At 38.0% G+C, this 72,089-nt stretch overlaps 4 protein-coding genes and 1 non-coding gene across 7 annotated transcripts; 4 read left to right on the top strand and 1 right to left on the bottom strand.

Annotated features, from left to right (window-relative positions):
- The first annotated feature begins 26,484 nt into the window (after positions 1 to 26,484).
- On the top strand, positions 26,485 to 35,651 carry LOC118826652 (regulator of G-protein signaling 20). Its single transcript, XM_036597680.1, has 5 exons — positions 26,485 to 26,599; positions 30,383 to 30,570; positions 32,237 to 32,317; positions 34,647 to 34,881; positions 35,434 to 35,651. The coding sequence occupies exons 2-5, from the start codon at positions 30,386 to 30,388 to the stop codon at positions 35,626 to 35,628; spliced, it is 696 nt and encodes a 231-aa protein (XP_036453573.1). The 5' UTR covers positions 26,485 to 26,599; positions 30,383 to 30,385; the 3' UTR covers positions 35,629 to 35,651.
- A 5,764-nt stretch (positions 35,652 to 41,415) lies between these two features.
- lypla1 (lysophospholipase 1) lies at positions 41,416 to 48,312 on the bottom strand. 3 transcript variants are annotated; one of them, XM_036597682.1, is made up of 9 exons: positions 48,234 to 48,312; positions 46,049 to 46,080; positions 45,892 to 45,957; positions 44,953 to 45,000; positions 44,769 to 44,839; positions 44,610 to 44,683; positions 44,140 to 44,241; positions 42,095 to 42,268; positions 41,416 to 41,907 (listed from the first exon to the last, which is right to left on the bottom strand). In XM_036597682.1, exons 3-9 carry the CDS (start codon positions 45,936 to 45,938, stop codon positions 41,854 to 41,856), a joined length of 570 nt encoding a protein of 189 aa, XP_036453575.1. In that variant the 5' UTR covers positions 45,939 to 45,957; positions 46,049 to 46,080; positions 48,234 to 48,312; the 3' UTR covers positions 41,416 to 41,853. The 3 variants fall into 3 exon arrangements, with proteins under 3 accessions (XP_036453575.1, XP_036453574.1, XP_036453576.1); XM_036597681.1 differs by having other exon boundaries at positions 47,937 to 48,281; XM_036597683.1 differs by having other exon boundaries at positions 48,188 to 48,250.
- Positions 48,313 to 49,218: 906 nt separating this feature from the next.
- On the top strand, positions 49,219 to 49,290 carry trnaa-ugc. The gene has a single exon. It is a non-coding gene; the product is annotated as a tRNA-Ala (tRNA).
- Positions 49,291 to 49,638: 348 nt separating this feature from the next.
- On the top strand, positions 49,639 to 53,890 carry mrpl15 (mitochondrial ribosomal protein L15). Its single transcript, XM_036597678.1, has 5 exons — positions 49,639 to 49,798; positions 51,321 to 51,478; positions 51,592 to 51,757; positions 52,632 to 52,755; positions 53,437 to 53,890. The coding sequence occupies exons 1-5, from the start codon at positions 49,694 to 49,696 to the stop codon at positions 53,772 to 53,774; spliced, it is 891 nt and encodes a 296-aa protein (XP_036453571.1). The 5' UTR covers positions 49,639 to 49,693; the 3' UTR covers positions 53,775 to 53,890.
- A 12,905-nt stretch (positions 53,891 to 66,795) lies between these two features.
- On the top strand, positions 66,796 to 68,144 carry sox32 (SRY-box transcription factor 32). Its single transcript, XM_036597679.1, has 2 exons — positions 66,796 to 67,036; positions 67,431 to 68,144. The coding sequence occupies exons 1-2, from the start codon at positions 66,796 to 66,798 to the stop codon at positions 68,039 to 68,041; spliced, it is 852 nt and encodes a 283-aa protein (XP_036453572.1). The 3' UTR covers positions 68,042 to 68,144.
- The last annotated feature ends 3,945 nt before the right edge of the window (positions 68,145 to 72,089 follow it).

The raw sequence follows: 72,089 nt of genomic DNA, 5'->3' as shown, positions 1-72,089 counted from the left end.
CTCTTTGGAGATGACTTCCAGGCCAGGGTTGGGTTGAATTTGAGACCCACAATGAAATTCAAAAGCCAATTATTTTGGTCAAACTGATGTAGGCTAGTCTTTAACTATGTCACATTATTGATTTACCAATTTGTTTCTGATATGTTGCAAGGTGAATTGTAGTGTTGTAGTACCTCAGTCAAGACAGTCTCAAGACCATAAACTAGTGGTCTGGGTCTCATCCCAATCTTAACATCATTTAGACTCAGTCTTATCTTAGTCTGAAGGCAAGGAAATTGTTGTCAAGACCAGCCAAGTGCACTGCCTTCATCTAAGGTAACTGGAAACTATATTATTATTGAGTATCAAAGAAACCAGAATAAATAGAATAAAACAATCAGTTCTCCATATTAGGGGTTCCCAAACTTTTGGAACTTGTGGCCCACACAAACAATCACAAAAGCTTCCACAGCCCACAAGATTTAACACATTAAATTTTTATCTGACTCACCTAGCTAATGTTTGTGTGCTGGACGTCAGACTGATGAAAGGAAAGCTGCAAACTGAGTTCTGGCTCAATTTGAAATGGTGTAAGTCATTGGGTTTTAAAACAGAGCTGTAGTTACTCATCTCCAGTTCTCACACACATGAAACCCAGCGCTAAATATTCACTGCCATTTTTACCTTCCTTTTATTTTTGCAAATAATCAACAATTTGTATCATATTTAAAATTTTGTTGTTACGTATAATTGGTTAAATGTCTACATTGTAACAAACGTATTGCGTATTACAAATGTATTACACTGCTGTACACGTTTAAATAAAATCTATTTGCTGCTGGTTGAGGATCTAATTGATCCTTTCCATGATGGCTGAACTGGGTATTATTTTGTTGTTCATTGGTTCCAAAATGCAAACATCCCCTTAGAACAGATCAGAATGTTACCATTATTGTTTTCATTGAATATTAAAAATGGATGTTGTTTAGTTTAAGTTCATTTGACTTTATGTGGTGATTCTGAATAACTGAATAAAAGAAGATGGACAGAGAATAACCTTACCATTGCTTCCAGTTACAATGCAAAGTTGCAATAAGACTGAAATATGATAAGAATAATCTTTTAGGCTATGTTATTTAACCCCTTAAATGGCCAAGGCTCAACCAGTTTGCACTGATGCCCTTGTACTTACTGCTGAATAATAAGCCTTTTTTAATTAAATTTTAAGGGGTTAATGTTTATTTGCCTATATATATATATATATATGTACATACATGTATATATATATATATATATATATATATATATATATATATATATATAACTCTAGTGTAGTGCTATCACAGTGTGTAGTGTTGTCATTATAATAGTACTGGGTATACGTCACTCCTGTTGTGAGAGCTGTGATTGAATCTGATTCCACTCAGAAATTCTGAAGAGAGATTGTTTTGTTTCCAGGCATCAAAGAAATCATTATTCACAACATGGAGGGTATCATTTGTTCTTTTAATAGGAGACCCCCTCCCACCTCACCCCACATATAGAAGGTAATTTGAAGGACTTGAATAAATATAGATGGAAATAAGCAGTGTTTGCTTTGTAAATGGCTTTGTGGTTTTCCTGATCAAATTTTGACTCTTGGTCTTGGTCACTGGAGAGAATAAAGTTCCAGAACCACAGAGGTGGAAAATAAGTAATAAGCGAATATCATTTTGTTTTTAATTTCCAACCGTTTCCCACCTGAAAGTTTGATCTTTCTCGCTCCCGCTTGTCAGGAAAATAATAATAATAACACAATTTGTTTCATAACTCCCATGTGGTAAAAGAGTGGAACAGAAAGTTACAGCAAGAGAGAGAGAGTGTGTGTGTGTGTGTGTGTGTGTGTGTGTGTGTGTGAGGAAGTGTGTGTGCAAAATATGGAAATATCTTATTAATAGCCACAATCAAATTAATTCACACCTAATTTATTACCATTAAAGTAATGTTTCAAATCGAACCAAATTAGCACAATTACCTAGTCACTCCAGGAGTAGTCAATCAGCCAAGACATGTTTGGTGTCTAAATTTTAGCCCTGGAGCTATGCGGCTTGCATTGCTAACAAACACTAGACATCAATAGTCACCCAAATGTTTTCCATTAAAACATCTCCAAAACTTCTCTCAACCTGCCCAAATCACATCCAGGTCTTCATTAAGCTTATGCAGACTTGTTGATTTACCATATAGCATGGCTGTTGTTTTGAAATCCAACCCCTCTTCGTTTGCGCACTTGTCATGGGTAACAGAGCACACTTGTATGCGCTCTGTTGTCATGGGTAAATGAAAAGTTGTGTAAATTAGATTTTTCCCCAAACCATTCCTTTAAGTAATTTTAACATCTAAAAATGTTTACTTAAGAGAGAAAAAGTTAATTATGAATTTAAGTGGTAGTTAAGTCGGAATTGGTGATAATTGCATGAAAGCCTGTGGTTTTTATGCTTGAAGCACTGTGTATATGTGCATGTGTGTGTACACGTGTGTTTGTGCGTATGAGTTTGTGTGTGTGTGTGTGTGTGTGTGTGTGTGTGTGCGTGTGTGTGTGTGTGAGAGAGAGAGAGAGAGAGAGAGAGAGAGAGAGAACGTGATTGAAAGAGGTCATTTAAAAATTTCCTGTACCACTAATACATTTTAATTACTAAATAGCTTCCTGTGCTTTCTGCACAGAAGAATGAGCCATGACGTCCACACATAGAACAACACACCCACACACACACATGATAGACACATGCACACGTCTGTCTATAATGATGAAAGACTTTACACATACAGACTTTTCTATACAGAGAGGGCTAAAGTGTTTTTTGTGCATATATGTGTGTGCATGTGGCCCATTCTGCCAAATACCCACACACGCACATGGCACGTGGGTAGAAATGTCTAAGTGATGAGCTTTAGTGTGCTGTGATGTAATCATGAGGTCAAAATATTTATAACACATTAAAGTGGAAAAACTTGCCCTGAGCATATTTTCACAAATAGCTTTAAATTGCTTAATTCTGACATTTATTCTGACAAAATGGACTAAAAAGCAGAATTTTGAACATATAAAGAGATTACAACACAAATTAGTATGCACAGTTTTAGGCTGCTCATATGTTTGGTGGGTAAACTGCATGACACAGTTGAGTTAAAACCCTCCACATACTGTACTGTGTAAGTACATAATTGTATCATTATATCGTCACTGTTTATTCATCATTTCATGACTTAATAGCATATTATTATCATTTATTGTGGGATGGCATTGTTCTCAAAATCAAAAAAGTTTAAAAAAGGTAAAAGACATAAACCTCACAGGAAATTAAATAATCATCACAGGAAATGACATAGAAGACATACAACCTCATAGAAAATGATGTAAACCTCACAAGAAATTGATTTTTTAATTTCATTTTTTCTTTTTTCTTTTTTTTAGTAAATACCATAAACCTCACACGATTTTTTCCTCTTTTTGTTAAGGAAATGGTATCATAAAACCTCACAGGATCTTCTTTTTTGACATAAATCTCACAGGAAATGACAAAAACCTCACAGGAAATGACAAAAACCTTACAGGAAATGACATAAACCTCACAGGATTTTCTTTTTAGACATAAACCTCACAGGAAAACACAAAATCCTTGCAAGAAAAGACAAAAACCTCACAGGAAATGACAAAAACCTTACAGGAAATGACATAAACCTCACAGGAAATGACATAAACCTCACAGGAAGACATAAAATCCTCACAGGAAAAGACATAAATCTTAATCTAGGACAAGGAAAAGATCCAGTGTGACATCTACAGTAGCGGTGGTTACTTTAAATAGGAAAATATATAATAAAATTATTCAGTAACTGTGTGAGTGTTTATGAGAATTGAAGTGTGTTGTCATATATGGGCCCTTGGACTATGATGGGTTAAAAAGCTGCCTAATAAGACCTCTATTTGTCTGATTATGCCTTTTTACTTGATTATATGTGAAGAAAATGTCTTTGAGTCTACAAAAAAATAAACTGATGTAGATGCTACAGTGTCATTAAAAAGCATGTAAAAGAGGAGCACTCATTCTTGACACCCGACTGACCCATCATAGTCTTATTTAATTAGCACACTGCAGTAACCTAAAGGCTGAATTTAGCAATACGAAGTCTGATTCATCCACGCTGATCAGAGATCATTTGAGGTCAGAGAAGACTGGCGGCTAATCAAAGTCTGACAAAGTTTCCATTTCACACACACTTGGAGTCTGACCAGACAACACACAGGGTCGCTCACAGTGACCCAGTCAGGCCCTGTGAGCTGTTGCTGAGCACAGTGAGGATTTGAGGGGGGATTTCGTGTTTCATTTCGACTCATTCATTTGTCCATGTCAGGATTAACATCAATCCCGCATAAATCCTCCACAGCAACATCATCACCGCTGTAACGCCTGTGCAACATTCTCCTCACAAAGGGCACTGATAGACAGTTCCTTCTTTCTTCTTATCTTTTAACAGTCCAGTTTCATTAAAGTAATGCTTTGTGAGGACAATCTTTCCCTTACTCTAAAACAAAATCAATTAGCTGAGACGGTTTAGTGACGTTTAGTGCTAGAGCTACGTGGCTAATGTAGCTACCAAATAATGGAGGCTTATGTACTCCAATTAGCATTGTATGAACTGCTTTCCTAAATCATCACACACTTACCTCAGAATAAGTTGAGTTATTAAGCAATCTCAAATAGGCTTGATTATGTATAAATTAATTGGGTTGGTATAATTAACCTTAACGTATACTGTGCATCTGTATTATCCACAAAAGGGAATTAATATCAGCTGATATACTTAATATTAAATTAGTTGGATCAAATCGTGGGGGCAAAAAAATGAACTAGGACATCCGTAATCTCAAATAGCCCCCCTAATGTGTGTTTCTGACACTGTATGACACTGTTGGCTATTATAATTCAGAAAATCCAGGCCTCAAGATGGCTGCTGCTATTGTTTTTTCCTCTGCAATATTTTGTCCATTACAACAGTATGTCAATCAGTGCCAGAACCCACATAAGTAAGTCTGCATGAGATTACTTACAGGGCCTATAGCATAAAGAACTGAATTTTCCTCAGTTTTTAAATTAAAGTGTTCAACAGTTCAACAGTCCAGACAGTCCATATAAAAAAATCACGCTGCAAAAATTTTTGAGTTTGTTGTTATTATGACGTCTTGAAAGCCAGCCTATAGCAGTTTAGCTCCGCCCATTCATGTTATTCACAAAGTTGTAAGAAAAGTTTCAGCCTAAACTGTTTTTGGATATTCGGCATCCAGTCAGAACATAAATCAGTCATAAAGGTGACAAAAACGGCGTGTTTAGTACTAAGAGATGGTTTGGAAAATGATCATGTAATAATGAACTGAATATGACTGTTTTGGCACATAAAGGTGGGGAAAAAGAAAAGACAAATGTAGGATGTAGGGTCTTTAACAACTTGTCACAGTTTGAGGCTAATATTTGATGATTTAGGCAAAACTAATCTGGTGGTAATAAGCTTCCCTTACATATTAGCAACATTAGCCTCACAGTTCCAGTGTAAATTAAAAAACTAAACTTCAGACACTAGATGTGCCTTGGCTGAGTGACTACATTTATAGTAAAGGAAAAATTGTGTAAATTTGATTTTGAATTGTGTTAAACTGTTGTCACTGCTCATTAATGAGTATAAATTTACAGACAGTGTTTATATGTGTGTGAATGCCACATGACATAAAGAAACAATGAGTTTTGGAAATACCCAAAAGTTCTTTTAATTTGCTAATTAATGTCTGACAAGAAAGCCGGAGGGAAGTTAATATTTATTACAATTCACATGCAGCAATAAAGGTGAATGCAAGCTCAAGTTTTGGACCATAATGAACTCTCGCCAGATTTTCAGGCTGTTATAAAAAAGCCAAAACAAGAAAGGAATTTAAAACAAACATGGTGAAAACAGCTTGTAAATGTGTTTAACTTGAGTAGGATCCACTGGAAAATCACAATTACTAAGCATTACTAATACGAATGAATGTATGTAAGAGCTAAATTAAACCAAACTAAAAGTTGTGATCAAGGGAAGTTGAGCCTTGCAGCAAGATTTGTCCAATTAGTGTTTTTTAGATTTCAAAGAGAGGAAAAAAAAAAACATAATGGGGGAAGATATTTTTTGTGCATCAGTGGATAATGCAATGCAAACAGCTCTGGCAGCAATCAGGGAGAGAGAGAGAGAGAGGTTTTGGATAGTGGTTAGCAGAGTTTCATGCTGATTTATTCTGCTCAGTTCCCTCAACATACAGTATCTCTCTCTCACTCTCTCTCTCTTTTTTTATCAGGCCATATTCCTTGCAATTTGCAATTTGCAGTAGGCTATAGCCTGCAGCAGAATGGGCCTGTGAATAACTGCTATGTCTCCGGTGTAAATAGGAGCCGATAATTCGATGCTAAATCCTGATCCTGTCATTTTAAGTGGCTCGCTTCATTTTCACTAAAGGTTTCATGACACATGCGCAATCAGGTCTCAATCATGGGTCTGAAATATACATCACTGTGTGAGCTTTTTATTTAACTGGGAGTTTTTGCTGTCTAATGTGTTAAAACTCAATCAGGAATTACTTCTGGTAAAATCTGGCCATAGGTGTGTATTCTAAGCCAGTTACCCATAGATAACAATAATACTACTTCTGTGATACACTGATTCAAGTACAAAACTGTCAGGTCAAGTATAACAGCATGAGCTCAAAAACTAAAAGTACTGAGTAACTTATAGAACTGCAGGGGAACTTCTTAGACCATTCAGCATGTATCAGCAAAGACGCTAACGCTTATAAGAGTGTATTCTTCTCTTTTTTGGGATTGTTTTGGTCTAAAATGAAATTACAACCCTATAAAGTGAGAGGTGAAGGCAATCCAATATGCAGATGCTGTCACCAACTTGACATCATGAGGTTAAACAGAATGAGTGACTAAGTGTTAATAAAGTGTTTTATATGGCCATTATTTAAGATCCATTTCTGCGTGGCTCAGATGAGGGATGCTAGTGCATCAGATGTTTTCTATGTTGCTTCCTCGCACTTATGTGCTCTGTACAGTGCAGTACCAGCCACCTGTGGAGATTTCACCTCACTAACCCTGACTTGTCATGAATGCATGCATCACCACAGTACTGGAAATCCCACAAATGAAACAATTCCATCGATTGCATGACGAGGTTATTTTTAACAACAACCAAACAAATGGCAGTAAGGGGCACTAATAACTCACTAAACCATGTTCTTGTTTTTGTACAAGAAGGGGACTTACGCCAGGCTCTGTGGAGCTCTTAAATAGTTACAACTCCAAGGCTCTTAGAAGTTAGGTGTATGTGACTGTCTTGTGCACTGGAGACAAGGGTTCAAATCCCTGCTCAGACAGTAATCCTAGTATTGTTGGCTTCTGTGGGAGGACCTCTTGACACTACATTTGATTTCCTCAGGAAACATGATTGTCCTGTCTTCACTGATAAGCAGAGGCAGTTTTGCATTGGGCAAAAGTTGTCAGCTGTCTAGGGCCCCCATGAAAGCAGACATTAGAATTATTTATGTGTTGTAGTATCCAAGCTCCATGTGTTATCTGACGTTGCATGTTTGGAATGTTTAAGTGAGGGGGGCCCTGGTCCAAAGGTCCAAGGGTCAAGGTCTCTTTCCTCTTTAGTTCCAGATGAATGAAACCATTCTAAGAAGGACTATATGTTCTGTCTCCTTTTTCCACAACAACCACCCTATATAAGCAGTACGTCATACTGTTCAGGGAGGGGACACTTTAAAATTGGCACGGATCCCCTCCCAGGTACTTTATAGTGCTTGATATGATACTGTTTTACTTTGTAATAAACATCTTATACAAGCAAGACGGTGTCAGCGGAGACTTCACATCATCGCTAATTAATAAACAACAAGAATTTGGCGTCACGAACTCTGGACCTGTTGTGGCTTGCTGCGTCGCCGACAGCATTAGCGCGCTTACTCCCGCACCAAGCCGGCAATAAAGGTGAGCTTTTTTCACATGATTGTGCGCTGGTTCGTTCGTTGGGGCTGTTGGGTGTTTGTTGTCTAGTCGCACCGTAAAGAATCATGTGTGTGTGCATGCCATGCTGTGTTAATGTTTGGAGTACTGCTGCTTTCTAAATTTGGGTTTTATTGCGTTGTAAACGCGGCAATAAGGGGGGAGTATAATAGGGAAAAGGAAAGCTGATGTAAAAGTGTAGAATAGCCTAATTAGTAATAATAAGGTGAGCTAAATAACACCATGCAAGATTAATGAAGGTTGGGCCTTTATCTTCTTAATGGTAAGATGTGTATATTAGCCACTGCGTGAAAGTTTGTTTGAAGAAATAGTCAGATTAGGTTAAAAAGGAAAAAAAGTGAAAAGTAACAGCCCAAGGGCCCTGGGAAATTAGATTAATGGGAAAAAAGAACAAAGAAAATAGAGAAGATAAGAATTAAAGAGAAATAAGAGAAGAAGAAAGAAAATAGAGAAGATAAGAGTTAAAGGGAAATAAGAGAAGAAGAAAGAAAATAGAGAAGATAAGAGTTAAAGGGAAATAAGAGAAGAAGAAAGAAAATAGAGAAGATAAGAGTTAAAGGGAAATAAGAGAAGTTAAAGAAAATAGAGAAGAGAAGAGTTAAAGAGAAAGAAGCCGCAGATTTGGACCAAAGCCCTCTGGGAGGTGGTTTTAGACGGGCCTAAAATCCTGGAAAATCACTAGGTGAATTTCAGGTCATTTCTTAGGAACTGGAGGTGTGGAATGGAAAATTCAGTTGTAAAGTTCCCACTCGAAACACTAGTTGACGAACAGTGTCTGAAGCAGCTTTTTATTGAATATTCTCTTTATTGATGATAACTTGGTGTTTAAAGGAGGAAAACATTTGTTGTAGATAAAAAAGACCTAAGTGTTGGCAAATAACGTGTGCAAATCACATTGAATTGCTTATTGTGTTGTTAAAAATACCTAGTGGGTTCATTTGATATTTAATTCTGATCTGTTTCTTCCTTTATCCACCTATGGTGTGTGAGAATTGGAGGGGAGAAAGAGCAAGAGAAGTGGGAGCAGGCAGGTCAGTGCTGACACGGATTGAGGTCTGATGATTCAGGAGGCACATGGGTTAGCTCATGTTGCAAGGGGGGAAGTTAGGAGAAAGATTACAAAGGAGTATCGTTTTTGGGCACCCTGCTTGCTTGAACAGATTGATTATGTTATAGGCAGGTGCACTATCTACTTGAAAAATAATGTTCAAAGGGGTGTGATGGTTCCTCCTGGTCACATTCCAAGTCCGAGGGGTCCTATGCGTGAGTTAGTTGTGGACTTTGTTGACATGATAAAACCAGTTGAAGGTAAGAGATATATGCTAGTCGTTGTGGATAGATTTTCGCGATGGCATGAGGCTTGTCCGACCAAGCAGAAGGTCGCTCAATCGGTTGCCAAGTTTCTGTGTAGAGAGGTCATAAGTAGGTGGGGACTTCCAGATCGGATATCCTCAGATAATGGGAAGGAGTTTGTGGATAAGACGATGAAATTGATTTTGCGAAAATTGGGAATTAAACAGCGTCTTGGTGCAGTCTATCATCCGCAAAGCCAAGGGATTTGTGAAAAAATTAATGGTGTTTTGAAAAATCGCATTGTTAAAATCTGCCAGCACACAGGTTTAAATTGGATAGCGGCACTTACGCTGGTGCTAATGGTGTGTTGCTCAAGTGAGCTGCATGCTTTGCATATGACACCTCATGAGTTGGATATGGGAAGACGAATGCCAACCCCTTGTCTGCGTACAAGTGGAAAGGGTCCAAGCTTAGCCCTTTTGGAAGATGAAATGCGAGCGTACGTTACATATATGGCTAATTTGCATAAAAGAATATTTACGTACGTTTCTGACAGACAAAGAAAAGAGGAAGTGCAGGCGAGGCTCGATGAGCAAAAGAGGAGCACAGTGCAACCTGGAAACAAGGTGTTCGTGAAGGTGTTTAGAAGGAAGTGGTATAACGAGCACCGTAAAGGACCATTTGAAGTTGTTCGCAGTACTGGAACTGTGGTCCAGGTTAAAGGGTCTCCAACGTGGTATCATTTATGGCATTGTGTCAAAGCGCCAAGGGAAGAGGCGCCATGCTTACAGAGTCAAGATGTTGAAGGCTCAAGAGAGTCAGAAGAAAATGTGGAAGAACATGCAGAAGAAGAAGAGATGCATACAGATTTTCAGAGCCAAAATCCAGAAGAGGAGGTTGTCCATGTTGTGGACAACTTTGATGATTCTGTGCACCTTTCTGATGATGCCAGAAATGACTCTGCAGTTAATGGACAGGAAAGAAAATTTGGTGACATTGATTATCAACATGTCCCAGAAACAGCAGAGCCTATTTCAGTGGAGTGCGAAGCGCCAGAGGTTTCAAAGGGCTGTGATTCCGCTGCAGGAGAATTCAGAGATTCAGTTAGATGAAGACAAGTCCAAGACCAGTTCGGAAAAGGGTCAGACCAAAACGTTACGAGGACTAGGGTTGAAGTGACCTTAGGGAATTCTATTCTTTTAGCAGTGAAGGTTACTGGAGGTATAAATGTGTCACATTTAACTACATGGCACCTCAGATGATTTCGACGACGTTAACTCCTTTGAAGACAGTCATCAGAGCTAAGTTAGGAAGAGCGGTTCATTTCCCCTGTCGATATGGAAGATTTAATGTTGGTGGTAATAATCCTCCTAAGTGGAAAAATAGTCATGGTGAAGATGTGTTGTTAACAGGACCTGGAGTTGATACTGTGCCTCGTGATCAGAGGAAGTATCTTTTGTTTAATGACAAGAGGTGGTTGAAAGTTAGGGATGATTGTTCACTTGTTGTACATAATGTTACATGGGAAGACCAAGTGGAGTACACATGCACTTATTTAGAGCCAGAGTTTAAATTTGTTCCATTTCAAAATGTGTGGAGAGAGGGTTATATAACTCATAAGGTAGTAGTTATGATAGAAGATTTGAGTTCTACTGGAGTTTTCATGGTTAATAAAAGGGTTCAGGAACGATTCACCACAGCAACCACTCCAGGGATGAATATTGCATTGATGAAGCTTATCACTTTAGCTCCGGAAACAACTACAGCTCAGAGGACTATTTTAGACGTGGAAGATGAGTTTTTTGACTTCGACTGGACACCAGAAAACATGACTGACCGTTATCATGTATTACAGAAGAGAGAAACTAAGTGGACAGCATATGGATTTGATTCCTCGGTGTTACAAATCGCAGACCCATGGGCAGCTAGGAACTTATGGTTCCAGCAGTTAACTCATTCTGTAAGATTGGTTAGGAAACTGAATTGTCCATGTGTGGTGAAAGTTCCAACACCAGGCACATGGCCTTCAATTTAGAGACGGTACCAGAACCATTAAGTGCTAAATGTCAATCTTATGCATTATCGTGGCTGTTATATCAGCAGCAATCAGCAGAAGATAAGGTAATGGCTCTGTCAGTGCATCTATTTAGTCCTAAACATAATTGTTTTTGGTTGAGGGAGTTATCATATGTGAATTTACTTGATCAGCATGAAAATATGATGACAGCGATCCCTGATCTGTTGGAAGTGAAATCTGTGGGGGCTAAAGATTTTGTTCAGATGATACTCATAATGGGCCTGGAAAGTTTATGGGAATATTAGACTGTAACAACTATATTATGGACTTGGGCGAGCGTAAACATAAGGCTATGGATGACTTGTATAAAGTGACTTTTCAGGTACCACATCGCAAACTGAGTGAAACTTTGATGGTGCGAAACCAAAAGTTGCCTGGAAATGTGACTATAGGGAATTTTAGGGATATTTGGTGGGTTTGTGGTGATAAGGCATATACATTTCTACCATATGGGTGGATAGGATGCTGTTATATGGCAACGTTGCAGCTTCCATATAAGGTTTTTACTGTCCAGAAGGGAAAAGTATCTGATGAGGTTCAATCTGATGCTATTTCTGGAAGTAGGAAGAAAAGGGAATTGGCACAATTTCATAATCTGGAGTCCTATCATTGGAGGATAAGTCTAGGAGAGAAGTGGGATATAGGATTGTTTCCATAGTATGGTGTGACATTTTTGGCAGATCACCTTGACAATATTACCTACACCCTACAGGCTTTTGCAAATGAGACTATAAGAGGTTTTGAATACTTGTCAAATACTCAAAAGAGTCATAGACTGATGTTGCTGAAACATGACATGGCTCTTGATTATCTTTTGGCCAAACAAGGTGGCCTACGTGTGGCTTTGAACTTAACTGGGGATGCCTGTTATACTTTGATTCCTGATAGTTCTGACAATATGACTAGTGTCATAGATGCATTGAAGCATATAAGGGATGCGTTTGGCCCATTGGAAGGAGCTGGATGGTCTGCGAATGCTTGGTTGCAGGAGAAATTAGGACCGTTGGGAGCAGTGTTGGTTCAGATTATGGTAGCAGTTCTTATATTATTGAGTGTGATGTTCTGTTTCTGTACGTTGTTGTTAACCTTTGCAAAGGCTATGATATTGAGATGTTTTCTGTTATTGGGTAAGTACATTGTTTTTTTCTTTTTTCGGTGCTTAAGGATATTGGTGCTAGGCAGGGTCCATTTGAAGTTCTTATGGGTCGACCAGCCTAAAGGTGGACATTGTTTTGATTTTATTTTCCATATGGTTTAGGTTTCCATATGTATTTGCTTAAGTTATATCCTTACACGACTTGTCAAAATTCCTCCTTTTTAAATTGGGCTGGAGTACTCTATGTGGTCGCCTAAGGCAGAGGGACCGTGAGAGAATTTTTCCTGTCTAGATTGTTTGATGGACATTTCAGGAAAGATAGCTGCCTGACAGGTTTTTCGCTCTCACACTCCTCTCTGCGTAGTCTCGAAGGGAGGAAATATGTAGTATCCAAGCTCCATGTGTTATCTGACGTTGCAGGTTTGGAATGTTTAAGTGAGGGGGGCCCTGGTCCAAAGGTCCAAGGGTCAAGGTCCCTTTCCTCTTTAGTTCCAGATGAATGAAAGTATTCTAAGAAGGACTATATGTTCTGTCTCCTTTTTCCACAACAACCACCGTATATAAGCAGTAGGTTATATTGATCTAGAGGGGACTCTTTAGAATTGGCATGGATCCCCTCCCAGGCACTTTATAGTGCTTGATATGATACTATTTTACTTTGTAATAAACATCTTATACAAGCAAGACAGTGTCAGTGGAGACTTCTTCATCATCTTCACATCATCGCTATTTAATAAAAAACAGTGTTCACGTTAAATATGCTATTCTGAAATGTATATACAATTTAAAAATAGGTTGTTTAGAAATTTCAATGCAGCCTCACCTTTCAGTCATGGTAATAATGGGCTGTGATGTGGTGACACAGCTGCATAAAGACAGACTGGTATGACCAAAGCTCTTAAGCAATAATCTACATAATTGAGAGGAGGTTCTTCAGGTTCTTCAAATTAAGTCATTCAAGTAGAGTAGAGAAATTCAAAAACAGGAAGAAAAGCGAGAGGTTTGTTGCTACACTACCAAAGCTAGCTTATTTTTTTCAGGCGGAACAGGGTGCTTCACAGGCTCAGCAGAGATTGCGAATTGCTAGTGTTAATGTTAGTATAGATAGTGACAGTGCTGGGGTAGTTAATCAAACATAGAAATTCTTACAAGTTCCTAATTACTTCTCTCCAAATGTAATAACTACAGTACAGTACTATATTTTGCCTAGATCCCCAGAATCATTAAACCCACCCCTACTGTTGAGAGTGGTAACAACATACAGTGAATTTTATCATGACTAATTCATGTTCATGTTGCCCCTTTTTCCCTTGAGCCACTGCCTGTTAAAACATCTGTGCATGGGCCTGGCAACGACAGGCTTTCAAACAATACCAAAGCATCAAGACAGTTTCTATGCAGCACTGTTTTTGCAGCTTCTGATAGAGATTTCCGAGCTTGAAGATTAGCACCAAGTTTAGGCCTAGTCTCAGTTCCAGTCCTTTTCTAGTCTAAAGCCTACTAGATAATACCACAGGAAACACCTCAATGTGTGTGTGTGTGTGTGTGTGTGTGTTTTGGTGAGATGTCTGTGTGTGTGTGTGTGTGTGTGTGTCTGTTTTGTAGTAGAGTTTTCCTTCTTTGCCCCTCTGGTCAATTAAAGTAATGTATCTAGACGCATCTCTTCATGCGCACATTAATTGTAATTTAATCTCAAGCCCAAATGAGCTCACAGACCACTACTGAATTGACCGAGTGTGCTAGAATGAGAGTAGGCAAGAACTAGACACACATCCTGAGAGAACTCAGACTGAAAACACTCAAAAGATTTTAGTTTGAATTAATTGAATAAATAAATATGTAAACAAAAGGATTAAAGTCAGCCTTCAGGGTCTGTATGTGGATCTGCACTTCAATTCCTCACTCCCATAACTACACAGCTTACCTAATAGTTTAATTGTAGTTACCAAATAATTATTATCTAATAACTACTATTAGTGATGATAATAATAGTATTTACTGGATAATAAATCTTAAGATTAAAGGACTCATCCTCCAATTGTCTTGAATTTATCTTTTTTTTGCCTGATGGTTCAAGTACCAAAAACATTTTTCATCACTTATTTCTAAATGCCAATTTTACAACTCCTTTTAAATTACCATCCCCTTTTTTAATTGGCTTTTTTTGGTTGAAATGATCTAATAATGTCTGCATGGGTGGGCAGGGCTAAACTATTGCTGGCTTAATAGGTTGATGGGTTTTCATGACATCACAAAATATGTGTCAACTGTATGGATTTTGCAGTGAATGGCATATTTTGAATCTTTGACAGTGTTCGCTTAATATATCAGTTACTTTGTTTATTTGAGTGAGGAAAATTTGGATGTCCATGACATGATCTGTTTAATAACTGAAAAAGCCTATAGTTTAATGAGATATGGTTGCACACACTTCTAGATGTTACAGTAACATATAGTATAGTAATTTCTTTCTGTCTATTTCTTCCTACTTTGGTCAAAATATGAGACATCTCATACAGACTGACCCTCTTGACACTAATCTATACAGAGACACACCTCCTTACAGTCACTGAGTCACTGATTCACTGTTTCAGAACATGTTGTTCTTGTTCTTCGTGTTGACTTTCTGCGATAAGCCTTGTTCTTTACGTTACGGGTCCATGCACGACTTGAATACCTCATCACACCATTCGCACGCTTTGTACATCTCAAGATGGAACACATTAAATTTGATATTTCTGTCTCTCTCTCTATCTCTATCTCTGTGTGTGTGTGTGTGTGTGTGTGTTGCTCTCTCCCACTCACCTCATGCTGTTAATGACAGAGGTCAAAGAAGAGAGCAGTGGGCAATCTTCTGAATGATTGAATGATTAGTCGACACAGGACCCATCATACAGCAGTTTGCAGACGTGTTCAAAGGCAACAAAAGCAGCAGTGGAGCAGTGATTCAGTGAGTATCGGAGGGAAGAACTTTATGATTGACATTTAGCTGCAAGAAACAGCAGTAACAAAAAAATCTATTTTATGGTGGTAAATGAGGTAAGTAATAAAAATAACACGGGCAATGAATTAGGCAATTAGCAAAACTAGCAAAAGTAGCTTGAGTGAAATGATAAATGAAAACAAAATTTACAAAATTTTTCCCCAAATCTTTTGATAATAAACCAATTTATTTTTCATTAAATTTCAATTTAGACATTTTTATAGACCGCTTTTTTTAAAATCACATATATTTTCATGTATCTTTTCAAGTCTCATGCCACCCCACATATACAGTATCTTTACATTTGTTTTTTTGTCTTTGTATGGATTTGTGTAAATTGCTTTGAGAAGATGTTATACACGCTTCAAAAAGGTTCCTGGCTTGGATGCAATGCATAACATGTAACAATTCTTTTTATGTAGTTATGTAGTTATTTTTATGTAGTTATGTTTTTATGTAGTTTTTTATGTAGTTAAACAAGTATACAGTATCAGTATCTAAACATATACAGTATCTTTACATTTGTTTTTTTGACTTTGTCTGGATTTGTGTAAATTGCTTTGAGAAGATGTTATACACGCTTCAAAAAGGTTCCTGGCTTGGATGCAAGGCATAACGTAACAATTTTTTTATGTAGTTAAACAAGTAAAATGTGCTTTTTACATCTTCTTGTATCCCCTATAGCAACATAATCTGTGAATTCTGATAACAATTGAAATACTTGCCCCTCAGTCTGCTACCATTAACCCAGTGAGATAAGTTGTATTATTTGCACTTAGTCCATTATCGTAGACTTGTTTGTAGATGGCACGTTCTGGAAACAAAGTATAGTTTTTTTAGCATACGTGTAAAATTTTTTTATAATTTTTTTTTTTATAAAACAGATGCTCAATTATACACATTTTTTAGCAAAAAACAGAAAACGTGTTAGATCGTGCTCTGCTCTCACTTATAATTCTAGGAAACATTTTTGTTGTAGAACCTTTACGTTCCATGGAGCCTCCATGTTGCTCCAAAATGTGTTGCCTCCACAGTTTAGTTAGTGTTAACATATATCATATAGCACTATTACACCCCCCCCATGACAGACCCTGGCTTTTGAACTTTACACTGGTATCAATCTAGATGGTCCTTTTCTTCTTTGGCCCAGAGAACACAACCTACATTATTTTCATGAACAATCTGAAAGGTTTATTTATCAAACCACAACACGTTTCCACTGTGCATAATATTATTATTACTATTGGAGAAAGCAAGAGAGAGAGAAAGACAGGCAGAGAGAGACTGAGGTGTGACAGGTCATTAGCACAGTTCCTCTGTTTCTCACTATGCTTGTGGTCATTCTGTGCGTGTTCCTGTCGAGAGTGCACAGCGGGGCACAGTGGCCTCTGCTTAAGAGCTGCTGACGTAAAGGAGCTATTAACAAGCTTTCACCCAGCCTTTGAGGAACTGCCACAGTACAATTACCGCCTGAAGACCCATTAGAGGCAGATACGCGCAAAGCTGAGGGTATTTGCTACCTTGAATGTAACGTCCATCAGTCACATGTGTTTTTCCTGGAAAAAAAATAGAAACGGTTCACAAATTACCATCTGTTCCGTCATCCTGCATTGTTTGATTCCACATTGCAGGTTCATAGCTCCATCTAAATGCTAATGACTCAAGGTTCCTTCTTTCTGTGTTTGAAGTGGACACAGAAAGGCATGAAAAGCCTCACTAACCTTTTAAACACCAGTCTTCAGCCCCGGATAAATGTAAGCCGGTCACTCACCCCATCATTTTAAACTAGGTACTAGAGAGAGAGAGAGAGAGAGAGAGAGAGATGAGCCATATTATTCCAGTCTGTGCTCTCACCCATGGGAAACACATTGTACCATGAAATTGAGAGCTGAGGAATGAGGGAATTCAGTTTGATTGATACTGCATGGGTGTCTGCGTGTGTGTGTTTGTGTTTGTGTGTGTGTGTGTGTGTGTGTGTGTGTGTATGTTTGTGTGTGTGTGTGTTTGTGTGCAATTTATCAGGGCAGTATTTTCTTAGGCCACCATACAACCATGGACAAGTCAAAGCTAAGCTATTCACTGCAAGGGAGTGGATAGGAGGATATAGAGAAACTTTAGGTGACGATTCAAAACAAATGAATTTGGTTTACAAGCATCAGACACTTTTACTTCTACGTGGACGCACTGCCTGGATCAGAGTTGAACTTCTAGTGTTCTGTGTGCAAGGTCATTGCATTACCCTATAGACTATCTTTTGCACCTCTTTCACATGGTCATAAGATTTTTGCTGTTAACTTGTGAACTTATGAGGCGTGCACCAGTAAAAAAAAGTTATCCACCATCTTCAGACAGAAAATCCAGAGTAAGATCAAACTAACCTTAAAGTTAGCTGGCTAAGCAAGAAATCCTGCTTTGTGAGACAGACACCTAGTACTATAGGCAATGCAATCACTCTGCATACAAAAAATTGCAGGTTTGATCCAGGCAGTAGTCCTTGCTTCTAAATGAGTCTCTAAATGCTGCATTTAGATGTAAGATGCTCTGGATTAGAGTGGATGCTAAATGCCATAAAATGCAATGTATGTTTTGTAAATACTGAACTGAATTAACTATGCTTTTGACATTGAATCAACGCTGTCCAATCGTAAACAATGTTGACGTTAGATTAACAGCTACTGAACCATGATAGCTGTAGCATCACTGTTGGATCAATGTTGTTCATGGTTTTCGAATATTGAATTGAAGACCAAAACAGCAAACAAGATGCAAATTAAGCATCATTGATCTAAGTGTTGCCCAACATCAAATCAACATCATTTCAGTCTCAGTTTGCTATGCATTGTTAGGAAGGTTATAAAGGGAACATAAAACCAAATTTCCCTTGCCCTTCTGGAAGCAAAAGAGTTTCTGTATTATGTAATCAGTTAAAGTTTCAAAATATTCTATTCGCTCTCTGTCCATGCAGTCCCTAAATGAAAACTAGGCTGCATAAACAGGCCTTTTGAACACGTCATGATTGTGATGTCACAGATTTACTACCTGCAGCAGTTTATACAACAGTTAGTTCCGGCCACACAAGCTGATTGGTTGAGAAGCGTTCTAACCGTGCTCTTATTTCGCCATAACATCACGGGGTTTTCACAAACTCTGTATCACTCCGCTAAGATGCCGTTGCTAGGGAACGAGTTTGATAGCTGTAGGAGACACTCAAGCCATTTGAACGTTTTTACTTCTTACTTTGCGCACAAACAGAAAATGAATACTTTTACTCTGAAGATGAGACTACACTAAATTCCGAAACGGTCATCACCGCTGAGCAGCTTTTCAGTCGGCAGCTGTGACAGAAGAACAGCAAAACAACCTGGAATCAGCCAGAAATGAACCGAATACAATTCGCCAAATGTGAGTCTGACCAAATCAGACTGAGCCATAAAACTGCCGCAATAAAAAACAAAAAAAAGCTTCCACAGTGGTGATGACAGTTTCGGAATTCAGTGTAAGGAGCTGGAGAGCGAACTGCCGGCTGTGCAGCGAGTGGGAGGAGCTCGTTACTCTGACGTAGCAACGAGCTGCTTGTTGAAGAACTATAGTTTGGCGGAAGGAACTGCGAACATTAAAACATATTAAATGCCACGTTCACGACCCAGTTTATAAATTTCTTACTTTATTTATTTAATTGTTGTATAAAAGCAATTGAACACTCGAGGTCGTGTGTTACCTGCGACCAAATCACAGTCGTGATGTTATTTCGCGATAACACACTCCCTCTCGTGTTCTATTGCTTAAATATCCCACCCATTCGTGTTAAAGTTTGTCAGTAGCAAAGTCACTGGAGTGGAACAGGCAGAGAACATGATAAAAAAATCTGCTTTTTCTGTCTGTACTGATCTGACTATATTGTACTATATTGTATTAATATATAAATATTCATGAAAATAGTTTTGTTGCTCCCCTGGTTCTAAAAAACTTTGCAACCAAAGCAGGAATCGGGAGTTTAAACGTTCTCCAGATTCTCCACGTTCTCAAATTCAAGTTCCATTGTGAAGCATGTCATATTAACCTACAGAGGTGCTACGAGTAATAGTTCCTTAAATGTGTTTAGCACATATTTTGACATGTTACTGTATAAAAGGCATTTAACCCTTTACAAAGTTTTACTACACACTTCTATAACCTAAGAATTTGCATTGAAGTCCCTGTAATTACTAAATAATAAACCTTGGTATGTAATAAGACAGAGATTTTAAGGTGTTAATGCAAAGTGTTTGGTGTACAGTAGCCCACAGCAGAAGAGATTATCTAGACAATACATATCACTCTGTCTGAGTCTGAGACTAACATTACATTAACATCTGTGGCTGTGGTAGCTAGGGCTAATATTTGAAATTCATATCTAGCTGAGCTGAACATCTGTCATTTATTGCAAAAAACATTTTTGACTTTTCAGTTGAGATGAGTTTTTTTCTCTAGACATATTACATCCACAATTAAAACTACTGCATTTCAATGTTCACCAAAAAAGTTATGGTCTTGCATGCCTTTTGAATTTTAATAACAAGTTTAACTGAAATCCCCGTCGCTAACCCAAACATCTGAAAGGAGCGTCTGAACTTATTTTTTTTCTACATTTCCAATGCTCTCTGTCAACTGGTTCCATTTAAGAGCAGCATAGTAGCTAATTGCAGCTTCTCCGTGTCTAGTCTTTACTTTAGGCAGGACTAACTGATTAGTTTCTAATGATCTGAGAGTTCTGCTCAGCTCATATTGCTCTGATTTTGTTGATGTTTGTAGGGTAATAAAATGCTGATTTAGTAACTGATTTGACATGACCGCTAAAACTAAGATTAGAGTCCATTAGTACACCAAAGTTATATACTAGGTCTTTATATTTTAGGGCTCTTGAATCCAGTTAGGCAGCTAGTCTTTGCCACTCATTGCCATTCCCAAATAAAATATCTCTGTTTTATCTTTATTCAATTGCAGAAAGTTTTGCTGAATGGGACAAACCTTTCTGCAGTTGAAAAATCAAACACAGAAGACAATTGAAGAATAATTAAGACATTTAAATATATCAGTTTTAAAGTTGCAGTAATATAAACAGCCTGTTTAAGTCTAAAGATTTAAGAATAAAGAGAAGGTGGAAAATGGTCATGTAAAAATTAATTGATAAATTAAATAAATGTTTTTTTTCCTACACATAGCCTAAAATGCTAGGTTTTCCACAATCTCTAATTGGACATCTGTGGGACAAAATACAATAAATAGATTTCCTTTAATATCTCTGAGAGAGGATTCACTGATTCTACCACCTTCTGATGGTCTTAGTTTAATACTTTACAGAGCCTGATTTTAAGCTTTGCTGGTGGAGGTGGCAAAAGGCCCCCAGGCAGAAAAATCACAGCACTCCTGCTGCTGTTCCGTTCATCTCTCCGCGGCCTGTGAGGAAGCTGTACTAGAATGCCTAGAGAGGTGAGTGTGTTTGCTGGATGACCTTTTTTCAGAGAGAGTCAGTTGAAGCTACCTGATGGACCTGAAGTGTGTAGTGATAGTGTACAGCTTGGGTCAATGCGAATCTATCTCTATCTAAGACTTTCTCTCTGTTGGTTTGTATTTTCATGTATACTATTGCGTTCAAAAATAATATGCCTCTCTATTTATTATTTTTACTTTTCTTCATTATTTATATAGAGCAGTTGTCCTTTACATTTTGTGAAAATTTCATGGTTTTAATAGTTGATACTTTATTTTAGAGATATATAAGGTTTTTTTTTTATCTTTTGAGACAATGTGTAGAACTGTATAAAACGTATTTGCCAAAGCAAGAAAAAGTTAAGAATACAATTGCTGTTATAGTAGCAACTACATATTAATGTCCCCAAGATTTGGAATGGGATGTCATAAAAGCTATACATAATGTGCAGGTGTCCCAATACTTTTCTCTATATAGTGTGTGCATATGAATATCCCCATATGTATATACCCAGTCTTCCAGCTCAGAGTGAATGTGAGCAGTGAGCCGTGCCATATGCCATCAGTGGATGGAGGTTTCAATTGGCTGCATTCTCAAGAGGGCTGCGTTTGGGTAATAAGGATTATTCAGGCTGATTTAAGTGTCCATAAAGGAAGCTGCACAGCAGAAACACTCAAATCTCCAAAATTATACCTTTTTAGCAGTGCAGTAAAGTATCAGGACTTTCCACATTTCTTTGCCTAATCATCATAACACAGGGTTTTCAGAAATGATTTAATCTAGTGGAAAGTGGAGGAGGAGCTGAGGAGAATTCAGAGGGCAGTTCTGGGCCAAAGTGCTGTGGAGATTAGTGTTTACCCTCATCTATCGTTCTGAATTCAGTTCATGAAGGGCTTGCTAATTTGCTGATGAGCTGAATCAGGTGTGCTTAATGAGGCTGTGTGCTGAAATCTGCAGTGTTTTGACCCATGAGGACTAGATCCTGACATGTGCTATAGATAGAGAAAAACAGTGGCTGCATCCAAAACCACATACTATCATACTAATTAGTACATCAAAACTAGTACGCCACCATTAGAAGCCCATTTACTGTATAGTATGTATAGTATAGTAGTATTTATCTGTTGTTTTTGTACACAGCCAGTATCTCTCTCACACATGTAAAGATCCACAGAAGCAAACACAGTTTGTACACAGTTGTGGTCAGGAGTGCCTTTATAGAACAGTGCTATTGCCCTCTAGTGTCGACACTGCTCCTTTTAATAGACCCCAAACCCTGAGGTAATGCCATCTTTAAGATTCTAAACTTTTAAACAACACCACATTTATGTTCATAAATGAAAGATGCGATATTTTATTATGATTTGAATTAGAGGTGGGCGATATGGCAAATGTGTAATATCGCGATATTTCAAGAAATTTTCACAATACACAATATGTCACAATATTTATTTTTTAGATGTCTTCCCTGCTAGAAAAATGGGCTTAGACCAGCGTGCATGATCACCAGAAAAAAACAGCATATGTTGAGTTATGGATGCTGGGATGCTGGTCAACAAGTTTGACCATGATGGGTGACCAGCTACACCAGCACCAGACCAGCTTAGACCGGCATGGAATTATGCTGGTTTGTGCTGTTTTTTTTCAGCAGGGTGATCAGTTGGAATAGAGAAAAAATAAACCAGTACTGCTATATTTAAAAAAACATTCTATCAAAACTGTGAACGCAATGATTTTTATTCAATATTTGGCATAAAATCCATTTAAACAGGACTAATTTTGCTCTTTTTATAATGAAACATGTAGTTGGTCAGTGTTCTACAAGGATGACATTACAGTATGTCCACGATATGTTCAGAAAAGCACAGTGTATTGTATTATGACATAATTTATCATGATAACAATATATATAGTCATATTGCTCGGCTCTGTTTTTGATGAAATTTGATGAAAAGTTAATATTGTACATGCTACCCAGTTTTGCCATGTTTTTTTCATTGTTTAACAAAAAACAGAATGTAAACCGTTAAATTGATCATGATAAATATGTCTTTGAATAGTGATGATATCAAATATCATGATGTTACGTATTTATTATATAACCCACCCTTATCTAATTAACTATGTGATTGCATTATTCCATTTAAACAGCAAAGTAAAAAAGACAACAATAACTCTAGACTATAGTCCTTCATGGTGAAACCATTCCTGATTATGGCCTCCTCCCACACTGTGATGTAATGCCAAAACTCATTTGGCCAGTCAGAGGGCTATCGTTCAGAAACTGCTTGTATCCAAGAATAATTTACAAAGTATATGTATGCTGGTATGTATATATATGCTGGTATAAGCAGCACAAGTGAGCTGGACAATGAAAAAATAATAAATAAAATGGTAATTAGCTGTCTATCTTTTTTTCACCCTTTTAACCTCTGTATCTAGATGTGTTTACATTTGGAGAAATCCAAAGACTGTTTTCATTTCAGTGTCTGTTGAAACTGTTTGATGTTGTTATAAGTATATTGGTATGTGCCACGATCTTGTACCAGTCATTTTGCTGTTTATTTGTTGGGTAATGACAAGAATGTGAGCCCACGATAGACCCTCAAAATGACAGCATCCCTATATACATTACTAAACATATTCAAGAGTGATTCTAAGAACAGGGGCTTTTCTCCAAAACACGCAGTCTAAGAAAGACTGACGCTGATCTGATAGCAAAGGGAGGGCTGACTAAGATTAGCTAGGCCAACTGGATATTAATATAGTGTTTGGTATTTCTGCTATGCACACTCCATGTAAGTTTCATATTTATGCTTCAGTAATTAAGCAGATGTTAAACAGGTTAGCAGATTTAAAAGCAGTAAAAATAAGCCCTGGAGTCTACTGTCACATCTTAATAAGGAAAGAGCCAATAATATAGCTTGTAATCATGTCAACACAACATTGATAGATGAGAGGCCTACACCTTTATACTGTTACCTCTTTATGGAGAAAGTCCTTAAGCCATCAGCCTTCAGCTTTGAGTCCAGCTTTTTGATATCTCTTTGTTTGTTGTGATGTTTAATAGTTCTGACTACATTGTATGTAGCTTATGATGGTGCAGCGTTATTAGAGAATGCTGTTTTTCCAATCTGTACCTTCATGACTGAATTGTCCTGCAGATAATTACAGATTTATGGACTTTGCTTATGCAGGTGATGAAAGAATGACTTGCTTGTCTGTTTCTTAAAGTACTGTACCAGACTGGAATTTTTCCGACCTCTCTGCCTAAAAATAAAAAAAGACAAATAATGGTTTTGATAATTAACAAACTTCCAGTGCATATATTCACTTTGAATTTGTATGTATTTCATATTTATATATTTATATATGCCTGTTGGCTTTGTACTCATAAATATGAATGTAAAATAGGCATAAGAGCATAAGTTAACACATCCTCTACAGAGAACACACTTAAATCTGACATTTTTCAGCAAATGTTAGTGCACAGTTTCCATTTATTTGCTTTTTGAGTTGAACATATTGGAAAAAGATTTTGCCACATAGATACGTATGCAATATGTAAAAAAAGCAAATAAACAGTAATTGCACATACAAATGAAAAAAAAAATGTTTTTTGCATTTTTAAATACATATTTGGTGTCACTTTTGAGTTTACTGAACCTCCAACAGTAAGTTAACAGAACATAAATCTTTCTTGTATGTTTTGCACTATGCAAAAGTCTTAGGCATCAGAGAAAAAGCCATGTGGGCAGTGAGTATGTTATTTGTTCAAATAATAACATTAGTACAAACACAAATGAACAAATAAACAATGAGTTGTGTATTAGGACTTAAAGGATAAAACTACGGAGCCCTGGTGGTGACATCACGTATAAATAAAAATAATGCATGACCATGACTTAGTAAGACATGATAATGACATAATTAAGCCTTGATCACAGCTTAATAAGACATGATCTCATTCCCACACTTTACTATGCCACAGCCACAATTTAATTGCTACGTTCCCACACCTGACTAAGGATACATTTGGATCTCCTTCCCATGCATTAATATGGGGTGGCCACACATTATTGTTATTCATACATAATATCACCAGCAGGGCTCTGTAGAATCCCAATGTTTTTATTTCTGGAAAACTCAATCATTAAGATGTACACAACAGCATTCAGAGTGATTTGATGTGAAATGCTCTGTTGTAGAGAAACTTGCAGAGTCAGAATGATTCACAGTGGTGGTGGTGACATCTGTAACGTGTAGTGCTTCTAAAAGCTCCCTTAAGAAAGTGGAATGGTTAAGAATTCTTTGTTGTAAGCCTGATTGCACTGCATGATTGTTTTGTGGAACTTATGAATGAATTAAGAATTTGACCTAAAAATCCATTTTTTTAATACATGCGGAGTGCTCTAAGGAAAAATAGTTCACAAAGAAAGCATTTTAACACTATTTTAACATTGTCAACATCACATAAAAACTCAGGATCAATGATAGTAACTCATAAAGGTTCATGTAGGGTCACTGATCTGGTCACTGTACTGGTCCCTGAAGTTTCTCTACAAATAAATCATTTCACATCAGGCCTCTCTGAATGATTTTGTTTACATCTCAATCACTCAGTTACGCACACTTTAACAAGTCCAATGTCTAGAGTCCACTGACAAGTCAGGAACCAGACCTGTGTTCTTCTAACCAAGACAGCAATGACTTTAAAACAAAAAACAAACAAACAAACAAAAAAATCTCATACTGCATTTGTGTTTAATGTATTTATTCTGAGATTATATAGTGTTTTCACTGGAAAAACACATTTATTGCTGAGATAAATAATTTTAAACAATTTTGTTGGCTGCCTAAGACACACACACACACACACACACACACACACACACACACACACAGAGAGAGAGAGAGAGAGAGAGAGAGAGAGAGAGAGAGAGAGAGAGAGAGAGATGTAGAGGTGTAGAGGAGTGCCACAGCCTGACAGAGTTAGCACAGTGATGTTGGCACCATCAGTCAAATGTAGTGAAATGTATATATATATATATATATATATATATATATATATATATATATATATATACATATATAAACAGTCAATTCATACAATACATAATACTTTTAATATGTGTGGAACTAAATGTATGAAATATCTATCTATGTAAATTCCTTGTGTATGAACTGAACTGTGTGTGTGTATGACAGAGAGAGAGAAAAAGAAAGAGAAAATGAGAAAGAGAGATAGAGAGAGATATAGAGAGAGAGGATCTATATTATGTAATAGTACATGGTAAAGGTTGGAAAATAAGTTCAGTATCTTATGCATGCACTTTTGTGCATTATTAGGTATTATTTCATGTGTTCATTTTAATATGGAAATAAATAATTGTATAACATGTAAATTCACGTCACAGTGTTTTTTTTTCCTTTTTTCGTTTCTCTCTGAGGACGGTTGGCAGCGCGCATGCGTATGGAGATGAGACGCGGACTGGAGGAGAGCGCTGAGATGATGATGATGATGATGAGGGTGAGGATGAGGATGATGATGATGGGCGTGTGAGCCGCGCGCCAGGAGCAGTCCACACCGGGCACCAATGCTTAGACGGTAAGTCGCGCTAAAATGAGCAGATTAACGCGCTGTGACTGTTCAGGTTCGGTGCTGCTGCTCGAGTCTCGCCGTCGAGTGAAGGAGCGCCGTCAAACACCGAGCAGCTGCACTGATGGACGGAGCGGAGTGGAGGGGAATTTCAGCGCCCCAGCCTTTCATGCTCGAATAACGAGCTCAGACCTGAAAGGGCTGTAAATAACTGATATTCGGTCGGTGAGCAGTGCTGGTGTTACACATACAGAGCTACAGCTTTACAGCCTGAACCGAGAGCCGTTTTCTGTAGGATATGTGCTGCTATGCTTTATGGCCTATTGGACGTGTTTATGTGCTTCTTAAATGCAGTGAATTTTCCTTGACTGGGTATGACTCGCCTCAGTTTCTCAATTTACAGACTGATTCAGGCACAGAGTCTTTCACAGAAAACATATTTGCTGTGCTGCTTTTGTAAGAACATGAAGAAATGAGAATCGTAGATGATCAAATGTAGAAATGAATGGAGCAGCCATTCAGTGTATGTGTTGTGGTGGTGTGCTCAGGTGCTGTGTTGTAATTGATCTCAATGGATTTTAGTCATTGCTACATGCCTGCTGTGTATTGTGGCATGCAGGCTTCCTGCTGGACTAGTCCCACTGGACAGCTGCTTAAATTAATTAAGAATGTTACAGCTTTCAATGCTCCCACACTAAATTACTGTACTAATTGCAGTACATGCACCTGTTTGACTGCACTACACTGTGTAGGACTGGATATTACATTTGTGTAATGAGCTAATGGACTATGTAGTTCATGCAGTGTTCCCCGTACCAACAAATGTAGCTGATAAACCAAGACATGTTTAGAGTCTGAAGTTTGTTTCTGTAGTTTTGCACTGGAACTATGGGGCTAATGTAGCTAACAAGTATTGGGAGATGAAACTGTGCTGTGTTGTTAAGTAATGCCACATATGCTTGCTTATATGGTTATTAAGGGGTCAGAGATTCACAGAGTAAAAAAAAACAGCTGTGTTATTAGAGCAATGAGCAATTTAAAAGTGCAACATTTGAAACAAAACCTGTGCTTTGTCTCAATCTGATGTTTTATTCACAGATTAATATGTTAGACCAAAGCTAACATCCTTGCCACAAGCTAACATGCTACAATCATGATACAATCGTTGGCCATGAGAGTCACACAGCGAGGCCAGATCTCATGATCTCACACCAAATCGTTCAAATCTCATGCACTACTGAAAATTTTCTTGCTTAAAACTAATTTAACAAGTGTATTAGTATATAGACGTATAGCATGGACCATTGTGTTCTGTGCAACATCAGTATGTGGTTTAGACAGTAGAGTGCTCAAGGTTGTATGTTCATGGCCTATGGATTGCGTTACAGATAGAGCCATGAAACTGTCTTAATATCAAGTTCAGTTTGGCTTTTTCAGTATTTTGCCAGATTAACCTGAATGTTTAGTTTATCACAAAACAGCAGGGCAGTAGAGGGCAGTATTACTGACAGTTTAGGTCTAAATCATGGTATAGTGTATTTATGTATTTTTTTTTCAAGAAAAACCATTTTGGATGCTTAATTAAACCTTTTTTGTAGATTGTATTGTTCTGGATATCTTTTCATAACCATATTTAATAACTGAAGTAAATCTAAAATAGTTTTATTGGGCAAAACAGTAAAGACAGAAATGAACAATATATAACACAGATTTCAATATTTCTTTCTAACCATAACGAGATAAAGGCAAGCAGAGGTAAAGCCCACAGCAGCTACTCTGAGCGCGGCAAAATGTGTATGAAGCTGACGTAAGCTTCTGTTCCACCAGCTTCTTTGAATTTTCCCGTACCTTACATGTAACTGCTGCACCATTTAGGTGGAACTGCTGGAATTTAGTAATTATTACAGGCCCTTCACACTATCAGTTTTAGCTGAAAAGCTGCGGAGCCTCTCGACTTGTAGGCCGAGATCGCAGTGTTGCCTGAAGCTGCTGACTAAGCGAGGAGCGCTGGCTAGTCTCCATGCTTGGCTAATGGCTAATGGCTAACCCCAAGAGACTGACTTTTCCTTCCACACTCTCACTTTCCCCCGTTAACTCATTAAGTCATTATAATCTGCTTTCTGCTCCTTTGACAATAAACTGGACTAACCTGAGGCTGCAACTCACTACATGTAAGGTGAGTAAATCAGTGTGTTTTGCATTGTTTGTATGCTGCATTATCTACATTTATGTGCCTACTGGTGCAACAGTAATGACAAAACTAATATCTTAAGAAGAATTGCAGCTGGTATACTGGATGCACCATTATATTGCCCACTGCTGCACAGGAACAGATCATTTTTCAGTCACTCAGATTGTGTCATTGTTCATTTTTTAGACAAAAGCATGTTACACAGTGTCAGAAACTACAATAGCCTCATAGCTCCAGTGTGAGACTAAAGAAGCAAACTTCAGGCACTTAACATGTCTTGGTTGATCGGCTGTGTTTGGGGTAAGGAAAACTTTGGGTTGTAAATTTGATTTTTGGCCAAATGGCTTTAAATACTTTAAGTTTTACTTTTGGTCCAGTGTTGTAGGTTTCTATTTAACTTTAGATGGTGGACACACTACTCACATCACCTGACCCATCATATGATTGTTTACTTATGATTACATTAGGAAAATGATGTTAAATGTTCATTCAATATGCAAAGCATTCATATCTTTAAACAAACAGGCTGAACTATCAAACCTCTTTTCACCAAAAATATTCACAATTATAACATCATAACAATGTTGTAACTGGCTTCTTTATCAACTTCATTTCACAACATTTGGTTTTATATAAAAGTGTTCATCAACCTCAGCAATAGAAACTGACTAACATTAAATCATTAGTATCATTGTATTTCCTAAAACAATATACTTCTAAACAACTAGCTTCATTGTGATCGGCATTACCTACAACAGAGCTCAAAACCCGACTCTGGTCCAAAACTGAACTCTGGCAACCCTAGTTAGACATACGTAGGTGTCACACAGACAGAGCAGTACACTATTAGATGTAGGAGCACTTTTCTTGGCTTAATAAAGTAAATAAACCTGCTAGACCTACTGAACTAGTTAGCTAAACTTACAGTAGTCTTTTTAATTCAGGGGAGATCAACGCTACATGACAAGCACACAGCCTCTTATATTATCACAGGTAGTCTGCTTAGTTCAGCCCACATTTAAACATCCTTGACAGTCTTGAACATCAGAAAAGTTGAGATCGGTCAGTTTGGTACAGTAAAGGAACATGAAAGATGCTGACTGTATACAGACTCCGGTTTACGTGTGTATAGGGACATACAGACATGATGAAAAATAGGAATTTAAACTGTTTCTAGCTGTTTTATATATATATATTGGTTGTTATACATATATATATATATATATATATATATGTTTAACAACCAAAAGCGGTCACATCTTACTATTAAAAAGTCTGGAGTTGGGGGGACAGTTCATCCTCCTCGAAGCATCAAAGGAGACGCTTCCTATGTCCTCTAAGTCTATAACTATGCTTTTGTCACTGTCATAACAAAACTGTTTCCAAAATGAGAATTTTATAGGAGAAGCAATAATTGTGCTTAACTGTAATTGATGTTAATGTCACAGGACTTTATTCCATGTAATGTTTGGCCATTTCTATTGGTCTGTTAGTCAGCTGGTGTTTTAAAACAGTTGGGAAAATGTGGAGTTATGAGGTTTTGATATGATAGTGAAACTTTGTTGCTGTGATGGTTGATAAAAGTTCTTGTTCTGCTGCAGCTCATGGGGTCAGAGCGGGTGGAGATGGGGAAACGTCCACAGCAGGACACTCGGAACGCCGGCCACACAAGGATCGCCCCTTCCAACGCACACATGCTGGACAGCGTGAACACACACACTCTGGGTTGGCTGAATGCACCCCCCAACGCCTGCTGCTTCTGCTGGTGCTGCTGCTGCAGCTGCTCCTGGTAAAACACTCACGCTTCTGCCTGTCTCTGGACAGCACGCCACACGTTCCGTACTCTACACATATACAGACTACAAAGTGCAGAACGTGTCACGATAGCTTTTTAAAACAGGCGCTCACAGAGTCTGCACTCAAATCAGTTTATACAGAAAGTAAATAAACCAGACCCACATTTGAATCAAACCAACCGATGTTCTTTGATGCCAGTACTTCTCCCACGATTCTATTTTTGTGGTCATAGAGTTTTTTTCTCTGCAGTTCTATTTTGTTTTAGTTTGTTGAGCAATGGACATTATTATTTTAATTTCTTTTTCATGCTATTTTACATGTTGTAATTTTATCATAGTAAAAAGGGATTTTTTTTACTGCTAGTTTTCATTTTAGTAAAAGTTTCTGTTAACAATAAAAGCCTGATGGTCAAATTGTAAAAAATTGGAAGGCAAATGAAGAGTTCAAATACTAAGTTTAAGTAGTAACATACATAAATATTAATATTTACATATTTGGTTTTTACAGCAACATTGGCTACCAAGCTTGCACTCTATTTTAGTTAATGTGATATAGAGTTCTAAGAGAAGGCTTCCAAGATTATAAGCTTATTCAGTTGTATGCAATGTTTGGGCACCTTTAGCAATGTTGTTACTTAACTAACTAATATTTACTTAATTTAATATTTAATATAATTATTGAATAGTTAATTACTAAATTGTGTTTAGTTGTTTTTGTTTGTAGGCACAATAATTTGACATCCTCTACAGACAATGTTAATATGATATTCTTCTGTACATTTTATGGCACAATTTCTGTTTATTTTCTGAGTTTAACATATTTAAAAAAAGAAAACATCAAATGTAAAAATTGCCTTAGCTTTTACACAGGCCACATTTTTTCCGATATGTTAAATTCAGCAAATAAACAGTAACTGTGCATTAAAATGTGCAGAAGTGAGTTCTCTGTAGAGAATGTGAAAAAATCATCAAAACATTTGACCACAGGTGCCCAAACATCTGTTTTTATTGTTTCATTAGGTCTAGATATATTTTACTTAATACTGGTTATAATAGGCTACCTGCTTTTTTCTTTCATTTTAAAGAAAATCCACAGACCTTGCCGAATTACAAGTGGTAGCTTCTGAATATGAAGGTTCAGTCATCTTGACGGCATCACCAGTGAAAAGCTAAAGCGCACATTTCTGCAGAGCTCCCGAGTCTGTGCACGTGTGCTCTGCCGATCGTAACTTATGATTTAACCTGAAGAGCTCCAAACACATTCAGGAAAAATTGGTGTTTAAATCTCAAATATGGATGAACTTGAAATATAGATAATAGACATCTAATGTAACATCACGTAACAACATCAATCCAAAGGGGATGGAAAGTCATTTTTTGAGTCTTGTTTATGCGCTACTGAAGGCTGTGAATGTACTGTGTGCGTGTATGTTATTATTTTGTATGAGCAAGTGTTGGGGAGGGGGGTCGTGGATTTGGTGCAGGTGTGCTGGGAACATTCATTAAGCTTTAGGACGTTTGTGGTGTGATCCCAGCGGAAACACACACGTACAGACCTGTATACACAGCGGAATAGTGCTTACTCTCGAGTCTCGCACTAAGCGTGTGTTTGTAGTGTAGATAAAAACATGTTGTTGCATTATATGCATGTGTGTATAGTCTTACAGCACGTCCTTCCAAGGATGAAAGGATTCCGGAGAGGATCTGTGAAAAACAAACTGAGGCTGAGGTTGAGGAACTGTAAGTACCAGCGTCATTGCAAACTGTTACTGATACTCCACATGCACATATGTGTGTTCCAGTCAGTTCTGGTGTCCAGCAGGTAAATTACTAAACTAAGCTGGACAACAACTCTTCATATATATATATCCGGGATTCCAGGACCTGCAGATGAAAAAGATGAAAAAGATTTTTACGCCAGATGTAATTGGACCTGTGTCTTCCTAAAAGTTTGAAATATTTTTTTTTTCAATAATATAAAAACTTTTTGGTTACAGACAAAAAACAGGTTTCAAATAATTAGGCAGATGTACTTATTTTATATGGGTTCAAAATGATTAACAGAGCTGTAAATGATCTTAAAATTGAGTACATTGAGTCGCTGCCATTAGCATGCAGTGCTGTGAAGATAAAGACAACATAAGTAAACACAAAATGCAGCTTTTAAATGATCGTTCCATTTATTGAAGATAAAGATTTGTTCAAAACCTATATCACCCTGGTTGTGCCACCCTTGGCAGCAACAACTGCAATCAAACGATAACTTGCAATGAGTCTTTAACATCGCTCTGGGGAATTTTGGCCTGTTCTTCTTTGCAGAACTGGGCTCCGTTGGAGGGTTTTCAAGCATGAACTGCCCGTTTAAGGTCTTGCCACAGCATCTCAATGGGATTCGAATCAGGACCACTCCAAAACCTTCATTGTGTTTCTTTTGAGCCATACAGAGGTGGACTTGCTTGTGTGCTTTGGATTATTGTCCTGCTACATAACACAACTGCACTTGCGCTTTAGGTCACAACCTGATAGGTGGATATTCTTCTTCAGGATTTTCTGATAGAGAAGTCGTCCAGGACCTGCAGATGAAAAGCAGCCCCAGACCATCGCACTACCACCACCATGTTTGACATGTTTACGCCAGATGTAATTGGACCTGTGTCTTCCTAAAAGTTTCACCTTTGACTCATCAGTCCACAGAACATTATCCCAAAAGTTTTGGGGGGTTTTAGATGTTTCTTTCGCAAATGTCAGACGAGCCTTTGTGTTCTTCTTGATCAGCAGTGGTTTGTGCCTTGCAACTCTCCTATGGATGCCATTTTTGCCTGGTGTCTTTCTCATTGTTAAACTTAACTGAGGCAAGTGAGATCTGCATTTCTTTAGATGTTCTGGGTCTGGGTTCTTTTGTGACCTCCTGAGTGAGTTGTCGATGCACTCTTGGTGAAATTTTGGTAGGCCGGCTCACTACTGTTCCAAGTTTTCTCTATTTGTGGATAATGGCTCTCACTGTGACTCGCTGGAGTCCCAGAGTCTTAGTAGTGGCTTTGTAACCTTTTCCAGACTGGTACATTTCAATGACTTTGTTTTGCATCTGTATTTGAATCTCTTTATAACGTGGCATCACACGCTGCTTCTAGCCTGCTTCACCCTCCCAGACAGTTACTATTTAAGTGATGTTTAGATTCAACAGGTCTGGCAGAAATCATGCCTGGGTGTAGATAGTGAAATTGAACCCAATAGCCAAATGAATTTGGTTAACTTGTAGATATAGTAGCTAAGGGTACAATTACTTTTTAACAGCTGGACAGCATTTTTCCTTCAATAAATGAAAGCTTCATTTAAAAACAGCATCTTCTGTTTACTTGGGTTATCTTTGTCTAATATTAAAAGTAGTTTGATGATCTGAAACCGAAAGTGTGACAAATGCAAAAATAGAAGAAATTGGGAAGGGGCAAATAATTTTTCACAGCACTGCACAGCACACAAAAATGTATGTAACAAGTTATTATATAAATAGATTTTACATTTTACATTTACCTACATTACTGGGCAAAAGTCAGAGAACATTCTTCATTTATATCATTTCCAGTCAAAACCAGTTTTTCATTTTTCAGGAGACATTTTTGAGGAGGTTAGATATCAGATAATCTACATGAAATAGAAAGGTGAAAACAAGTAAAAATGAAAATAAGTAAATAAAAAAAATTCCAAAACTGAAGTTCAGAAAATGGGTCTTCTAACAACTGCGCAAGACCAGGTAGAGCACCAAAACTGGCATCATCTGATAAACAGTACTTAAAGTTTTCATCTTGGAGTGGATATGTTTTCTGCTTTTTTTCTTACACTGAAAAATGAATAGCTTGTACCTAAAGGCTGTTTTGAGAAATTAAATAAATGAAAGTGTGGTCTCTGACCATTGCACAGTAGTGCATAAAGAAATGAATAATGTCCATGTGTGAGAAATAATGCTTTAATTGTTTTGAGCAGGTGTAAATCAATAGAAGACTGTACTAGTGGTTAAATCAGAAGTGGAACGCAATCTTACATGGAGTGTTTCCTTTATTTGGCTGTACAGACGTGGTCCCACGCTGGAAGACGTGCGTTTGTGGTCGCAGTCATTTGAACAGTTGATTAAGAGCCCTCACGGCCGCGCTAACTTCCGGCAGTTTCTGAAGACGGAGTTCAGTGAGGAGAACCTGCTGTTCTGGCTGGCCTGTGAGGAGCTAAAGAAAGAGACCAACCGAACTGTGGTGGAGCAGACTGTTAAGCAAATATACGAGGACTACGTCTCTATACTATCACCCAGAGAGGTATGTTTACATCCATACACACACAAAACATTTAGTCAGACTTATGAAATCTGTGTCTCCATAGTTAGAAATGTGAACATTTATTCTGGGGTTACATTTCTGACCTCGCCTCGATCCAATTTAGTGATGATTTTTTAGGAAACAGTTTAGTGCATCATGAAATGTCATTTTAATTTGATTATTATTGATGTCATTTTGATTTGATTATAGTGGCACACTAAACTACTGCAGGAAATATTCACACAGGAAAAAAAAAAATATTTACACAGTAGTGGAATACTACTTATGGGTTATAATCAAATGTTTTAAACATCTAATAATAGCCCATAAAAGAGAGGGGCAAATACTTTATTTGAATACTATTATTACCTTTTATAATCAATGACTTGATGAATTGCTGAAACGCAGTTGAATCACAGCCTTCAGATCAGTGCCTTTTAAACCCCTAACCTAAAAATATTTCCTGGAACAAATGGCCATTAAAAATCATAAACTAACTGCAAATGAAAAAGAGTACGGTACTGTGCAAAAACTGTGTTTTGCTCTGTGTAGGTGAGTCTGGACTCTCGTGTGCGGGACGTGATCAACAAGAACATGCTGGAGCCGACCTCACACACCTTCGATGACGCGCAGCATCAAATATACACACTCATGCAGCGAGACTCCTACCCACGATTCATCAACTCCAACGTATACGCAGATCTTATGAAAAGTTTGGAAGAACCTCAAACACCCAACGAGTCCTAACACACACACACACACCCACACACACACACGCACACACACACACACACAAACATGCACACACTTATTGCAGTCATAGAGCAGCCTGATGCTTCTTGACACATCTGCAGTGAAACTACTGTGTAATAAGTAAACATGCCCGAATCCCAGCAAAAAAACCTCATAAAATGAAATGTGAGAAACATTTCCAAATAAGATACTGGCGACTCTAAATCGGGCTAAAATTGACACCATACATTACTTATACACTGTCTGAAAAAAGGGTACTGGATGGTTACATTTTTGTCTATCTAGGTACAAACAATGTAATTATACCCTCAAAGGTAAAACAGTGGTCCTTAAGGTCCGACTCCGTACCTTAAATGAGTTGTAAAGGACACTACATTCACCGTATCAGAGGAAAGGTGCATATTTGTACCTTTTCATAACCAAAAGTCTTAAGATAGAAAAATAAAATAAATTAGTCTGGAGTCAGGACAGGGTGTATGAAGTCTGTACAACATAAAAAACGTAATTGCAACAAAATGTGGTACAATTATGTTCCCTAACTGAAGACTGAAGACGTACCCTTGAGGGGACCACTCCACTGACCAGAGGGGGGACCACCCTAATGACAGTTTAGTACCTTTTTTTCTGAGAGTGTACACAGCACCTAGAACACACTCACTTTACAATGTCTCTATGTACTGTAATGCGGTTCCTGTGTATTTTTATAACACTTCAACTCCACTGAATTATTTAGTTGTTGACTGAAAAGGGAAAATGTTAGTGTCTTGCTTTGGTTTTAAGGTTCCACAAATTATATAAAGATATATTTGACTATTTTTCTGCCTCAGTTCTGCAAAAGGCACTGATAATGGCAGATGCATACTTGTGCCTTGCTATACACATAGAGGATCTAGATTAAGTATATATAGTTGTACTAAATACACATCTCACGACAAATCAAGGTGCTTTCAATTATACTAGAACAGAAGTTACAATTACATTTAAAACAAATCTACACCCGTCTTTCTCTCTCTCACACACACACACACATAAACATACACACACATACATATATAGATTAAAGCAGAACTGAAATAGATCTCCTTGGACCAATAAAACTCAGTTTTGTGATCTTATATTTCTGACGACATGCATGTTTTTGAAGTTCAGAGAATGCATTTGATATATTCACTTATGTATACCGGGATAAACTGTATAAAGAGAGATAAATCAATAATAAAGCACAAATATTTGCCAATGATTCTGTCAATCATTTGTTTTAGTAAGTGTAATCACCCTACATAGAAGTGGAATAACTACAGGGGGTAAGTGTGTGGGGCCCCTCTTTTTGGGCCCCTGATATAGATGCTGACAGAATTGTACCAATAACTCACAGAAAGATCCTCTTTTTTTTAATAGAGCACTTCACTAATTAGTTTTCATCAACATTACGCAGACAGCACTAATATCTCTTTATCTCACTTTTATTCATATTGCATCATATGCATGAAAACTACTTTCAAACGTAATCCTTCACAACATGATATATTAATCATTTCTAATCTTAAATCTTGAATTCTAAGTCTAAACATTTATAAACACGTGTATACACTGATCAGGCATAACATTATGACCACAGACTGTAGTCCATCTGTTTCTCGGCATACTTTCTTAGCCTGCTTTTACCCTGTTCTTCAGTGGTCAGGACCCCCATGGACCCTCACAGAGCAGGTACTATTTGGGTGGTGAATCATTGTCAGCACTGCAGTAACACTGACATGGTGTTGGTGTGTCAGTGTGTGTTGTGCTGGTACGAGTGGATCAGACATAGCAGTGTTGCTGGAGTTTTAAAACACTGTCCACTCATTATCCACTCTATTAGACACTCCTACCTCGTCAGTCCACCTTGTAAATGTAAAGTCAGAGACGATAGCTCATCTGCTGCTGCACAGTTTGTGTTTGTCATCCTCTAGTCCTTCATCAGTGGTCACAGGACGCTGCCCACAGGACGCTGTCAGCTGGATATTTTTGGTTGGTGGACTATTCTCAGTCCAGCAGTGACATTGAGGTGTTTAAAACTCCAGCAACACTGCTGTGTCTGATTCACTCAGACCAGCATAACACACACTAATACACCACCACCATGTCAGTGTTACTGCAGTGAGAATGATCCATCACCCAAATAGTACCTGCTCTGTGAGGGTCCATGGGGGTCCTGACCACTGAGGAACAGGGTAAAAGGGGGCTAACAAAGTATGCAGAGAAATAGATGGACTACAGTCTGTAATTGTAGAACTACAAAGTGCACCTATATAGTAAGTGGAGCTGATAAAATGGACAATGAGCGTAGAAACAAGGAGGTAGTCATAATGTTATGCCCGGTCGGTGTGTATACAACCTCCTTTCCAAAAAAGTTGGGATGCTGTGAAAAATGTAAATAAAAACAAAATGCAATGACGTGCAAATCATTTAAACCCTATATTTCATTGAAATGCTTCAAAGACAACATATCAAATGTTGAAACTGAGAAATTATATTGTTTTTTGAAAAATATTTGCCCATTTTGAATTTGATGCCAGCAACACATTCCAAAAAAGTTGGGACGGGGGCAACAAAAAGCTGGTAAAGTTGTGTAATGCTAAAAAAACACCTGGTGTTAAATTGGCAACAGGTCAGTAACATGATTGGATATAAAATGAACATCTGAGAGAGGCTGAGTCTTTCAGAAGTAAAGATGGGGAGGGGTTCACCACTCTGTGAAAGACTGCATGGGTAAATAGTGCAACAATTCAAGAATAACATTTCTCAACATAAAATAGCAAAGAACTTTTGCTTTTCATCATCTACGGTACATAATATCATTAAACGTTTCAGACAATCTGGAGAAATCTCTGTATGAAAGGGACAAGGCCAAAAAACAGTACTTGCTGGCTGTGATCTTTGGGCCCCTTAGACAGCACTACATTAAAACCAGACATGATTCTACAGTGGAAATCACTACATGGGCACAGGAACACTTCTGAAAAACACTGTCTATGAGAACAGTTCAGCGCTGCATCCACAAATGCTAATTAAAACTCTTGAATGCAAAGAAGAAACCATATATAAACAGGATCCAGAAATGTTGCCACCTTCTCTGGGCCTGAGCTCATTTAAAATGGACTGAGGTGAAGTGGAAAAGTGTCCTGTGGTCCAACAAATCAAAATTTGAATTTTTTTCTTTAAATCATGGACACTGTGTCCTCCGGGCTAAAGACCACTCAGCTTGTTATCAGTGCACAGTTCAAAAGCCAGTATTTATGATGGTATAGGGGTGCATTAGTGCACATCGCACGGGTGACCTGCATATCTGTGAAGGCACCATTAATGCTGAACTATATATACGTTTTGGCAACATATGCTGCCATCCAGACGATGGCTTTTTCAAATAAAGCCTTGCTTATTTCAGCAAGACAATGTCAAACCACATTCTGCATGTATTACAACAGCATGGCTCTGTATTAAAAGACACTGGGTGCTAAACTAGCCTGCCTGCAGTCCAGACCTTCATCACTGATAACATTTGGTGCATTACACAATGAAAAATTGACAAAGAGACCCTGAACTGTTGAGCAGCTGAAATCCTATATCAGAAAAGAATGGGAAAACATTTCACTGTCAAAACTACAGCAGTGTCACCTCAGTTCCCAAATGCTTACAGAGTGTTGTTAAAAGAAGAGGTGATGAAACAGAGTGGTAAACATGCCCCCTCCCAACTTTTTTGGAACGTGTTGGCATCAAATTGAATTTTGCACATTGAATTTTGTTTTTATTTAAATTTTGCACAGCATCCTAACCTTTTTGGAAATGGGGTTGTATATATATATATATATATATATATATATACAACCCCATTTCCAAAAAGGTTAGGATGCTGTGCAAAATTTAAATAAAAACAAAATTCAATGTGCAAAATTCAATTCAAATATATATATAGATAGATAGATAGATAGATAGATATATAGATAGATATGCAGGATCATTGCTTTAATGCACCTGCATTCTCTTTAATGTATTTTTCAATATATTAAGCAGGCTTTCATTTTCTACATACAAATGTGGCTTTACTCAGCAAATGCAGAACAAGCACATGCTGCAATGCTACAATGTTTTCTTCACTTTGATGTGAACATTACCTGAAGCTGCTGCATGATTTTATGCATTGCGCTGCTGCCACACAATAGACTGATTAGATTATTGTATGAATGAGTAAGTGTACAGGTGTTCCTAATAAAGTGCTCAGTGAGTGTATATCTTTGAGTGTTAATAGAGCTTTCATAGATGTGCAAGATACCCACCAATACCCCCCCATACCATGACAGACCCTGACTTTATGACGGTTATCTGGATGGTTCTTTCTTTTTTTTCCTGGAGAACACGACTGCCATTATTTCCATAACCAATCTGAAAGGTTGACTCGTCAGACCACAATAGACATTTCCATTGTGCATCAGTCCATTTTAGATGAGTAAAGATGATGAGAAAAGATGAGATGCGGTGATATCCATCACAAAATTATGCGTTTTTATTGAGGAGGATCTGAAGAATCGAAGGTCATGGGAGTTCAGTTGTGGTTTTTGCCTTGCAGAGATTTCAGCATCTCTCCAGCATCTTCTATTAAAAAAGCTCAGTGAAAAGGTTGTTTTGTTTTCTTTTTGTTGGATTTTTCTGCGGATGATTTTTGGCAAAGAGGTAACCTTCAACCCCTCCTTGTTCATAAAGGACTCTTTCCTGGATGCTCCTTTTTTACCCAAGCATGATTACATTACCTCTTTTAAAATGTTTTGCAGACATCAATTTTAGGATGAGTGTATGTTTACAGAAAAACAATGAACTTGGTAAGATAAAACAAAAAATATCTTGTCTTTGTACTATTTACATTTAAATACAGATTTAAGTGGATTTACCCATCACTGCTTTCTGTTTTTATTTGCATTTTACCTACTGTCCTAACTTTTTTTTGGAATTGGGTTTGTGAGGAGAATCCCACAAGGAGAATTCCACCAATTTTTCAAAATTTCTATATAATAAAACTGTAACATTATAAACAAAGTCATTCAAAGTGGTTTCATGTGAAATGCTTGGTTCTAGAGAAACTTAGTGAGTCAGAATTGTTCACAGTGGTGCCGACAGGAACTAGATGTCTAAAGAATTTAATGCCTCTAAAAGCTCCCTCACAAAGTTACTACATAAAATGGTTATGGATCTGCTGCCTGAGGCCTGAGACACTGTTTTATGATAGTCTTGAAATAATTTTTGGACCTAAAGCTTTCTTTTTAATTCTATTAATGATGCACAGGTACATGCAGGGTGTTATAAGGCAAAACAGTGATCAAAGAAAATCCAAAACTCAGAAGACATTTGCAGGTTCACTGCTGATTTTGGATATTAAATAAAATGCCTATATTTGAGACATTGTGATCTCTGGTTCCTATCACCACCATTGTAAAGAAATCAGAGTCTGTAAATTCCACATCAAACCACTCTGAATGGTTACATCTCAACAATTACACAAAAATGTGGAAAAATCTGTGAAGTTTCCCTTTAAGTTCCCATTGTGCACCTTAATGAGATTTTACCCTTAAAGATATTTTTGTGAAAAGTGTGCAAAACTAATGCATTTTAGAAAAAGAGTGCAGTGACAAATACTGCTGCTTTCCTGCTTGTTGCATATACATAGATATAGTCAGACTCTAGACAAAACTAAAAATGTGTAAACATCAGAAACCTTCCACACAAAAAGACTAAACTGCAATCAAAAGGCATTGTTCATTTCTTTTATTTAAATCAACTTGACATTAGGAGCCCTTTTCCCCCAAACCAAACACTGTCCTATTATCAGATGGCTTTGTAACTTTAGCTAATGCCCTACAGTTTAGACTACTGTGTTACATGAGCCCTACAGTAGTCTTAGAAACTGTGTTTCTGACGAGTGACATATCTGTGACGACAAAACCTTAGCCTGAGCAAGAGGTTAGTGTCACACCGTCAGAGGTTACTATGGCAACGTTGTTCGTGGCTGACTCTGAGGATATGATCCAGGATGGTTCCAGTTAGGCTTAGTATTAAAGTTAATACTATTTCACATTTAGTCCAAGTTGGGTTGGGGGTGTTTTGCTGTGTTCAGTCAGATGAAGAAATAGCAGCTGGAGAGAGTCTGGGATTATCGATCAGTACAAATGATCCATCAGGCTTTCCTAATTAGTCAATCGGAGGAAGATGCTTCTCAATGAATTGTTTTATATCCATCATTTCCTGTTGAGTGAAAAGACAAAACAGAAGTTTTAATATAAATCTGGATTCTCAAAGTTTCTGGCTGTATTATCTTGTGTATTAACTCAACAGAACTCCTACACTGTTTAAATGATGCTATATACTTCAAACCATTCCCAAAGCTGAAAATCAACAGGAGTGCATGATAGGCAAGTTTAATTAATCAGACCTCAGGGCAGGCGCTATGAGGCATCCTGGGATACGTTTTGAAGGTGATGCTGTTGGGGTTCAGCATGGTCTTGAGTTTCTCCACCGTGAGACAGCCGAAGATCAGTGGAACCAGAGGATCTGCTTCCCCATGACACTGTAATATTGCTATTTCCTTATTACTGCCAATCACTGACTACGAGAGAGAGAGAGAGAGAGAGAGAGAGAGAGAGAGAGAGAGAGAGAGAGGATATATGCATGATCTCAATAATCTCACAACCACACTACAGATAAAAATATAATTAATAATTAAAAGACCCCCTCCGACACACACACGTAAAGGCATGCATACCCATGTGTTGTTATACAATATCAGGATGTCGGGTCATAAACACCAATGAGCCAAAACATTACGACCACTTCCTAATATGCTGTTGGTCCTCCCTTTACCACCAAAACAGCTCTGACTTGCCGAGACTCTACAAGACCTCTGAAGGTGCCCTGTGATATCTGGAACCAAAACATTAGCAGCAGATCCTTCAAGTCCTGTAAACTATGAGGTGGATCCACCATGGATGGGTCATATTCCAGCAGATCCCTTGATAGGATTGAGATCTGGGAAATTTGGAGGCCAGGGCAACACCTTGAACTCTTCCTCAAACCATTCCCAAACAATGTGCAGTGAAGAAGGGCACATCATCCTGCTGAAAGAGGCCAATGCCATCGGGAATATCACTGTCACGAAGAGGTACACCTGGTCCACAGCGATATTTAGAGAGGCAGCAAACTGACATCCACATGAGTGGGAGCATTACATTCCATCCACTGGCTTGTCTTCTTCTCACAGTGCGTCCTGGGGCCGTCAATTCCTCTGGTAAATGGGACACACGTACCCAGCCGTCCACAGGATGTAAAACAAAATGTTTTATTGAACCACGTAATGTTCTTCAATTGCTCCAAGGTCTAGTTTCGGGCACTCACGCGCCCACTGTAGGCGCTTTCAACAGTGGACAGGGCTTAGCATGGGCATTCTGACTGGTCTGCGGCAATTCAGCCCCATATGCAGCAGGAAGCGATGCACTGTGTGCTGTGACACGTTCCTCCTGTGACCATCATTAAAAAAAAGCTATGACTTGTGCCATAGTAGCCCTTCTGTCAGTTCAGACAAGATGTGATAGCCTTTGTTGCCATAAGCCTTGGACACCCAACATTTTGTCGCCGATTCATGGTTTGCCTGTCCTCGGACCTCTGTCAGGCACGTACTCACCATTGCTGACCGGGAGCACCCTAAATGACTCTCTGTTTTGGAGATGCTCTGCCCCAGAGGTCTAGCCATAACTATCTAGACCTCACTGAGGTCTTCACTCTTGCCCATTTTTTCCACATCCATCACATCAACTATGAGAACCAACCTGTCAGTTACCGTCTAATAAATCCCAGTCATTGAAATTCTCTCTGTTACAGCACTGTTACAAGATAATCAACATTATTTTATCTAGCAGTAATTATAATTTTGCTTAGTAACCAAAAATAATGTTTGTACCCTTTGACATGTCAGCTGAAACAATTAGGCCTTGCAGACACTCAATTCACAATTTCTCACTGCATGAACCACTGACCTACAGGCATGAACCAACAAACACTGAGACTCATTGGAGCAAAAGCACACAACATTGTGTTCATGAGAATTTTTTTTTTGTAATGTTATTATGGTTTAAGTTTGGCCAAGACTATATGTAATGCTTACAAGAAGTTTTAGTTAGTCAGCAGGTGGCTTAGATGATCAGACCTCTCTCTTGCCACTGTTCCACTTGCACGTTTTAGCTAAGCTTTTTTTTTTTTTTGAACCAATAAATTTTGCCCCACCAATTTCGGACACATGGTGCCACTCCTGCCCTCTTATTTTTTACAGTGAATCATGGAGCTTTTTCAAAAAGCATTTCACAAAGTCAGGATCTTTTCGTTGACCCTGATTTGACATACATTTTTTTCTGTGACAGGACATTTCTGTCATGTCAAGAAAATGTAGGAAAACAAAATCACAAACACTACAAATGTGCAGTTTACCTTTGACAGGGAGTTCCTGAGGGGAAGCCAGCAGCTCAGAGCAACAACACCTGCAAGTTTCTGATGAGTAGTTAAAGCTGTATAAAGAGAAAGCGCACCACCCTAAACACACACACACACGTTCATTTTTGTTAATAATGAAAAGTTGCCTCCAGTACTGCATGTGTACTGAAATTTTAACTATAGCAAATGAACTCATTACTTATGTTCTGCAATATCATAACAATGACAGTGAGTTACTACAATATTTCCCTCTGGAAAACTAATCCCATCTCTGGAAGAAAGAATTATATTGATTTACAGCTTCATTTTATAAACGGAAGAATTCATGAAGGTGTTGTACAAAAATACATGTTTTGCAATAAGATTTACTGACAGAATTCAGCAAAATTAATGTCCAGGGTAACTGACCATACGCTCCAGATTAGATTATGTTGAAAAGGCACAACTTGTGTCACTTTATTTCTCACCTGAGAAAAGCCGCCTAGTACAATCCGATGAGATGGAATTCCATTCTTTACCTCCTGATCAATCAAAGCCTTGACTGCAGACATAAGAGACATTCATTAGACATTCAATATATCTCTAAGCATTTTAAAACTTTTTCTAAACACCAAAGGTAAACATACTGCTTTCTGCAGCTTTTTTGATCCCTGTCTCATCCTCCTCTGCGTCTGGACTCAAACCGATGATGTCAAACCTGAGAGTCAGGACACAGTTTGATGGCATTTTATAAATAGCCAAGAAAACAGCTGCTTTTGGAGAATCTGGGACGTTGTAGAAAGGAAAACATGAAACATAAGCAAAACTCACCAGGAAGGCATTGCCATGTTCATGTTGAGGCTGACTGGCATGACCGGTCTGGCACAGTGAATGAGAGACAGAAAGAAAGATTACAAAAAGCAGCACATTCTCTGTCTTTCAGTAGTTTGCAGTCAATGTTTTCAATGCTATAAAACAAATGTTGTTGAAGATTTAAATATGATGCAAATACAGTGCTACATTACAAGTGTCAAATTAGTAACAGAAAATAAAAATGTTAGATGTGTCCAGAATAACAGAGCTGTAAAGGATTCTGAAATGACTAAGAAAGCTGTTTAACATAAAGTTATAATAAAATAAATATTCAGGATGGCTCATATTTAAAAATTGGTGATCAAATGTCAAAGCAGATAACCCATCAAGGGTTAAAAAAAACCCTTATTTTTTGCCCTCAAAATACGTTAAATAATAAATACACCTTTAAACATACCTTTTTGTAACATGTTCATAATAAAGAAGTGTACTATTTACTATGTATATATATATATATATATATATATATATATATATATATATATATATATATATATATACTTATTTAAGACTTATAACTGCTTTTTATTGATTTTTAAGGTGTTTATAATCTAAGTGATAACCATTAATAAACTAATTTTGAACCATTAACTTTTTTTCTTATTGTAAAGTGGTACTGGAAGAAGTTATTAATTAACTAAAATAACAAAATTATTACAATGACAACTGATTCCAAACGTTTGAATTGTAGTGTAGACCAGTGGTTCTAAAACTGTCTCTCAGGGACCCCCAGTCGGTCCACATTTTTCCTCAGTCCCTATTCATTGGGACTTTGGTTGGAGCAAAAATGTAGACCGTCTGGGGGTTCCTGATGACTGGTTTGAGAACCACTGGTGCAAACCACATTAAAACAGTAGTATGTGTTTGTACAGTGATAATAAGGTGCATTGTACATACGCATGGGGGCAAATGTACTTCACATGAGGGGTCCTAATCCCAGCCATAGCTTCAGCCCAGCCATGCCTGACACAAAAATGAAGGAAAATGAGGTAAAAAAGTTCACTCACTTCATACTTCACAAACCTACAGAGCTTAAGTCAGACGTCTTGCTTACCCTGTGTCTCCCAGGCCATGGAGGAAGATCACCTGTAAATTGAAGAGCATAGCCATGTCACTACAGATTACTGTGGTGTATGGCTTTGTGTATAGCTGAGGTTCCCAACTCTGATGCTGCAGGCGCCTTGTCCTGTACACTGTACTGTACAGGACAAGGCAGCGCTTTTCCAGCTCCAACACATCCTCTTCAACTCAGTAAGGGCTTATTTATGAGTTGATTTGGTGTTTTAGAGCAAGGAAAGCACCAAAATGCGCAGGACGTTGGCACTGCAGGACCATTAGTCAGAAAAACTGATGTATAACATTAAACTGTGTATAATGACACTGTTTACAGCACTACAGTGTGTGTACTGCCTTGTACTCCGAGTAGAGGTGGGCGATATAACAAAAATACAACATCATGACACAAAGTAATTTTCACAAACTATGAATAATTATGATTTATATTCAACACAACTTATGTTACAGTAAATCCGTTTAAAGGGATAATGTCACCATTTTTTTTTTAATTCCACATAATTAAATGGTTACGATGTAAACAAAGTGAGAGTGGTTTGCTGTGAAATGTTCTGTTCTAGAAAAACTTAGTGAGTCAGAATTGTTCAGATTGGTGTTGATAGGAACCAGAATTCCACCTCTGAAAGCTCCCTCACAGAAAGTGATTACACGAAATGGTTATGAACGCATATTTTCATACTTATCACTGTTTTAACATTATCAACATTACATACAAAAACCCAGAAGATGTGAAAGTTCACTGGTGGTTTTGGGTAGTAAATACAATGTCTGTATTTGTGTGGTAGACATGGCGACCCACGGTTCCTCACACCACGACTGTAAAGACATCAGAGTCTGTAACTTTCTCTGCAATGGACCCTTTCATATCAAACCACTCTGAATGACTCTGTTTACATCGCAAAAACAGATTTATGCAAAAATGTTTTAAAAATCAGTAGAATTCCCCTTTAAACAGGACTAATTACATTCTCCTTTTAGTGAAACATGCAGTTAGTAGGGATGCACAATCGGAATCATATTGACCAGAATCCATACTGCTTTGCTCAAAACACACACACACACACACTAGTGCTGTATTTGGAAGCCGCTGGTACACCAAAACCAAAATGCCATAGCATAATTATGTTTTACTCACTGTGCTAAATAGCCAGTCACCTCTTACTATTGATGCAGCATTTTATTTCATTCATGGTATTTAAATAAGCAACTAATGTAAAATGTTAAATACCAATTTGGTCCACTAAAGAGCAATGAATGTTGCTTACATTGTAAGTTTGGCTAATAAAAAGTGCTGGAAATGTGGTAGTGTGTTTCATGTGTTCATTTACTGTGTGAGCCTCGGCTAATAAAAATCCATCAGCCAATTTGGCTGTAAAGAAATCAGAATCAGCCATAATAATTCATGATCCGTGTATCCCAGAAAAGCATGTTGTGCCATAATATTACATAATTTATCATGATAACAATAACAACAAATATCGTCATATATATATATATATATATATATATATATATATATATATATATATATATTATGGACATCAGCTCAGAATTGCAATACCGTTCCCTAATAATGCTCAATGTTAATGTAGTAAAGAACTGACCGTATTATTGTATTTTATTTTACTGTAATAGCACCTACAGGTTATGGTCGTGGTTCTCAACCCAGTGTCGTATTTACTGGTCAGTCTCAGCTCTCAGCACACCTGAACTAAGACATTAAAACAGTGACTGCTGAATGCCTCGTACAGATGTACTGGAATCCAGATAAACGCGAAGAGCTGAGAGCCGTGTGGCGGGCCCTGAGGAGTTCAGGAGGGTGGGCTGAGAAGGACTGCTCTGTGCTCCACTCACTCACACCGACTTACCGCCGCAGTGGCTTTCCGGGCTGCTGGGACTATCGCAGGCAGCGGCGCTGACATGTTATTACCGCACATGCAATGGACCGGAGCTTTACATTCAATAAGAGAAACAAACCCGACACAGCTAGCGAGCTACCGACCACGGCCAGCCAGCCTGCCAGTATAAAAACTGCGGCCGTAGTGCGTCGACACTAAACAAAAACACAACGTCGTGCTGGTCAGACTGATATCAAAGCGAAATGCGCGGCCAGACCGACCGTTTCACAGTTTAGGGAGTTGTAAAGCACGCTAGTAGAGACGCACCGTGACCCTTCACGATAGTGTCCTATACTGACGCAGCCAGCGGGTCTCAGTCCAACCCGCTGTTTCACCGCATATTGGACCGCAATGGAAATAACTGATCCTGGATCAGCACTACTGAGCCAATCAAAACACCTCACCACGCCAGAATTCACACAGGAAGTCCCGCCTTCAGTCCCGCCTTGTTTATGTAAGTGTGTCCTTATTGGTGCATTTGCAGTGAAATGAACGATCCTCAAATGCTATTGGCTCCTCGGATACACGTGTTTGGTTGCTGTGCGGTGGAGTGTGCAGTGAGGACAGAGCTCACAACTCTCACTTTTATCATTCTATTTTAGACAAGAAAGAACAGAGAGGAAGAACAGCGACTTAATACACCTCACTTCCTCTGCTGATAGGTGCATGTGGGCATAATAAGAAACTCAAGTTATGGTAGTTACAAAATGTCCAAAAGTTTGTAGACACCTGCTCAGTCAGTTTCTTTTGAAATCAGGGCTATTAATGGGGAGCTTGTTTCTCCTTTCCTGTAGTTACAGCTGCTACTCTTCTGGGAAGGTTTTCCGATCCTGTTTAGTGCATTCCGCTACAAGAGCATTAGTACGGTCAGGTACTGATGTTGGATGATTAGTTCTGCATCACAGATTCAGCTCCAACTCATCCCAAAAGTACTGGATGGAGCTCCATCACTCCAGAGAACACAGTTACGCTGCCCCCCGGACCAGTACTGGGAACTCTTGTAGCTGACGCTTGTTATTGGACATGGTGACCTCAGGCTTATGAGCGGCTAAGTTTCCTGATCTACTGGCGATGCTTTTCTGTGGAGATTTTGCGATTTAAGTAGCTGCGTCCACTAATAACAGGCATATAGTATTTATATATAATTAGAGTGTCGTGACACTTTGGGTGCATGTTATAATTGCCATTGTGTGAAGACCTGCTTTCTCATCAGTCATGTAGAAGACCAGTAAATCTCAGCTGTGGACTCGTAGGGGATGTAGCTCAGTGGTAGAGCGCATGCTTTGCATGTATGAGGCCCCGGGTTCAATCCCCGGCATCTCCACGAGGAAATACTTTTCGATAACGTCTCTAACTCAGTAGCAAAACCACTACACAAAACAATATATTGAAGCAGACGTGATTTGTTTTTTCATAGAAAACATCTCGCTTCACCTAAAGTTAAGTTTTCCCAATGATTAGCCAACAGCTGGAATTCAGTCTTGAATTATTCTGAGTGGCGCTCTTAAACCAGTATTATGTTAAAGTGTGTAATTAATTTGTACATCGTTTCTAACTACATTGTGGCTGATCGTATGTACCGCCTGGGCGCCTGAAAATATGCACATAAAATTATTTGTACTACATTTTTTGGTCTTGATGAATGTTTTTCCGGGTCGCTGAACCACGTGCTTCTCCGCCATGACAGTCGCCCTTGAAAGGTGCTGTGTGTGAGTGCAGAGAGAGAAATGTCTGTGTCCAGGACCGGTGGAGGGAAAACCCTCGACATAGTAAAGAATTTACCGCGGATAACACTAGCTAACCTTCGCCCAAATCCTGGAGCAAGGAAAAATGTAAGTGCCCGTTCTGTGGAAACGACAGATATTCACTTTAATGCTGCATAGCCTATTAGCCTGTTAGCCGACAGTTTTTGCTTCGGGTAGCCTGTTAAAATGCTAAAATGCGACATCTCGAAAATGTCTGCTGACCGATACATAAAATCTGCTCCAGTGCTGCAACTAGAATCAGCTTATTTACCCCTGCTGCCAGGGACAGTGGCATTATCCACTGTACTCTGCTAGCTATACTGTGCTGTGCTCTGCTGAGCTGTGCTGTACTGTAATAAACTGTACTCCTCCAGAACTGACACCAAGCAAGTGAACATCAGCAACATGCTAAACTGTGGCTCAGAAGTAGTTTCACAGTTAGCTTAAGAGTGTTATAGGCTCCAAAAAAAGAACAAAACTGCTTATCATAGGGCTGCATGATATGTACATAAAATACAATGTGCGATAAAGTTGTTGGATATTGCTATGACAATATGAGAAGAAATAAACTGTGATTTGAAAGCTAATTTCACAGTGTCACTGGCTGAGTATGCAGCAAGTACAGATTCTGTGAATATATTATTTTTGCCGTTCCTTTATTTAAAAGACCATCAATATAAAATCTGTTTTAAGCAAATAGCAAAAAAACAACAAAACAAACAAACAAACAAAAAAATCACCATACCCCATTGTGCAAAGTAATATTAATAAAAAATAAAAAATCTGATTATTTGTCCTGATGTTTGGCATTGCTGATGTTGGTATGAATGTGGTGGAGCCCAGCTCCCCTTACGTCTTCTAGTGTGAACCTGCTATGATGAAGGATCCTATCTTTTGTGCTATGAGTCTTGTCTGTATGAGAAATCTGTCTATGAAATTTTCCCTCACAGATTTCTTGGGGAGGTTGAGAATGACCTATCTCTCTTGAATATTCGCTGTACTATAAAATTTTATGCTGCTTCCAATAAGAGCATTTTCTGAAAGCCTACAGTCATTTGTAGAAGGAGAATAGAATTAGGTTGGTAAAACAACCATAAATATGCCATACTGAACAACAGAAGCAACATAAACAAGCACATGCTGTGAATTTATAAAGTTTAGGCCACTTAATATGGGAGGGAATGGGATAGAGAAATAGTAGCCATTTATCTTTTGCCAGTTCTGGTATTGCCCTGTATCTGAATTATTTTTAGTCTCTTGCATACATTCATATTTACTCTGCTAACATACCCCAGACATTATTTGGCAGTGGTGTCCAGTCTTAGTCAAAGGGTCTGTGTTGTTGCAAGTTTTCATTCCAAAGGAGCAGGAGGATAACTTTTTTGAAGACTGAAACTGATTAAACAAGTGCAATCAGGTGTGCTCCTGTTTTTTTGGAATAAAAACTGCTGCCACATCAGCAATTTCCAGCTGAGATTGGACAACCGTGACAAAAAGACCATCAGTGATACACAGAGCTGCTGAAATAGCTAAATAAGAGAAAAGGAAACGTTAGTTGCTTTTGTGTGTAAAAACATGTGGCTTATGTAGATAACATGTTTACTCACAGGAAAAACGTCGGGGCCGTGGCATGCATGGTGGGAATAAGAGTGGACGAGGTCACAAGGGTGAACGACAGCGCGGGAACCGCCCCCGGCTGGGCTTTGAGGGGGGACAGACCCCGTTTTACTTGATCATTCCTAAATATGGCTACAATGAGGGACACAGGTAAGTAAACACTGCTCAGTTTATGAGCTTTAGATGTCTGCAAAGGAGGATGTTAGATTTTATTTCTCTCATTATTCAATTTTTTTCTACACTTTATTTTAATTTTTCTTAAGCCTTCGGCATCAATACCCACCGCTGTCTCTGCGGAGGTTGCAGTATTTGATAGACGTTGGCCGATTGGACCCCTCTCAGCCCATAGATCTCACCCAGCTGGTCAATAGCAGAGGGGTCACCATTCAGCCACTCAAACGGGACTACGGAGTTCATCTTGTAGATGAGGTGTGTACATACATTTATTTTATTTGACCACAGGGAAAGGGGAATCACTAAAGGACTAATCATTGCTATTTAAAATGGATTCATTTTACCAAAAGGGTGATGAAAGTTTTCAAGATTTGACTGGCCAGACCACGTGACAAGTGTCTGTAAAATTTTCTCAAATTATCATAGCTATCTTGGAGTGAAATGTCATAACCTGAATGTACACATAAGTGTTAGAGGCAGCTCAATAACAGCAACAGCATGTTTAATAAGTAAAATTCTCTTATTCACTAAAAATGCTGTTGTTTGTTTTTGAGGTATTGATGTAGTTTGTTGTACCTTTATTCTCAGTTGTAGTGGGCCTGCATTGTGCATAAAGAAATCTCCATTTTGGCAGTATAGGCCTTGTCTTCTGGTTTTATTATTATAGTCCAATGAGGTCAGTTTGAACAGGACTATTATTACAGAGGAAAGTCTGTGTTCAGCCAATACAGAAAGTCATTCACTCCAAAATTGTCCAGCTCTGGCTTTTAACAGCATCTCATTCGATTGAACATGTCACTGTTGCTTATCCTGATCATATGCATGTTTTAGTGTTTTTCTTTGCTCCCAACACACCTGATTCAACTTGGCTAATGAACAAGCCCTTCCTGAACTGAAGTGTTTGAGCAAGAAAAACCCAAAGATATGCATGACAGAAAGTACTCCAGGACCACGGTTAGGAACCTGTGATTTGGTTTAAAATGCAAGTATGGAGTCAGATTGTCCAGAGGGGGGCAGCAGTTAGTCGCATTTTAGGTGACCCATCTGGTTGCATCAAGAGTTCTATTCTTGACATGACTTAAACTAATGTGCTCATCTGTGTGTCTTCATGTTCACATGACTGTTCAAGGGAGCTGACATATTCTGTGCTAAGGTGAATCTGGAAGTACAGCTGGCATCTGAAGCAGCTATTGCTGCAGTGGAACGCAATGGTGGTGTAATCACAACCAGCTACTATGATCCCCGCAGCTTACGTGAGTCTTCTACACATACAAACATTCTTGCATTCAAGAGCTGCACAATAAAATATACATTCAGTGTGCAATTTCTTTGTAACAGTTGGTTGCACAATAAGGCTGAGCAGTTAATAGTTTTTATATCACAATTTGAAAGAGTGCATTTTTTTCAAACTGCAATTTAGTCGTATCCTATGTTATTCAACATTAAATTAACAAGTTTCAAGTAATTTTAATCTAATAACAGAGCTTGTGAACTTGTAGTCTACCACACTATGTTCAGCATTCATGCCTCAAGCCCACTAAAATGAATGTGGTGGTCTACTTGAGAACAAAGCTTGGAACTTAATGTATAGAATGCAGACACATTTAAATTGCAATCGCAGTTAATTTTTTCCCCAAATCATTTGTTGTCAGCGTGTTTTCAGCTGACAATAAAAGAATACTTTAGCCAAAAATTAAATTTAAACAATTTTCCCCTTACTTTAAACCCTGAAGTTTGCTTCTTTAATTTTGGACTGGAGCTACTGTATCTGTAGGCTGATTTGACCTCATTTGGAGTAAGTACATGTCTCATTTGTTTAAATTAGGTATCAAATGTTTCCTTTAATGATCTAAAGCACAGAAGTTTTTTAGAGATACAGATACTGGCCATTCAGTAGTTCACTCGGGCTAACTTGTGTGTTTGTGTGTGTGTAGAGATCCTCATTAAGCCAGTACCATTCTTCATGACTGGCCAGCCCATTCCAAAACGAATGTTTCCTGGTGAAGACCTCCTGCCGTACTACATAGATGCCAATAACCGAGGTTACCTCGCTGACCCAGAGAAGATCCAGGCCGCCCGACTAGCACTCTCAAAGAAATATGGCTACACGTTACCAGACATCTCAACAGAAACAGCGTGTAAAATGTTAGCGGAGCGGAAAGATCCCCGGCAGATATTTTTTGGATTGGCACCAGGCTGGGTAGTGAATATGGCTGAAAAGAAGATTCTTAAACCCACTGACAAGGACCTTTTGCAATACTACAGTTCATAATGTTTCATGTTACTCAGTGATACCCAAATGTAGGTCTACGTCTTTGAATAATGTTTGGATATGTAAATATGTATTATTGTTTACATTCATTAGTAATAAAATGTCACCATGCTTAACACTTGGCCAGAGAAACATCCCTTCAGTAGAAGTGGACAATATATTGGCGGCCGATGTATTATTTGCTGATAAATGGGAAACTTTTATTATTATTATTATTATTATTATTATTATTATTAGTGATAGTAGTAGTAGTAGTAGCGTTGGTGGTGATGGCCGGTAATTACAACTTCCAGCTCTCTATTTTAGTTTGCGCACACTCTGATGCAACTACAGTCATGCTCTGTGAAGATGTCAATGGTGTGAAAGTTTTTTACCGTTTCAGCAGAGGACAACAGAATTGCAGCTTGCAAGAAATGTTCAGCTGATGAAGAGTGAGAAGAAAAGGCCCTAAAGACTTGGAGCATTGCTAATCTAATTATTTTCAACTTCAGTCCCTATAAAAAAAATATAGTAATACATAAAATCTATAGTAAACTTCTATAGAATTCAAACATTTACCATAGTCTACTACACAATACAACACAAGTATTGTACATTACCATAAAACAGTATTATAGGAATATTATGTGGAGGTGGAAATATAATAGATTATATAAGTACAGCACTATAGAAATCATTTAGTAGTACCAAGTGAAACTTTTTTTGTAAGCATTAGTGGCTAACATTTTTCAGAGTTCAACCTGTCAAACTCATTGCACTTTATATCATCACTGTCAGAACAAAACCTTGTTTCTCCCAAATGGAAACTACTGGAAAAGGAAAAACATTTTTAACTTATAATGGAAGTTAAAGTTAAATATTTTTCTCAAGTAATTTTGGAACATTTCTGTTGGTTTGTATATTTCTATTGGTTCGTGCAGTCTTGGTTCCTCAAACCAGTCCACATTTTTTATCCATATTCATCATGTGTAATGTTGGAGCAAAAATGCATTATATTTTTGTTTCATTCAAAATTATATAACTGGGATGATTCTTAGGGCCCCTAAATGCTCAGAAACAGCCATGTTTGAACTTGATTAAAACCCAGATAATAGTGATTAGTTATCAGTATTGGCCACAACAAGGTGCTATACATTGGTTATAGTTATCAGATTAGACATTCCATATCAGTGCATCCCTACATGTTGTTGCCAGAATTATTTGCTGCTTTTCTTAACGGAGAAAGTAGCCTTTCCGTAGCCCACGGAGAGATTGTGGAGGAAGAAATGTGGAGCGGAGCAGGTGAGCGGGAAACGGGAAAAATAAGAGCCTTCAGGGCCTGAAAACAGGAACCAGCTGCGTTAGTGCGGGTCAGTTTTGTGTGTGTACGAACAAGGAGAGGGGCTGCGAGCGTAGTAGCCCATTACTCACCTACAGCTGTATCCGGGCCTCTACAATCAACCGGCACGGCAGCACCTCACTAAAACCACCACCCAAAACCCAGGCAGAGTGACTCTCAGACACAAACACTCAGGGTCTACGGAACTGTCCCATCACTTCAAAAGCATTTTACAGACACATTTCCTGAATGTTTTCCAAAGGACCATCATGGTTGCTTTATACAGTATCCTCAGGCATAAAAGAACGCCTGCTGGAGGCATTCTTCAAATTCTTTTCGAGCTCCAACATAAAATGTAAAGCCTCCAAATGAAGTAAATAACTCTGTTGAAATGATGTGTGATGAGTCATACACATCCTACTGATAACATTATGAATCAGTTCAATAATTGTGTTATCTGCCCAGTTGCAGGGGAAAGTGTTCAGGATAAAATATTTCTGTGATAAGAACCCATTTCAATCACTAGTTTGCATGTTCAAGCCTAAATACCCTCAACACCAAGGTCAGTAGAGACACATTTAGCAGGTCTAGGCTACACAGGCCTGTTAGATGACATGTTTCAGGCAGATTTGTAAGGGCACATTAATCTTTCTTTTGAGATGTTTTATTGTATTTGTGAGGTTACTACTGCCTATATATAGCACACGCTTACAGATATTGTCCTGAGGGACTTCAGTCTCTGCTGCTGTGCTGAACTTTATCGAAGGAAGCACATGTTTGTGTTGTTGGTCTGTGTGTGTGTGTGTGTGTGTGTGTGTGTGTGTGTGTGTGACCAAGAGCAGAAATGTGTTGCCCGCTTTGTATAAACCAGCTAATAATTCTCTCTCTCTCAGCTCCTGAACAGGATGCAATTGCCTCATTTTTGTTCTTTACTACTGCAGCAGAATCTTCTATTTTTCAAGGCTGCTGAAGATTTTCTTTCAAAATAAATGACTAGTTTTTATCATATCCTTATAGCCTTGTGGTTGACTACCATTTTATACTCTAATATTTGAGCTCATTAATGATAACTTTTTCTTTTTTTGTCTGTGAAACAGAAGTAATAAATCTTACAATGTCCATTCTTTTCACATGTACCTTTGTATATAGATGGAATCTGTAAATCAGTGTACATAATTTTTCAGTCCTAAAAGGAATGCGAATGTGTGGGCAGTGTGAGGCTATGAGGGGCAGAAAGGGCAGGAAAAGAAGGCCGAGTCCTTTCAGCCCAGTGTAAGAGTGTAAATAAAGCAGAATCTCAGGAAAGCGACTCACAGTCAGTGTTTATGAGAGCACACCACAGCTTATCTACAAAGGAGCAGAGAGGCAACGCGAGGGCGCTGAGATTGGAGCACTGAGAACACGGACCCGCACTCAGTGTTTGAGATTGGGTGGTAAAAGTTCATCTGAGCACATTTTTTGCAGTCCTTACTTGCGAAATGAAATGAAGGCTTTTATTCGATGCAGAGCTATAGAAGCCAAAAAATTATCTGTATGCAGACTTGACTGAAATCTGGTCAGATGCCAAATATGGGATTGCACTGTAAAGTTTTACTGTAAACTTTACACTACTTTGCTGCCAGAGATATCAGAAAAATAAATGTACATTGTAAAGATGGTTATTTCACATTTCGTCAGTTGCTATTTATAGTACATCGCTGTTTTTGCTAGGCTGTTTACTCTTCACATATTTTTCTCTTTACTGACGCTCTTACTCAATCATATACAGTGCTATGCAAAAGTTTGGGCACCTCTGTCATATACAAGTGTGTTCTCTATAGATGTGTTAACTTATTTTCATTTTTACAAAATCAGCATAACGTAATTTAAAAAGTGTTGTTCAAACTTTCGAATGTGACTGTATTTCAAAGGTTACAGCGGTTCCAGTAGATTTTTAAACAATTTAGCAAAATTTCTGCATAACAGTTAAGATGTAAACAAAGGATAAGATGCTTCATGCTAAAAAACGTCAGAATTGTTTACAGCAGTAGTGAGGGAAACTAGATGTCCACAGCCTTTAATGATCTCAAAATGCAACCACACAGAAGGTTATTACACAATATATATCTATATATATATATATATAAAGAGAGAGAGAAAGAGAGAGAAATACACATGGGGTGTTGTAAGGCAATACAGTCCCCAAAGAAAAACTCTTTTTTCCGATTTACCACTATTTAATACTATCAATTTTACATAAAAACTAAATGTAAGTTTTCTGGTGGTTTTGGATAATAAATATACTGGCTAAACTGGCATTGTAAACATCGAGACCCCTGGTTCCTATCACCACCACTGTAAAGACATCTGAGCCAGTAAGTTGCTCTACAATTAACCATTTCACATCAATCCACTCTCAATCACTTTTTTTACATCTGAACAGTTGAATTTATTCAGAAAGTCTGAAATATCAGTGAAATGTCTCTTAACGTGTACCACATATAGCTGATAATGCCACTTATACACAGCTGAATACAAAATGGTAAAGTACTGTAGATAGATTATACTGTAACTATTAAGTACTTAAGTGTTACGTTTTCAATTTCATAGAAATTTTACTGAACTTACAGTGTAGACTGACCAGTTTAAAAGAGCTTAATCACCTAGACTTCAAATTCATTTAGCCTGCAGTAGATCAGACAGAGAGAACCTCAGCTTAATGTGACAACGCAGTGTCTGATGGAGAAGAGTTTTATCTGCCATACCGATCTCCTGTCTGAGTGGGCCATTATTAGCTCTACTGTTGTAGCCTAATTAAATCTCAGAAGCCAGACCCAAAATAATGCCAGACAAAGGTGAATGGCAGGCTGTGTAAAATCTTTGGCTTTACTTATTTGTGTCAGACATCATGCCCCCTCACTAATTAACTGTGTACAATAGTTGATTAACTAACTAAACTAACTTGAAGTCTGTAATTCTGACCGGACGTAAGCAGGGATGGTTATGATCTTGTGAGGCCCCTCCTGGCCAAAAGTCTTTGGAGGCTCCCAGTAAAAAATAACATTTGTTTTGAAAATAAACAGTAAAACAAAAATGATTAATATGCAATATGCTTCTAACCATGGCCTGGTAGATTTGAATTATAATTTCTTCTCTCTTTCTTTGAAGCCAAATCATGTTGTGAAAGGTTGGTTTAATGCTAACACCACTATCACACCCTGTCCAAAACATCCTATTAGAATGGGATCCACATCCCATGAGTCAATAATATTACAAAACCTGATGGCCCTGTGAACAAACTTCAGATGATTTCTTCATGTATTTCACATTTTTTAGTCATTTGAACATACTGAAGGGCTATTATTCATGTTCATCTAATGTTTACATCTGCACTGGATACTGCCAAGTATTTGGGTCACCTCAAATATAGTGGTCTAAGGTCCCCAGAGACCCCTGGTAGTCAGAGGCCTCCGGGCACTGGCCCCAGTGGCCGGGTCACTAGTCCATATCTGCACGTAAGCCTGAAGAGCATTTGTGAGAGAGTGAATTCATGTATTGTGATATTGTTCACTTGACGCTGTAGCTATTCTTGTTCCTGGTTATTTTATACTAGCTTGTGTGTGTGTGTGTGTGTGTGTGTGTGTGTGTGTGTGTGTGTGAGCGATGTGGGAACAAAAAGTTCTTAAAGTGACAACAAAATATAAACACAGTAAATTCTGACATTCTGAAATTCTGAAATATAAACATCTGAAATTCTGGCATACCCATGAAGATTCATATTATTGTATTTTATTTTAAATCCACCTTTGGCTTAAAAGAAAACTATATAGTACAGCATGCAAAAGTTTGGTAAAATGGCATGTTTAGTTGATTTTTTTAGTAGAAGTGAAAATAATTGTATACATCATCTACAGAGAAGACACTTCTGCATATTTGAATGCAAAATTACTGTTTATTTACTGATTTTAACATTTTGGTGAAAAACTAAAAATATAAAATGTGATATGTACAAATGTCATGGCACATTTCATCTCATATATATATATATATATATATATATATATATATATATATATATATATATATTAGAAATAAATTATTTATACTTAAAAATAAATTTAAAAATACTTTTGCATCTGATTGTATATCTAATAAGGTTATGTTTAATATCATATGTCAAAAATGGTAGCTTTTTAGGGGAGAGACAAACATTTTGTAACTTTCAATGGCATTAGTGTAAAAAGATTTTATTCTGATTGTGATTCTGGATCATATCGATCGATCCTTCATTATGAATTGTAAAAGCCAACTAGTGTTTTCAAAGTCTATAAACAAATACTAGGTTTGACAGCGACTATATGTAAAGGTGTACTGAGAATTGCAACAACAACAACCCCAAGTTCTGTATTTTAATGGAAAACCCCAGTAAAGATAACACTATTGTGCGTGTGTGTACTGGCATGGCTCTTTGAATGCATGTGTGTTGGTACGGGAGCTGAATACAGTGCAGTTGCCTGCTGTGGCATACAGTAGTTGATCACACTTGGTTGAGAGGTGAACAATAGTTGAGGAGGGCCACAGGCTGATAATGCAGCCTTATCACACACTCAGAGTAGAATACAATTCAGCATTAGCACTGAATGCTGCAGAGTTATAAATCCTCTCAGACACACACGCTCTTCAAAGGATTGTACACTCCAGGCCTGCACCTTCAGCTGAGGCCGCAAGAGTGGACTGAAGCGAAGGGTCAACAGGACGTCTTCCGCAATTTTGAATGAGGAAGAGCCTTTTACACTGAGTCAGTATTTATGATTTAGAGAATAAGGGGTCTCCCTATATTTATACCTTTTTGTGCCTCACCCATGCTGACATTTGACAATTAAAACGTGTCAGTGGGTTCAGATTTCCCTTCTTTTCTCTCCTCACTCACACATCATAGCAATTACTGAATAATTTACAGTAGTTACTGAATAATTTATAGCAGCTACTGGATCAGCCTTAAATCTATTAACAGAATAATAGGTTTGCAGTTTAACTCTTTCAACTCCAAGTACCCATATGTGGGTTCACACTTCTCTCATAATGTATAAATTAGTTACATAGTAGTTACACAATAATTCATAGCAGTAACTGAACATTAATCCTTAGGATAGGTAGCTGAATAACATGCTTAGAGCATAAGAAGTGGAAAAAACAATACAAACAAATAGAAGATCAGTGCAAATTTCAACAACTTTTAGTCATCTTTTGTATATGTGTGTAAATGTGAGTTTTTGATTTCTTTGAAAAACCAAAGAACGGTTTTCTTTGAAAAACCAAAGAACGGTGCTTTTTCCTTTTACAAAAACTGAAATGGTAAAACTATTTTTTTGTTGTTGTTTAAAAAGATCAGGGTGAGAAAAAAACCTCCTATCTCCATTTTTGTCGTTTTTCAGTTTTTGACATAATTTGAAAATGCCTCTTGCCCTTTGCATTGTGTTAAAATTTCATGATGAATGGACCAAAAGAAATGGTCCAAAACGACTTGGAAAAAAGTCTGGTTCCACTGACTTACATTAAAAGTAAAGTAGGTTTTCTTCCTTCTCCTGTAAATTTATCATTTTGGAGATACGAGGTTTTGTTCCGATAGCAGCGATACACATTGTCACTGTCATGACAAAACCTTGTATCTCCAAAAAGGCAACTATATATGAGAAGGTAAAATGTTCTTAACTGGAAGTTAATTGAACAAGACTTTATTTCAAGTAATTTTGGAGCATTTCTATTTCTAATTATGTAAAAAAAAAATAGAGATACAAGTTTTTGTTCAGACAGCTATGATATATATGGGACATGTTTATGATCCCACGTCCTGACATTGTATAAAAACAAATTTGTGTGTGTGTGTGTGTGTGTGTGTGTGATTTATCTACTTTGAGAGGTGGGGTGTCGTTGTGCTTCACTAATGAGGGCTCTGTAAGCAAAGCGCCCTGGGGGTCTTGTAATCCTGGTGTGTGCTTATGTGTGTGTGTGTGTGTGTGTGTGTGTGTGCGTGCCTTACAGGCCAGACTCCTGTTTGTGGAGGGGGCGTGGGGAGCAATACACTCACACTGTGTTCATACTCTCCTGCTTATCTGCTGGAATGAGAGAAAGAGAAAGAGAGAGGGAGAGAGAGAATGAATTGAATGTGAGTGTGTTTACCCATCTGATTCCACAGCCTGCTGCCACAATACAGCACAGATACAAACACAATGCTCATTTAATGCAGCACTGTGTGGACATGCTGTAAGATTTCACTCTCTATCACACAAACACATTCACACTCCATGTGACAGAGCCCTGTATGGAAATTTGAATCGGCATATGTTAGTGGAAACGTGGCGTCTCTCGTTCCTTTCTACTCATTTATAAAATGCACTCATGTACATCATAATTGAGGAAAAGCACATATAAAATAAATGACAAATTTGTATGAACAAGAACTCTCAATACATACTTCCACAATACGACACACAAACACAAATTCACACAGCTTGCAATGTAAAATCTCTCTCCCTTATAGTCTCATCAGGCTGACAGCTGTGAGCATCCAAATATTGACAGTATCCCTCCTAAAAGTTTGCTTTGACTTAATTCAAATATTCAGTTCAGTTCATCTCGAGTCAGTTCAGTTAAGTTAGTCCAATTCGGTTCAGTTCATTTCAAGCTTTCCACTGAGTGTAACAGTCAGTCAGAGGAAGCCCGGCTGTTCGCTTCAGAATATCCAGCCGAAAGATCCATCCAGCTCTACAAGACCCAGTACCTTCCACACGGTATATCCCAGTAAAAGTGATCTGTCAGTGGGGAACGAGGGTCAGGCTCTCCACAGCTCCTCTCTGACAGCGGCCGCGCTCTGTTCTGACACTGTTCCGCTCAGTCTCATATATGTCCGCCGTCCAATACAATAGAACATTGTGTTCAAGACAATCCCCATTCACTCAGCACAGAGGCCATTCAATCACACACAATCTAGCTGTGGATTACCGCATTCCAAGAGATTCGAGCCAAGACTCACCACAAACACGCACACTCACATATATATACAGTCACATGCAAAAGTTTGGCACTGTTTCATGTTTTTGTTAAAGTGAAAATAAGTACATCTCTGTACTTACATGTTCTGCACATCTTAATACACAATTGTTGATTATTTGTTGAATTTAACATTGTGGTGAAAAATAAATATTAAAATTTGATGTGCAAAAGTTATGGCACATTTTACATTTTATATTATTTTTCCCCCATTAAGTTAAACTCAGCAAATACATAGAAATTCTGCCTTGAAATCTGCAGAAAAATGCCATATTTGAGTTTGTTCCATGTAAAGGATGTGTGAACTTATTTTCACTTAGAAAATAAAACAACATGTAGTTTGACTAAGGGGTGTACAATTTTTGCACAGAACTTCATACACAAATCCATAAAGGATCAAGGAGTGACATTATGCTAGCCTAATTTATATTTATTTATTTATTTATTTATTCATGATTGTTGTAAATGGTTAGATTTTGCAAATGGTCAAAATGAGCACTAATTCTGTTTCAGTTAGGTCAATCACACCCTGGTTTAAACACAACAATTATGAAATATTAATAAGCTCACGTTGTAAATAACCAACTCCCAGAAGCATCTTAGCATTAAGGTCGTCTTAACTGGTAGTGTTCACTGTGAAGCTTGCACTACCATTTAAGAATCTTTGCACTAAGATGCTTTTGGGAAACCCAGCTCTGTTCAAGAATTCAAATCCATTCAATTTTATTATTATTTTAATTTAGATATTCAAATGAGTTCAAATATCAAATTTACACAACTTAAGTTAAAACAAATACAAATCATGTTCAATCATTTCATTTTATGTCAAAATATTCAGATTACACAGTTCTGTGCATAAGTTTGGGCGCCCCTGGTCAAATGACGTGTTTTGCTGATTTTCCTAAGTGAAAGTAAGGTGATACATCCTCTACAGAGAGCACACTTCTGCACATTTAAAGGCACAATTACTGTTTATTTGTTGAATTTAACATATTGAAATGTGGCCTGTGCAAAAGTAATGGCACATTTTATATATTTTTGTTTGTTTGTTTTTGTTTTTACAACGTTACACTGCAACGCTGTACTAGATGGCAAAATTTAACCGTGTTCTCTGTAGAGGACGTGTTCACTTCTTTTCACTTAGAAAATCAACAAAAACGCCGAACCTTTGCTTACAGTATTGTGGCTGACTGGATTATACTGCAGTGTACTCGTACGGCTCTCTGTAATATCAGTCTTTGCTCTGGGCTGCTCTGTATGGCTGTGGCAGTGCAGGTCACGGCGAAGGTCCTACCGAAACTCCGCTGAACTGCGGTTATTGTTTCCCCGCTGTGTGCGCGCGCTAATGAGCTGCAGGCTGTTAACACCGTTAGTGGCGCACGACCCATGTGGATTCCGCGCGTTCAGCTGGAGCACAGAGAGAGAAAAGAGAGAGAAAAGAGGAGAAAAGGGCCAATCATCAATCATTTATTAGTGCAAACCCGCATTACGGGCATTAGCGGAATGTGTATTGGTGCGCTGTCATTTCACTTCTTTCGTATGCAAACGCCTCCATCATAGGAAGTGTGTATTCACACCGGGCTCATACGGGATGGCAGCTCGAGGATGGACCTTCATTCATTCACTCATTCATCCATTTATTCATTTATTTATTGTGGATTTGCTTTCTCGATATGGGAGTAAACCCCTCACCTGTTAATGTCTACATCTGAGTCGTTAATATTTGTTTGGCTATACCCTCAAAAAAATTAGCCAACAGGGCTGTTGGACTTACAAACTAAAAGTATGTCGATCTTAACCGACACTGTGTTGCATTTACGTCATTTATTACGCAAAACTGACAAAAATGAATGAAAGTCCATTCCAATGAAACCAAAAAAATGCAGTTAACTCTTACAATGTAGTTCCATTAACTACGCTGAGGCAACAGAGTCCTCACACACTGACTCTATATAATTGAATGGAAATGTGTGGCGTAAATGAATTAAGCTCACGCAAGTTATTTTGTTAAGCGTCTATTGCTCTCTAAGTATAAACCTGAAAAAAATTATACAACCATATGCTGAAAAGTGAGCTTTTATCAGTTCATTTTTATCCATCATATTAAATGTATTCTGTTGGACACACAATTGGCTTGTAACAAAGTAATAATCCAAATTCTATTGTGAATAAACGTATAAAAACTACATAAAACATTAATTAGGTACTAATACGACTACATACATTTGCATCACCTTAGACCAATCAGAACAAATTCTTTTGCATCTGTTCCTTATTAATATTAAATTCTGTTGTTGTATATGAATAGGCAAAAGTGAAGTGCGCGTGTCTGTCGTGCAGTTGATCAGAGTGAGTACTGTAAATACTGACTCCCATTAATCAAACTGATGAATAAAGGATACAGAGGACGATTAAATGTCATATATATATATATATATATATATATATATATATATATATATATATATATATATATATATATATCAAAAACAACATAGCAAGGAAAACACACACACACACACACACATATATATATATGACATTTAATGTCCTCTGTATCCTTTATTCATCAGTTTTAATGTGTTCGGATGTGTTTAATCATTCTTTCGGACTAAATGAACATAAGAGCATTTAAAAGCCTACACGCGTTCGGTGTGTTGTGTGTTGTATGTGATTGAGCAGGTCATGGCTTTGATCAGTGCAGTCTCGGTTTAATGTCGTTACGTGGTTCTTCTTTAAAAAGCTCATCATAATCATCGCTGCTCATCCAAGATCAAATTAGTCTCCAATTAACAAATGCTCAATCATCAATGATAAAACCAATTCGATTACCCGCAGTATCATTAGACTGTCTAACATGCACTATTCTCAGATTGTATCGATTAACGAACGCTCGTCTCTGCTTTGTGAGTGTGTGTGTGTGTTGGGGGGGCAGGTTTCGCTGGTCCGGCGCGCAGACAGACCTGAAGATAAAATCTCTGCTCTGATCACTGAGACTGAGTGGACTGTGTTTGATCGAGGTGTCAACGCGGTGCAGGAGTGTTACAGCAGCGCTCTCTCTCTCCCTCTCTCTCTCTCTCTCTCTCTCTCTCTCTCTCTCTCTCTCTCAGACAAACACACACACACACACAGCAGGTGCATCACACAGCATCTGAATGCTGGTTAAATTGTAGTTCTTCTAATATACAACCTGATAACGTTCTAAACATGCTTCTGTAAAGCACAAAAAGGGTTTCAATATTGTTATCAATGTCAGAACCCTTTAGTTTAGAGTTTTCAGTTGCTATAGGCTGATGCAGATTTCCCACAAAGACAGCAATACAAACGTGTGTGTGTCTCTAACACAGCTACTGCTCCAAGAGTTGGAAAGCATGTGTAGTTAAAGATAGACACATCATTGAGGATTATTTCGACTTGTCTTTTCTAAAATGATATATGAACATAGACAACAGACAATACCTATTAATTCTATTAAGCACGTGTTTAGATTATTACATCTGAACCTGCTGTGTGAGGAAAAATCAGAAGAACAAATCCGCTAAATAATGTTGTGTACATTGTCATGTAAACAGAGCTTTACTAGCTTCCGCACCGAAAAACACATTTCCACACTATCTTATCATTCCAACAAATCAACCAACTGACCAAAATAACCATCCAGTCAACCACCAATAAAAAAAGACATTGAGCTAGCTAACCTACCAAAAAAACGAACCAACCAGCTAATCGATCAACCAACTAACCAGCTAATCGATCAACCAACTAACCAGCTAACTAATCAACCAACCAGCCAACCATCCAAACAAACAAACAAGCAATAAATAATAATAATAATAATAATAATAATAAATAGAAAAGTTTGCAAAATGACAAAACTATGCAAATTATTTGTGTCGTTGACCCATGAACAATACACTAAATGTGACGTCTAATTCAAGGCCACACTTAAGGTCAGTAAACAGCAGTACGTTTTAACGAACAGACACAGTTTGTTAAAACGTATATCAATCAGTAAAATTCATTTCACCAGATATAACTCTTCACAAATGTTTTTATTCCTCTCTAATAATTCAGCACGAAATGCGAGCAAATAAAAAATCATTCACTCGCTTTTTTAGGCCACTACACTTTGGCAAACTTTAGACCATAGAATTAACTGGACATATAATCTAGCCAAATCATGTTCTTTTTATGATTTATTTTTTATATTTATGTTGTTATGTTGTCGATACTGACATTGTACGTTTGTTTAATTACTCGTCATTAGTTTTGTACTTCGTAGTTGTGCCATGTTCATTTAAAATGAACTGGACGTATCATATAGCTAAAAACTTTTTTTGTTTGTTTTTGGTGGACTTGGACACGCAAGGTATTTTTCCCTCGTGTCTCGTAGTTGCATCATGCGTCCGAAGCAATTATGTGGGTAATCAAATCAACCCGCCAAAACTATTTTTAAACTTGTATCTTCTTTAACTTTCTTCTGTCGACTTTGACATTGACTGTGTTTTGTTTAGATGGACGCTCGGGTGTTTTATCACTCTTGTGTGACAGAGCTGTGGATCCTCACACCTTTAATCCACTCCTCCGCGCTCTCATTGGTCCGCGCGCTGCTTAAAGCCTCGGGGATGGCCGCAGGTCTTCAGAGCTTCACCTTCACTCGGTGTGTTAGAGGCCATGATGTTGCCTAGTGTAGAAATGGTGCAGCTGGAGCAGCGCTGTAAACAGGCCGAGCTGGAGCAGTTCCCCCCGAGCCCGCAGTCCGCCGAGTCCGAACTCAGCTGCTCCAGCCCGGAGGGGAAAGCCCCCAGAGTGAGGAGACCCTTGAACGCCTTCATCATCTGGACCAAAGAGGAGCGCAGGAGGCTGGCCCAACTCAACCCTGAGCTGGAGAACACTGACCTCAGCAAGATACTGGGTAAGAACAACTTTACACATAGACATATACATACACTTATACCCACATAGTATGAGCAGTTAAGTTAGCTTAGTGAGTTAATCAACTATTAAATTTACTGGATCAGTTGTGAGAATTATTTTCCTGATTTTTTTCTTGTTGTCCACTTATATACCAAAACCACACAACTCATAGTCCATTTTACATAACCATGATACACTCCGATATGTGGAAATGGCCTCTCTTCTGACACACACACACACACACACACACACACACTCACACATGCACATTAATGTAATTGTATATCAGTAGCTGTAATGTTTGCTCTGATCAGTTTCTGAGGGACAAAAATGAGATTCTAATCCAGCCTTACATTGTTTTCTAATCCTGTTTTCTCCTTTTCTCTGTGCAGGTAGAACATGGAAGGCCATGTCTCTGGCTGAGAAAAGGCCGTACATGCAGGAGGCAGAGAGGCTGAGGGTTCAACACACCATCGATCACCCCAACTACAAATACCGCCCCCGCAGACGCAAGAGCAACAGACGCAGCTCCAAAACCCCGCCAAGTGACACCAGCACCTCTTCTAACCTCCACCTCAGCTACATGCTCCACAACCAGGCCCTCCACTACCCCTATACACACTCACACACATTGTCTGACTCATACACACACCCACACAGTCTGGCTTTCCCCACTCATCAAACTGCAGCTCAGAATGGTGCGGCGTTTCCAAACGGAGGAGTTTCCTTCTCAGATGGAGCCTTCTTGAGCTCTTCTTTGGCGTACCCACAGCAGGCCATGTGCCCAGCAGAACCTCAGTACTACAGTTCCCAGCATGCAGTGCAGCAAAGAGTAGAGCACTGGGATTGGCGAGGGACGGAGGTGTGTGGATGTGTGCTGTGCTCAGGTGGACCATCACTAGAGTTTTACCTGGAGCAGGTCCGAGTGGACATGCTGGACCAACTTGACCGCAGCGAGTTCGACCAGTACCTCAATCCAGTACCACCTAAAGACCAACACTGACCAGAAATATCCCAAAATGACCAAAGATCAGTTGTACCTTGACTGGGTAACCTGACCACAAGACACTTTGCATGGGTCAAACCACTAGTATGACCAGTTTGGTAAAAGTGTTACTGTTTACTGTTGCTGCTAAAGACTTTTTTATGTAATTGTGAATATGTGTACATAAATATTTGTATTTATTTATGATGATTTGGACCAAGAATAAGCTGTATCCCAAGCCACATTATCATTAGAGAATCTCCACAGAAATTTTTTTTGTACCATCAATATTTCTTAACAAGTTCTTTGTTTCACTGTTGACAATGGCAAAATCTGTGCAGATCTTTGTACGTTTCAAATATATATTTATGACTTGTTTACTTGGGAGAAAGTTCACTTTGAGCTGCTATAAATAAAAGAAGTTTAAATATATTCCTGTGTTTTTGTCTTTGTAAAAACATGAATAATGATAGATATTTCAGTTAACTTCCTTACGCTCCAGAAACATCTCAAGGTTCATGTAAGGTCACGAGACAGAGGTCCTGCTATTCTTTCATTGTTTTTAATTACGCCTATTTGTTTGCATGGTAGATCAAACCAGGGCCATGGTGATGTCAAAAGCCTGGGGATACCTAGCTTTTCAAATTGTTTAATAATAACTAACATTAAAGAATGACTTGATTTACTTAGATAATCTAGAATGCCTGGAAAATCTCACTGTTTATATGAAGAAACTGTGTACAGCAGGTGTTTTTAATAAATGTAAAGTGCTTTTATTTTTAGTTTTTTTAATCATTTATTATTTAGGACGATCATATGGGTAGTGTTTCTCCAGAATGTTCTCTCTTCTGTTTGGTTCTTTAAGATTCTTAATGGTTTGTTCATGATTCATCTTATAGTGTCCATCTATTTGGTTGCTTGTTGTCCTCTTCTTTTTTTTTCTTTAACTGTTTCAAGTCTAATTGTCTTTTCTAACGAACTAGTTCTTCTCATCGAGTTAGTGGCGAGTCTTGATTTGGAAAAAATCCATTTTTTAATTTATGCCTTCCAAGGTACTCTCAAAAGTCTTCGCCAGCACCGAAGTTCAAAGGCATCAATATTTTTCCTGTCTTGCTTTTTTATTGTCCAGCTTTTGCATCCATGAAGAAGCACAGAAAAGCCCACAGCCCAGACAGTTCTGATCTTTGTTTGTAGAGACAAATCATTACATTTGAAGATCTTTTCAAGGTCTTTTATCCTTGTTCAGCTGAGTGCCACAAATATTGACAGATGGAATGTTCTCCTCAAAATAAACAAAACATACTCATTTATTAAAAAAACACAGTTAGATGTTCCCGAAATTTTGACATCTGTGTGTCTGACATGCATCGTCTACGATTTTATAAGATTTTATAAGATTTTATAAGTCATAAATAATAACACTAAAGGAATATGTATGAACCACTGGTTCAGAAGCTGGGTTGGGGTGCTATAAGACTTAGTTTATTAGGTCAGAGCCCACCCAAATGTTTGTACTTTGGGTGGAGCCGCAATCCCTGATCTTACCAAATCACATTACTATAAGAATCCTAAAAATCCCAACTACACCCACTTAAAACAGATTAGAATTCTCATCCAGAAATAAAGACTATTTGCAATACTAAAGCCCCCCTTAGATTAACGTCAGTTGGATTACTTGTATAAATGCTGCAGCCATGACATAATTAAACTACAACAAACAGCACTGTAGTAGCCTAATAACTTTCATAAAGCTATCCACTTCCATTAATATGACAATATTAAGTCAAATAGTTACAACAGCAAAATGTTAATGTTGAGTTACTTCTGAAACTCTAAGGCACAGTATTTTCCCCTTTTCTCTTGTGTAGGCTGTATTTGACTGAAACATATGCACCATATCTTTTTAGGATATTTGCATTTGTCTAAACTATCACAGCTATCTGGAGAATTTAAGGCATTTGGAACTTGATATGTAAAAAATGCGAAGGGTAGTAGGCAAACGTTCCACAATGAAACAAAACAGATCAATTTAATTTCTATACTGTAAAATCTCTGGAATGTGAACAATTGATTCGGAGTTTCAAAAATGACTCAATATTTACTTCATAGTTCACATTTGCTTAAAATTCCTCACTGCTTAGAGCTTTGTGCTAAAAATGAAATACCCCTTATTGTAACCCAAACAGAAGTACAGATTATTTCCTGTTGGATGACCTTTAGAGGGTTAAGGCCAACTTTGTAGCTCTGTCAGATAAAGCCTGAGCCTGAACCCATTGGGGAGGAAAGTTCCAGCAGTGTTTGAATGCTGAAAAGATGTTGAAGAGGAAGGGAATGGTAGGTGGAACATTCAGGGAAAGCTGGACAGGGTTTTGTGGATGTTGGAAAACAAACTGAAGGAGGAAGGTGGAAGTGAGGTAGTATTCTGGACTTGCTTATTATAGATTACAGATTTATAGATTTATAGGCTAACATGAAAAAGAGCAAAGAAAAAAGAAAGTAGCATGAAGTTACTTACCACTAGTTAAATGCCATCGCTGTTGTAACAAAGCCTCCCTGAAATGGTAACTTTTTGATATGAAAAAACATTCTTAACTTCAATATAAGTTTAATGTACATATATTAATGTAACAACATTTATTACAATGTATTTTTCGACCATTTCCATGTATCATTAACGGTTCACACCCACTCTTAAAAAAGATTCTCTAAAGAACCATTCACTGAAAGGTTCTTAGGGGACCAAAAGTGGTTGTTGTTCGGCATTGTGCACCTTTATTTTTAGAGTGCACTGTAAATTGTATTTGCTGTTTTCAAAAGGTGTCAAAAAAGATAACAAAAAAAGAAGATACAAGGTTTTGATATGAAAACAATCATATACTTTCAAAGTGAGATAACTAGAACTCTACATTCTAGAAATAAATACTTTTAAAATGACTTTTTAAAAAGGTTTACTTGATCAGGAGCTGATGTTCTTCTACTAATGGGACATTATCAGACAGAGTTAATAAGTGATTTGCCAATGAAGAGATTCACTGGCTTCAGGAGTGTGATCAGCCTGTGTTTACTGAACCTCTCTACATTGATCGTCTTCCTTTGTGTACGTGAGCAAGTTTGTGTCAAGTCTTTGATCTCTCGTTGGTATTTTTATACCCGGAGAGACCAGAGACTTGAGGGTGAGTTAGAGAGAGAGTTAGAGAGAGAGGAAAAGACCTCTACATTTCCATACAATGGAAAAGACAGGGACTCTGTGTTACCCCACAAACACCCTATTCCATCTTCTCTTACAGTTACAGTGCATGCATGCATGTGTGTGTGTGATTCTTTTCCTGCAATATTAATCAGAATTGAAGTTCTTTTAAACCTGCATCAGTGGCACAGTTGCATGTTGAATAAGTTTTTGCAAAACAATGATGAAAGAACAGACTCATGTTTCAATCAACATGTCTTCCTCAGTGATGATACTTAAGAAAGGAAGTCAATGAGAAGAGAGTAGTAATTAGGAACAGGAAGAGATGTTGATTTCAATGCCACTTTTCCAAATGACATACAACAACTGCACTCTGCCTGTTTGTATCTTTCACATAGCTATCAGCTTCCATTAATGTGACAGTCAAATATTATGGTAGAGTGACAGTATTTAGTATTTATTATATCTGTATGTATATATTAAATGACATTTTGTTGATTTTCTAAGTGAAGTGAAAATAATTTTAAGTTAAAAAATAAGTCAATGTTGCTATGATCAGTTTAACCCCTAAGTTTACACTTGTGAAAAAATATTGTTAAAATTATATATGTGTGTGTGTGTGTGTGTGTGTGTGTGCGTGTGTGTGTGTGTTTTTCTTGCTATGTTGTTTTTGAAATTTGTCACTACTGAAAAAGTCACTGTTGGTAAAGGTTTGGGGCCATTATTGTTGAACTGGTAGTGACAAAACAGAATGTTCAATAATTTATTTAAATAAAATAAACATAATTAAGGTAAAGGTCATTCAGGTCAAAAGTCAGTTAAAAGTCTGTGAAATGTGTTTTCAACTCTGACTTTGAACCAGTTTGTTAGCCTGACCCA

The sequence above is a fragment of the Colossoma macropomum genome, unplaced genomic scaffold (genome assembly GCF_904425465.1).
Source record: "Colossoma macropomum unplaced genomic scaffold, Colossoma_macropomum, whole genome shotgun sequence".
NCBI classification, from domain to species: Eukaryota; Metazoa; Chordata; class Actinopteri; order Characiformes; family Serrasalmidae; genus Colossoma; species Colossoma macropomum.
Note: the sequence above shows the minus strand (reverse complement) of the source record. Positions and strands in the feature narration are given on the sequence as shown.

Coding starts and splice junctions, on each gene's coding strand:
- lypla1 (XM_036597681.1), bottom strand. CDS start 48,005: ATGTGCGGTAATAACATGTCAGCGCCGCTGCCTGCGATAGTCCCAGCA. Junction 45,001..45,891: donor AAGTACATTTGCCCCCATGC/GTATGTACAATG, acceptor TCACTGTGCCAG/ACCGGTCATGCCAGTCAGCC. Junction 42,269..44,139: donor TCAGGAACTCCCTGTCAAAG/GTAAACTGCACA, acceptor TCTCTCTCGTAG/TCAGTGATTGGCAGTAATAA.
- sox32 (XM_036597679.1), top strand. CDS start 66,796: ATGATGTTGCCTAGTGTAGAAATGGTGCAGCTGGAGCAGCGCTGTAAA. Junction 67,037..67,430: donor TGACCTCAGCAAGATACTGG/GTAAGAACAACT, acceptor TTCTCTGTGCAG/GTAGAACATGGAAGGCCATG.
- mrpl15 (XM_036597678.1), top strand. CDS start 49,694: ATGTCTGTGTCCAGGACCGGTGGAGGGAAAACCCTCGACATAGTAAAG. Junction 51,758..52,631: donor GAGTTCATCTTGTAGATGAG/GTGTGTACATAC, acceptor TGACTGTTCAAG/GGAGCTGACATATTCTGTGC. Junction 52,756..53,436: donor CTATGATCCCCGCAGCTTAC/GTGAGTCTTCTA, acceptor GTGTGTGTGTAG/AGATCCTCATTAAGCCAGTA.
- LOC118826652 (XM_036597680.1), top strand. CDS start 30,386: ATGGGGTCAGAGCGGGTGGAGATGGGGAAACGTCCACAGCAGGACACT. Junction 30,571..32,236: donor TGCTGCTGCAGCTGCTCCTG/GTAAAACACTCA, acceptor ATGTGTGTATAG/TCTTACAGCACGTCCTTCCA. Junction 34,882..35,433: donor CTATACTATCACCCAGAGAG/GTATGTTTACAT, acceptor TGCTCTGTGTAG/GTGAGTCTGGACTCTCGTGT.